General features: G+C 43.3%; 3 protein-coding genes across 3 annotated transcripts in view; all 3 read left to right on the top strand.

The window, feature by feature from the left end:
• LOC110091592 (cytochrome P450 2J6) overlaps positions 1 to 3,446 on the top strand; it is a 15,457-nt gene extending 12,011 nt beyond the window's left edge. Inside the window, exons 7-9 of the mRNA XM_072993278.2 lie at positions 461 to 648; positions 2,111 to 2,252; positions 2,484 to 3,446. Coding sequence (XP_072849379.2) covers positions 461 to 648; positions 2,111 to 2,252; positions 2,484 to 2,692 — 539 coding nt within the window. The 3' untranslated portion in view covers positions 2,693 to 3,446. The remainder of the gene's footprint in view (positions 1 to 460; positions 649 to 2,110; positions 2,253 to 2,483) is intronic.
• A 6,382-nt stretch (positions 3,447 to 9,828) lies between these two features.
• LOC110070934 (cytochrome P450 2J2) lies at positions 9,829 to 35,259 on the top strand. The gene is made up of 9 exons (XM_072996299.2): positions 9,829 to 9,885; positions 16,296 to 16,458; positions 18,042 to 18,191; positions 19,799 to 19,959; positions 23,308 to 23,484; positions 25,120 to 25,261; positions 27,675 to 27,862; positions 30,684 to 30,825; positions 32,841 to 35,259. Exons 1-9 carry the CDS (start codon positions 9,829 to 9,831, stop codon positions 33,029 to 33,031), a joined length of 1,371 nt encoding a protein of 456 aa, XP_072852400.2. The 3' UTR covers positions 33,032 to 35,259.
• Positions 35,260 to 37,438: 2,179 nt separating this feature from the next.
• LOC110090055 (cytochrome P450 2J2) lies at positions 37,439 to 60,163 on the top strand. Its single transcript, XM_072993243.2, has 9 exons — positions 37,439 to 40,219; positions 45,805 to 45,967; positions 46,595 to 46,744; positions 47,368 to 47,528; positions 50,104 to 50,280; positions 50,822 to 50,963; positions 51,823 to 52,010; positions 54,295 to 54,436; positions 56,460 to 60,163. Exons 1-9 carry the CDS (start codon positions 40,052 to 40,054, stop codon positions 56,642 to 56,644), a joined length of 1,476 nt encoding a protein of 491 aa, XP_072849344.2. The 5' UTR covers positions 37,439 to 40,051; the 3' UTR covers positions 56,645 to 60,163.
• The last annotated feature ends 1,109 nt before the right edge of the window (positions 60,164 to 61,272 follow it).

Here is a 61,272-nt window from a genome sequence, read left to right as displayed (position 1 = left end):
TCTCTCTCAGATGTCTCTCTCAGACTCCACCACCATACTGCTCTACATCAGACTCTAGACCGAACTTTCTTGCACACCCTGAAAAAAAGTTCCCATATAGAATTGATGTGAGGGAAGATGATTCTTATTACTATTATAGTCCAATTAAGTATACTTTAGATCAGTGGTTCTTAACCTTTGTTACTCGAATGCTTTTGAACTGCAACTCCCAGAAACCCCAGTCAGGACAGCTGGTGGTGAAGGCTTCTGGGAGTTGCAGTCCAAAACTCCTGAGTAACCCAAGGTTAAGAACCAGTGCTTTAGATGAAGTAAACAGAAAGGTTTCTGCAAGTTAATACCTGTTAACAGAAAAGTTTGAACTCATTAGCGATGGAATACCTTTCTGTCCGTTGTTGCTTGAGATGATTTGATTGTTCAGAATAAAGGGATTGGCAGTTTCCCCTTTCACTATTTTCTTCAGATAAAGTCTACAAGGAGATGGAAGATGTTTTTGGTCCATCTCAGGCCTTCTCCCACCAAGACTGGCACAAATTGCCTTACACAAGCGCCGTCATCCATGAGATCCTACGTGTCAAATACGCCTTCCTATTCAGGATCGTCCGACAATGGGCAAGAGATGTGAATATCCTTGGTTTTCTCATTCCCAAGGTATATTCCCAACAGTTACCATGGATTAATGGCTCTCTAGTAAAGTTTGTGAGGTCCTTCCCTATGCAAAAACCCTCTTTTAGCAAGTCTCTTTCACTCTGGAAATGAGCCAGCATTTTCAGGAAGCACTTCTCCAGGTTCTAGCACAGATGGATTTACCCACTCACAAACAGTCATTCATGTCAGATGGTGTGTGGTGGCCACGGCTGATTCTCAGGTCACCTTAGAACCTTGAGTAGAGACTTCTTGAAGACACAACTGAGAAGGTTCTGCCACTACTCACCTTCTTTGTGTGATGAAGCTGATGGGCAAGTGAAATCTACTGATGGATGGATGGATGGATGGATGGATGGATGGATGGATGGATGGATGGATGGATGGATGGATGGATGGATGGATGGATGGATGGATGGGTTAGTCGATGTCTGTCTGTCTGTCTGTCTGTCTGTCTGTCTGTCTGTCTGTCTGTCTGTCTGTCTGTCTGTCTGTCTGTCTGGATGGATGGATGGATGGCTGGATGGATGAATGGATGGATGGATGGACGTCCCATCTTTCTCCGAAAAAGAACTCAAGGTGGCTTAAGTATTAAAAAATAAACAGTATTAAGATCTAAAAACAGTAAATTACTACCAAAACATATTTAAAATAACAGACATATAATGGCTCTATTCTGAGAAAAAAAAACAGCAGGTTATTAAGAAAAAACCTACCTGAAGAGAAAGGTCTTTGCCTGCTTGTGGAAGGACATATCCAAGATGGGGCCAGCCTGGGCTCCATTGGGAGGGAGTTCCAGAGTCTGGGAGCAGCCACAGAGAAGGCCCTCTCCCATGTTCCCCATCAGATGCAATTGTGAAGGTGGTGGGACTGAGAGACCCTGGGCAGGATCATAAAGGGAGTTCCCATCTAGGAAATAGTGTACATCATCTCTGAACATATGTGTGGTGTAACATCTGGTGACTAGTTGATCATCGGGACCCAAGAAGCACTTCAGTCTCTAATAAATTGCCCCTGAATATCTTTCTACTATCCAACAATTACTTATTAAAATACATTTACACAGAATTTTCTCCCCTTTTTGCATCAGCAGTCACATTCAGAAATGAGGATTTGAAACAAAAATATGCCTTAACGAGTTAAATTTGGATAAATTTATCCTGAACTTTTGAGGAGAGCGAGGATCTTAGCCTTGCCTGTTTCGTTGCCCTTCATATGTAGAGAAGGGTCATCTGAAGCAAACAGCATGCAATTTAACTGTATATAGTTTTCCTTTAAAAATTAATGCAACCAAATCTGTTTGGTTTTCATCAAATCAGAGCTGCAACGCTGATGAAAGAAAGAGAGTCTGAGCATTCCAGGTAGATGAAGCCTAGAAACAGACAAATCTTAATATTGAGACGGTGAAGAATAAAGCCAAACTATGCTGATCCAAATGCATCTTGAATCATCTGTTTCTTCCTTCCAGGGTACTTTTATTAATCCAAACCTGAATTCCATTCTTCTTGATCCAAAGCAATGGAAGACACCAGAAGAATTCAACCCAAATCATTTTTTGGACACGGATGCTAAATTTGTAGCTAGAAAAGAATTTCTTTTGTTTGGAGCGGGTAAGTAGAAGGTTGTGATTTATTGCCATGTTTTTCTGGATGGGTTGAATGAGATTCATGTAGGGCAATTGTTTCAAAGAACAAAAGAATATTTGGTCAGCTTTCTTGGATAGCTACCGTCTCGAATTCTGTGCTTAACTCGAACCTGGTTGATGATCTGAATGAATGCTCTGAGGAACCCACTGCATAACAATGTCTCATTTTCCTGCCTTCCCTTTTTCTCTTCCACAGGTGACTCTGTGAGTTTGGAAGAGCAGTTGGCAAGAGCTGAATTTTTTGCCTTCTTCACCACTCTGCTACGGGCTTTCCGTTTCCAGCTGCCAGGAGAAGTGACAAAACATCACCAAAAAGCTAGAGTTGGACTGACCACATATCCCCATTCTTATGAGCTTTGTGCTGTTCCTCGTGGCAATTCATCACAAACTAGTAAAACACAGTAGGTGCTAAGGCAGAACCAAGAATCAACCAGAGGCAGAATTTAGGGTCCACCAGAAACTGTATGAACTCATTGTCACCAATACTTGTAACTTGATGCAAAGGGGGAAGGCAGAACATACTTGTGAATGTGTGAACATGAATATTAGGGGAGAGCTATAGGCATTTGTATCTCATCCCGTATTACTTCTGATTAGTTTTTCATTTTGAATTAAGGGTGAGATTCAAGTAACAAGAAGCACAAAGACCTCATTAAGTGACACATGTTAGAGAGATGGGCACAAACTCCTGGTTCGTCAGTTCGTCCCAGTTCATTCTTTGGACAAATAGATGTTCGGCTGTTCCCAGCCTCACCTTCTCCAGCAGGTGCCCAAGAGATGGCGCCCAAAGTTCCCTGTCTCACCTCCTTCAGGTTCTTGTTCCACAGTAATTCACTTACAGAGGTGTATTAATACTGGATGTGATATACAGGCCTTCAAATAAGTTGCCAGTGATGTCATGTTTTTGTTGTTTACTCGTTAAGTCCGACTCTTCGTGACCCCATGGACCAGAGCATGCCAGGCCCTCCTGTCTTCCACGGCCTCCCAGAGTTGGGTCAAAGTCATGTTGGTCACTTCAGTGACACTGTCCGACCATCTCGTCCTCTTTCGTCCCCTTCTCCTCTTGCCCTCACCTTTTCCCAGTGATATCATAGTCCTCCATAAATACATCTAATCCCCTTTGAAGCAGTTAATAGTTAAAAAATAAACTGACAGACTTCCATGTCCCAGTTTTTTCTTCTCCCTAAACCATCTCAGGCTGCCCTTTGCTATGTAAAGCTTGGCATCCTTTTTCGTGCTGGCAATACGGGCATGATATTGTGCAGCAAGATCAGTCCATCCCCTGGTATTTTGAATCACGGGTACAGAAACACAACGACCCACATTCGTAAACCGGAGGATTTAGAAGAATTGAATGTCCTGGCTTTTTAAAATGGAAGTTTAAGTTAACACATTGTGTAGGCATCCTTCAATCTCAAAAGACTATGGTAATGTGACCTGAACAGAGGTCTCGGAACAGCATCTCGTGTGGCTGAGAAGGCCAATTTGATATGACCATGCCTTCCACAATGAAGACAAATACAATCTGTCCCCTGTCCAGCTCCCTGATTTTGCTGGTTTTGTGACTGCCTCTTTGCCTTGGCGCGCTGGACAAGGGTTTCTTCAAATTGGGAGAGGCCATGCTGCACCGCCTGCCTCCAGGCTGAACGCTCAGATGTGAAGATTTCCCATCTGTTGAGGTCCATTCCTGAGGCCTTCAGATCCCGCTTGCAGATATCCTTGTATTGCAGCTGTGGTCTCCCTCTGGGGCGATTTCCCTGCACTCATTCTCCACACAGGAGATCTTTTGGAATCCGACCATCAGCCATTCTCATGACATGCCTGAGCCAACATAGAACACATACTATACACATACTACACAATACATACTACACACATACTATGCAGATAAAGGTAAAAGGTAAAGGTTCCCCTTGACATTTAGTCCAGTCCTGTCTGACTCTAGGGTGCGGTGCTCATCCCCGTTTCCAAGCCGTAGAGCCAGTGTTTTGACCGAGGACAGTTTCCATGTCACGTGGCCAGCGCGACTAGACACAGAACACCATTACCTTCCCACTGTGGTGCTACCTAATTATCTACTCGCATTTTTACATACTTCCAAACTGCTAGGAGCTGGGACAAGTGATGGGAGCTTCCTCCGTCACGTGGATTCAATCTTATGTGTTGCAAGATCTTTCGATCTTGCAACACAGAGGCTTCTGCGGTTTAACCCGCAGGGACACCATGTCCCTTACTCTACAGATACCACACACAAATTCCAACAGATACGTCCCTCACCCAGTGCTAGAAGATCCCAGAAGATGAGCACATGATCTGTTTTATGGTTACTGGGAGAAGACAGGACAGTTTGGACATGGCTCTAATCCCTCTGCGCTACATTAGTTTGAAAGCATGTTTTGGACATAATGAAATACTGAAGCAAAGGTGGGAATAGATATAACATGGAGAATGAGGAAACATGCACACTCTTTAAGTTCTTAGGTCAACTAATGTGGCCATGCCCGCTCTGCCAAATGCAGACTGGAAAGCTATGTTCCAATTTCCAAAACTTTTCTCTGGGATGGCATTTGGAGGGATTGTTTTTCTGGTGGCAACAGTCCTTCCCGGAACAGAGAACTCAGAAGGCAGTGCTTAGGGGACGCCTGTTTGACACCCTGGCCACTGGCCTGTGGGGGTCCCTCAAGGTTCTTTTTTGTCCCCTATGTTACCGAACATCAACATGAAACCACTGGGAGAGGTTGTCCAGAGTTTGGGGGTTTGGTGTCACAAATATCTCTCCTCACTATCTTAAGCTGAGATCCATTCCTAAGTCCTTCAGCTCCCGCTTGCAGATTTCCTTGTATCACAGCTGTGGTCTCCCTCTGGGGAAATTTCTCTGCACTAATTTTCCATACAGGAGATCTTTTGGAATCCGACCATCAGCCATTCTCACAACATGCCTGAGCCAACATAGACATCACTGTTTCAGTAATGTGTACATGCTGAAAATTCCAGCTCGTTCTAGAACTACTCTATTTGGAACTTTGTCCTGTCAGGTGATACAAAAAATGTGTCGGAGGCAACGCGTATGGAACATGTTAAGCTTCCTCTCCTGCCGTGCACAAAGGGTCCAGGACTCACTGCAGTGCAGGAGTGTTCTCAGGACACAGGCTCTATAGACCTGGATCTTGATCTATGCCGTCAGCTTCTTATTGAGCCATACTCTCTTTGTGAGTCTAGAGACCATGGTAGCTGGTTTCCCGATGCGTTTATCCAGCTCAACATCTAGGGACAGAGTGTCAGAGATCGTTCAGCCAAGATACACAAAGTCATGAACAACTTCCAATCCTTGCGTGGAGATGTTAATAGAGGGAGGTGAGTCCACGCCCTGGCCCATGACTTGTTTTTTCTTCAGGCTGATGGTTAGTCCAAAGTCTTGGCAGGCCTTGCTTAAGCTGAAGAGGCTGTTTCCAAATCACGGTCTGGTATCAGGGATGGACTGGATGAGGGTGAATAAACTGAACCTTAATCAAGACAGAAGTGCAAAGGCAGATCAAGGCATAGGGTTGCAGCCGGTGCTGGATGGGGTGACACTTCCTCTGGAAACACAGGTTTGCAGCTTGGCGGTGCTCCTGGATTCGTCTCCGAGACTGGCTGTCCAGATTTTAGCTGTGGCCAGGAGTGCCCTTGCGCAGTTAAAACTGAGCTGGCCACAGTGACACATGCCTTAGTTACATCCGAGCTGAATTATCTATCAATCAATCAATCTTTATTTGCGGTCTCTCAACCAATAGGATACATACATGTAATATTTAAAATACATGGAAGCAATTAAAACATTTCAAAATAGCTAAAGCAGTATAAACTAATAAAATAGATGACCCATACATTGTTTTTTATGACAGGGTTAGGTAGAGGTGAAGATTGTCTTTCGGATTCTTTGGGCAGAGAGAAGGAATTTGGCCACTGATTCGATGGTTGTCTTGTTTGTGTCTCTTAATAAATATTTTGTATGCCAAATCAGAGTCCTACCTGGGAAGACATTCATTATGGGCTTGAGGATTCTGATATGCTCATTTCTGTAAAAATGACACTCAAAAAGGACGTGCTTCAAAGTTTCGATTTCTTTATCCTTACAAGGACACAATTTTTTTCTTAAGGTGTGCCAGAATATCGGCCATCTAAAATTGTGGATTGGAGACAGTTAAATCGGGCTCTTGAGTAGACGGGCCTGTATTTTGGGATAATCAGAATCTCTAAATACCTAGCACTTTGATGTTACTGCTTTAAATGTGTTTTGTTATGCCTTAGAGAGCTTTGGATTTATTTTTAGTATTGCTTTTGTTTACCATTTCTCAGAGTTGTATCTGTACACTTATTCTTTTTAGCTTTAAATATTGTATCTTAATGATGTAAGCTGGTCTGGATCCTTTCTAAGGAGAAAGGCGGGATAAATAAATAAATAAATAAATAAATAAATAAATAAATAAATAAATAAATAAATAAATAAATAAATAAATAAATAAATAAATAAATAAATAAATAAAGGTGGATAATGGACATAAATAATGATGCCATTTTTCAAATACAGTGATGCCTCGCTTAACAAGCGCCTCATTTAGTGAAGAATCCGCATAGCGATGATTTTTTTGCGATCGCAAAAGCGATCGCATTGCAATGTTTTTAATGGTAAAACATCGCTTTCCGATGATTGGTAAGCTGTTTCGCTTACCGATTTCCGCATAGCGATGTTTTTAGAACAGCTGATCGGCGGTTCCAAAATAGCCACCAGGTAAAAAAATGGCCGTCCGCTGTGTTTTCGCACCCATTCCTCGCTTACCGGGCAGCGAAAATGGCGGCCGTATGGAGGATTTTCGCAGAACGGTGAGATTTTTGCCCATAGGAATGCATTAAACGGGTTTTTATGCATTCCTATGGGCTTCTTTGTTTTGCATAGCGACGAATCTGTATAGCGATGATTTTTCCGGTACGGATTATCATCGCTATGCAGGGCACCACTGTACATTTTTTTAAAAGGTCACCCTAGGTGAAGCAATCATTACAGTTGTAATTAGACTAATTCTTCTTCTTCAAAAGAACTTGATGAATGCTATAACTATTATTGGAAAGGCATTTCCCTGTGCCAGGTATTCTAAAGGCTTGTCCTAAAATGTGAACCGAACATAATAAAGTAAACATGTCTGCTTGATTTATGAGACTTCATGGCTGGACAAGTTGAACTGGTCTACCTCCCCTGTAAAAGCTAAAGTCTTCTAATCCAACCTTCATGAGCACATTTTCTTTCCATGACAAGGGAGCGACGAGGATGAGATTTCCAACCCAAAGATCGCTGTGACTTTATCGAGGCAAAATATAAAGAGAAGGATTCTGATTCTTATACATGAGGTCTGGCGGTTCATCAGAAGTTGCTTCAACAATGGTAAGTTTCATGTTGATTCATTATTAGAGCCACATCATATAATAACTTCTGTATAGTGAGTGCCAGATCATAGTTCACATACAGATGTTATGTTTGTCACAGTATTTTGCTGCTACCTATTACCAACCTAAGAACGACAGCAGAAGCAAAAAAAAAACTAATGCTTTAAACGATTTTCTTCTTTTCCTTTTCTGTCCTTTAATTTGAGTGTGATCCTGCTCACAACGGGGCAGAAAATGGGCATTGTTTTAAAGAGTTGCAGACAAAAGCGGTGACAGACAAAATGGTCAAAACAGCTGGAATGGCAAACCATATTAAAGCACATTATTGTGTATAAAAATTCTAGTTAAAAAGCAATTTAAAGCACATTTTTTAAAAAAGCACAGTACCAACCCTTGGTTATACAGCACCCCTTCTTAGAAGTTAATCAATAACGGGAAATCAACCTGAATGAAAAGTACATACAAAGTGATAAATATCTATCACCACAGGACAAGTTGGAGGAGCTGCCTCTGCTAGGCCAGAATTAATTACAACCAATTCCATCGTTAACACCGTAGACCTTAATGTAGGCTGTGGTCATGTGGAAAAGCCCTGAGGGCTTCAGACAAAATTTCCAGAGTCAGCAGCCTCTGGAGGGTAACACTCTCTAAGGCAGTGGTCCCCAACCTTGGGCCTCCAGATGTTCTTGGACTACAACTCCCAGAAGCCAATACCACCACCTCTTCTGGCCAGGATTTCTGGGAGTTGAAGTCCAAGAACATCTGAAGGCCCAAGGTTGAGGACCACTGCTCTAAGGGACATGTCCCAAGTGGAATGGCAACAGCCAAACCATAGAACAATGGAGTTGGAAGGGGCCTATAAAGCTGTTATAAAGCTGTCTGGACAGCTCAGTTTAGGTATCTGACTGTGGGGCCTAAGGTTGGGAGTTCGATTCTCCACTGTGCCTCCTCAGAAAAGAGTTCACCTGTGTAGCCTTGGTCAACCTGCAGGACATCCACCTAAGAAGGGAATGGTAAACCACTTCTGAGTATTCTTGGCCTGGAAAACCCAGAAAAAGTTTGCCACAAAGTCAGAATTGATTTGACAGCACGTTGTTGTTGCTGTTAGCCATTGAGTCTCGTCCCCTCCTCAGAGTAGGAATCCAAATCAAAGTATATCTGACATATATTTGTTTAATTTCCTCTTGAATGCCTCCAGCACTGGAGCGCTCGCCACCTCCTGAGGGAGTTCATTCCATTGTTGTACTGCTCTAACACTGTGGAACGATTTCGAAAGAGATGCTGGTTTCTTCAAGAGAGAAGTGGGTTCTTTACAAGGTAGCATTGGATGAAAATACCAATATTGTTGTTTAGTAATTAAGTCGTGTCTGACTCTTCGTGATCTCATGGACCAGAGCACGCCAGGCCCTCCTGTCCTCCACTGCCTCCCGGAGTTGGGTCAGATTCATGCTGGTCGCTTCGATGACCCTGTCCAACCATCTCGTCCTCTGTCGTCCCCTTCTCCTCTTGCCTTCACACTTTCCCAACAACAGGGTCTTTTCTAGGGAAAATATCAATATACTAAATGCCAATTTGTCATGAGGCAATATCAAAAAGCACAAAGGGGTGCGGGATAAAAAACCCTGTGTGACAAACATAACAATTAAGCATGTTGCTTAAGACAGTGTGTTCCTATGACAGATGCCCAAAGGGCAAGATCTAATGAGACATAGCTCTTGCATGTTCATATATCCATGGTTGTTGCGTATTAGCTTTTAATAAGTACTTGTTTTTAATAACTGTGATACGCAAAAAATATATTGGTTGGGGGAAAAGCAGGAGATATATCAAGCTACTGGAGAAGGAAGATTCAGGCTGCCTTTTCTGTCCTGCTTCCTAGTAGAAAGACCCACAGGAGAAAAGAAAGATGAGCACATGGGCATTTCTGATGGCTCTCTTGGTGGTTCTCCTTCTTATCCTCTTCCTGAAACAACAATGGACGCGCAGACACTACCCCCCCGGACCTCTGGCTCTTCCTGTCATTGGAAGCATGTGGCGGATCGGGACAAGATTTTATGCCGATACTCTGATACAGGTATTTCTTTCTCAGCTATTAATCATTAACTCGTTCGACAGAGAGAATGAGTAAAGAGAATTGTGAAACCTTTTCATTGTATGGGGACTGCGTACGAAAAATGGTGAGTGAAAAATGTTCTGGCAGAAATTTGACATGAGAAAGGGTTAGTGGCAATAAGATCGGTATTATCGGTACTGTAGCATTGTTTCTTTTACGAATTTCTTTCTTTAATGATCAAATGGTATACCTGAGCAAGAAAAGTACAACGAAGAGGGGGAACGTCATGTCCCTTGAGCAAACTGCATTTGCAACTGGCATTTCTCCCTCCTCATTCAGCTCCTAGTCTGCCCAGCCCTCCAGAGTAGAAGTTGAGACAGGGCCACAGACTATGGGGAATGGGTTAAGGAAATGGTTCCCTTCCATTTCTGCTGGCAGAAACCGTTCTCCTTGGGATATTTCACTTCACAAAAATGAGAGTGTATGTGAAACATATGAGAGTTAAAGTTCTTTGTTCAGCAATAGCTTTTAAAAGCCTATCTGTTGTGACTTAAAATGGGCAAAAATCACAGATAATTTTACAGTTTTTTTTTTAAAAAGATTTTTTTGCAATGTTTTGTTGTGGGGGGGGGGGCTATTTTCCCATGCCTCTAATAGGCAAGCGAGAGGGCTGACAGATGCCTTTGACCAAGCTGGAGGATGAGGACATCCAGTGAGGAGGAGAGGGAGAAGGGGAGGCTGGGGTAAAAGAAGACAACCCAGAGGGCTTTCGGGGGGGGGGGGTTCTTTCAGGGAAACAGAGGGAGTGGTGGAGACTGGGGAGGAAGGGGAGGCATGGGGAGAGGACACTGAGGCTCTGGACCCCAAAATTTGTGCTTTGGCAATGGTGGGGAGAACCTGGGAGGTGGAGCCCAAGGCTCAAACCCCCGAGTCCCAGCCTTTTAGTGCAGACACAGGAGAGGGCCTTCTCTGTGGCTGCTCGCAGACTCTGGAACTCCCTCCCACTGGAGACTCATCTTTGCCATCCTTCTGCAAGCAGGGAAAGACCTTTCTCTTCAGGCAGACTTTCCCTGAGTGATTTGTTATCTGAGAGGTTTTTTTAAATGGAGTGCTCTGCCTCGTGGCTTCGAATCTGTTTTTTTGGTGCTGATTTTGTTTACCATTTCTAGTTTACTGTCTGATTCCTTTTAATATTTGTATACTTACTGTCTTTCGCTTTCACATATTGTCTTTTAATGATGTAAGCTGCCTTAGGTCCTTCTTAAGGAGAAAAATGGGGTAAAAATATTTTAAATAAATAAGTAAATCAGATAAGTTCATTACATGATCCTTATGGTCAATTAGAACAAGGCTTTTTGATGAGAAATTCTCTGAGCTACTCTTGACATATAGGTCTCGTGCGTTGCTTCGGGAGAAATTATACACAGAACAGGTCCCTTGGCAAGCTCTCGTCCCTCTGTTTCCAACTCAAGCAGGAGTTCAGAAAGTTTCACAATGTTTCATCTTCCTCCTAGCTTTATCTTTTTATTAATTATTGGAGATAAGAGAGCGCCTCTCCTCTCTCCCACATGCAGAAGCCTAATTGCAGGATGGAGGCATTTTGAGAATGGTCACATTACAAGAGGGGAAAAAATAATTCTCCTTTCTTGGAAATCATCCCTTTGATAGTGTGGTGAGACGTTTAGATCTCTCCAAATATGTACCAAAGCATGGGTGTTGGGGTGGGCCAATTTGCCGATGAGTGTTCAGATCTCCATGCAGGGGTTGAGTGAATGGGGTCTTGGCAACACATCCTACAAGTAAATGTTGCAAACTCAGTGGTTAAACCACTGGACTTGTCGATTGGAAGGTTAGTAGTTCAAATCCACGCAACGGATGATCTCCCGTTGTCCGCCCCAGCTCCTGCCAACCTAGTAGTTTGAAAGCATGCCAATGCAAGTACAGTTACAGTTACCTGCTGGACAATTACCCGTTTAACAATGAATCCACTTAACATTGATGTTTTTGTGATCGCTTTTGCGATCGCAAAAATATGGCTTAAATGGGGTTTTTCGCTGTGCGATGATCGGTTCCCTGCTTCAGGAACCAATTTTTGCTTTACGACGATCAGCAAACAGCTGATTGTCGGGTTTCAAAATGGCCACTGGCTGAAGAAAATGGTCCCCTGCTGTTTTTAGGACTAATTTTTCACACTACAGGTCACCCCTATGGAGGATCTTTGCCGGACAAGCAGGTATTCAGCCCATTGGAACGCAATAAATGGTTTTCAATGCGTTTCAATGGGTTTTTTTAATTTCGTTCGATGACATTTTCACTCTACAGCGATTTCGCTGGAACAAATTAATGTTGTCAAGAGAGGCACCACTGTAGATGAATAGGTACCCCCTCGGGGGGGGGGAGTTGTGACATTCTGTGTCAAGTTATGCTGACTACATGACCGTGGAAAGGGTCTATGAACAAATGCCGGCTCTTCAGCTTACAAATGGGGATATGAGCACCGGCCCCTAGAGTCGGACACAACTGGACTTAATTGTCCAGGGGAACCTTTACCTTTACACAATCTTGGGACAAAATCAGTCATGGGAGCAAAGAGGCTATTTCCATTGTGGAAGCACAGACAAATACAGTGGAGGAAAGAGATCTGGAGAAGTGAGGATCATAAAGGAAGTGTCACGTTTGAATGGTAGCAGTAACAAAGATAAAACTCTACGGGCTGGTATGTTGTAATCAAGTGCCTTGAGTGAGGAGGAAAATCAGTGGAGCATGCCTCTGGGTTGATTTGCATAGGATTACATTGATTATTATATTTGCTAGCTTCTCAAAACCTAGGGCCCCTTAATTATAGGGATGATGGGGAAAAAAACAAGCCCTTAAACTAGCCTGTATTTATGAATACCGATCTTGAGGATACAAAGTGTATTGATAGCAAAGATAGTAATAAAGCAAACTACCTGGATTCTTTAAAGAGTTGATAGTACAAAAGGCATTGGGGAAGGTACAGAATGGGGAAACCAGGTGAAGTGTTTCACAGAAATATTTAAAAAGAGGTGTAAACATTTGAGAAAAAGGCACGATAAAATACATCTGAATTCCCAAGGATGAAGTCAAATAGGGCACCTCCAAGGAGGCCCAACAGCCAAGGCTGACTGAATCTGGCTGTGTGTGTTCTTCACCCCGGCTAAAAGGTGTGTTGCAACCTTTTTGAAACATTCCAGAAGGCAGTTCTATGTCAAACTGTCGAACAGATTGCAAGTGGTCCTTAAACTTGGGTCCCCAGATATTCTTGGACTGCAACTCCCAGAAAGCATGGCCAGCACAGCAAGTAGTGAAGGCTTCTGGGAGTTGCAGTCCAAAAATACCTGGGGACCCCAGTTTGAGAACCACTGGAGGTCACCACCCCGGGAAATGCCTTTCACAGAGATTCAAGCAAGTTCCCTTCAACCAACCAAGTTTCCTTCACATCGCTAACCTAACAACCCTTCAAAGCATTGTGTTTCATTACTGTCATCCTTGTTGTCATTTTATGCCTTTCTGTGAGTCATACCTCTCACCCTTTCCAGACACGCTGAGATTTAATTATATGCCACCCACACTACCCAAAGGTCTCTGGGGGGCTTACAACAATTTGATTTCAACGAAAAGATAAAAATGATAAAAACAATTTGACACATGACATACAGGAGATGGTGACCCAGCTCTATCTGGCCCCAGAACTTGAATCACTTCTCTTTGATCTACAAGGTGGGCTGGTAGGCTGATCAATGAGTACGCAGGATGGTGTTGTGGTGAAGAAGGTCATATAAGCCTTCTGTCCCCACCCCAATGCCAGTCATGTGGTAGAACCATAACGTCATTCCATAACCCTGCCTTTTCCTGTACAGTTGTTGTCGTCGTTGTTTCAACTTAGATACCACCCATAGTGTTTAGAGTATTATCTGAGCAGTTTACAACACAATTACCATATTTTTCTGTGTATAAGATGCCCTCATGTATAAGACACCCCCACTTTTCTAATCCAAAATTAAGAAATCTAAGTGGGGCTTAACAAGCGTAGGGGGAAAGGGATCGAAGCACTGCAGGATTCCTTCGGTCCCTGCTTTCCCCTCCACTTGTTTTTGTCCTCTCCTCAGCTTACTTCCGTGTATAAGACGACCCTCCATTTTTAGTCTAAAGATTTTAGACGAAAGTATAGTCTTATACACGGAAAAATATGGTATGCAAGCAATACTTTCTGTGTGTGGGGGGGGTGCCTCCCCAGCAAGCTGGGTACTCATTTTACCAACCTTGGAAGGATGGAAGGCTGAGTCAACCTTGAGCCGACTACCTGAATCTCTCAGGACTCAACTCAGATTGTGAGCAGAGGCTTCAGTGCAGTACTGCAGTTTCTGTTGGTTAAACTGCAACCCCATATGATGCCTTTAACAGATTTTGGATGGGAAGGACGTTTCTGGGTTGGGGTTGCTGTCAAGTCAATAGCAGCCAATTGTTTGCCTCTGTGTCTCAGAGTTCTTTTTCCAGCTTCTTTTAACAGTTACAGTCAGGACGTGATTCAATTAAAGTATATCAGTTAGAGTCTGTGTCATGGATTCCTCAGTGAGCAAGTAGACTGAAACGTTAAGTCAGCAAGTAACCAGTCAGTTAGTTAAGCAGGAAGCTAATTGAGCAGTTCAACTCAATCATGCAACAAGTTAACCTTTCCACGAAACGTTTGCTTTTATATTTGAAGGAATCTAAGTAAATGGAAATATTTCATTCTTCCTAATTTACGAGAGTCTCTGAACAAATGTTTTGAAACAAATAAGTGCCAGTTGAGGTAAGTGAACCAATAAGAGGTGATCTACTTTTGTTGTTGTTGTTTAATTGAGGTGTCGTGTCCGACTCTTCGTGACACCATGGACCAGGGCACTCCAGGCCCTCCTGTCGTCCACTGCCTCCCAGAGTTGGGTCAAAGTCATGTTGGTCGCTTCGATGACACTGTCCAACCATCTCGTCCTCTGTTGTCCCCTTCTCCTCTTGCCTTCACACTTTCCTAACATCAGGGTCTTTTCCAGGGAGTCTTCTCATGAGATGGCCAAAGTACTGGAGCCTCAGCTTCAGGATCTGTCCTTCCAGTGAGCACTCAGGGTTGATTTCCTTCAGAACGGATAGGTTTGTTCTCTTTGCAGTCCAGGGGACTCTCAAGAGTCTCCTCCAGCACCACAATTCAAAGGCATCAATTCTTCGACGGTCAGCCTTCTTTATGGTCCAGCTCTCACTTCCATACATCACTACTGGAAAAGCCATAGCTTTGACCATGCGGACCTTTGTCGGCAAGGTGATGTCTCTGCTTTTTAAGATGCTGTCTAGGTTTGTCATCGCTTTCCTCCCAAGGTGACCTACTAAGGGAGACTGTAGTTTAATCTGCTCATTGCCCTCCAATAAATCAAAAAAAAAAAAAATCCCAGCAGTTTAACCCACTGCACCACAGGTGCTGCAGTGGTGGCCAAGAGGCCTCTCCGTGGTCCAATGGTCCTGGAAGACCACTTAGAATTCACTAACAGCTGGTGGTTGTGAAGAAAGCTTTGGCAGTTACTGGCTTGCCTACGTTTTACTACAACGGGTTGGACTGGTGTGTTCCCGGCAAGGTGAGACAAGCAGGAGGAAGGAAACGAAATACACTGAGAAAGACATTCATTCCAACAAAAGGGATCCTGTTCCAGGAGAACAAAGGGAAGATCTTGGCAGAAAACGGTGGAAGGTGGAGGGAAGCAAAATCTGGAAGAGAGAAAGAGAGCTCAAAGATTTAACAAAGGTCACAGAGACGAGTAACTGAAGAAGACTCACGTCTGTGGATTCACCTGGAATATTCTGTTGCATTCAATAGTAACGTTTTTTTCCTACGCTGATCTACTTTAATTGGCAAAGCAACAAGGCAAGACATCCATGTATTTGTTGGAATTCGCTTGCTGCTTTAATGATGTTTTGGCTGGAAGGGACCTTTCTAACTGGGGTGAATGCAAATCGGTCCAGCGGCGGCCAATTGTTCCCTTCTCTGCTTCAGATTTTGAAGAGAGCCATCCCTCTTTACTGGAGAGTTCTTTTCCTGTTCTTTTTCTGTTGGTAGACAGTGGTCATTTAGTCAGTATGTAGCCAGCCATGTAGTCATCAGAGTTTGCTATGTAGTCAGTATGAAGCTAGTTAATTAATTAAGCTCTGTTCATGTGACCAGTCACAATTTTTCTACAATATGTTTTGATCTACTCAGAACTGGAAGTAAATGGAACTTTTTATTCTTTCTCTTACTTGCGTCTCTGAATGAGTTATAGAGACAGTAAGTGCCCATTGAGGATTACAAGACAACAAGGAGTGGTCTAACGAGGGGAGACTTTAAGCTTGTTCTGCTCTGCAAGTCCTTAAACCTTTTTCCACAGCCTACTTAGATGTTTTCTAGCCAAAATTTCACACTCTCTCAAGAATATTAACCTGAAATATCTGTTTTGTTTGATTATAAATTAACATTTTGGGTTTTTTATTATACTTTCATCCAAATGGCAGTTGGCAAAACAATATGGGAATATTTATACTCTATGGATGGGACATATGCCTATCGTAGTGCTCTCAGGCTTCCAAGCTGTGAAAGAAGGACTGATGGACCATTCGGAAGAATTTTCTGAGCGACCACTGACTCCTTTTCTTGAAGCTGTAGGAAAACAAAAGGGTAAGTTGTCAGGAATAAGCATTTGTATTTGGTTCATCCCAAAGAGAAACGTGGAGGGGAGGACCAGGGGTAGACAAAAGACATCTCTATGGAAGTTTCAGTCCACCCAAGATAATATTAGTGAGTGAATTCTGATAACAGCCATTGTACTTGACTTACCAGTCAATTTATGAGGCATCAAGATTATCCCAGGTCATGGTGGCACTCTGGGTTAAACCTCAGAAGCCTCTGTGCTGCAAGGTCAGAAGACCAGCAGATCATAAGATCGAATCCACGTGACGGAGGGAGCTCCCATCGCTTGTCCCAGCTCCCGCCAACCTAGCGGTTCGAAAGCATGCAAATGCAAGTAGATAAATAGGGACCACCTCGGTGGGAAGGTAACAGTGTTCCGTGTCTAAGTCGCACTGGCCATGTGACCACGGAAGATTGTCTTTGGACAAAAAAAACGCTGGCTCTATGGCTTGGAAACAGGGATGAGCACTGCGCCCTAGAGTCGGACACGACCGGACTAAATGCCTCGTGGCGCAGTGGTTAAAACGCTGTACTGCAGCTAAAACTGTGCTCACGACCTGGGGTTCAAATCCCAGGTAGCCGGCTCAAGGTTGACTCAGCCCTCCATCCTTCCGAGGTCGGTAAAATGAGTACCCAGCTTGCTGGGGGGGCAATGTGTAGCCTGTATAATTAAAATTGTAAACCGCCCGGAGAGTGCTTGTAGCGCTATGGGGCGGTATATAAGTCCAATAAATAAATAAATAAATAAATAAATAAATAAATAAATAAATAAATAAATAAATAAATAAATAAATAAATAAATTTACCTTTACCTAACATTACTCCCCACCCGACACTGCCTGACATTACTGAAGATCAGGAAACAACAAAGATGGCATCAGTTTAGTGCGATAAGTATATTTTTTTCGGCCCAGCTCCTGTCCTGTCTTTTGTGCCTGCTGGTCGGAACCATCTCAAAAACAACTTATGAGCCAGACCTCCTGATCTGGAATGGTTCACAGAAGTAGACACAGTCATTTCTGACATAGATATTCACTGGTGTTTTAAAATATGGGCATGTTCACATGGGAGTGTTTGCTGTGGTATCTGGCGGTGTAACTGGCCGCGTAAAATTAAACAAGCTTTCTCCACAGCGATCATAACCTGAAGAACCGCCCACAAACGTCCATTACATGAAATTCTGGGATCACTGCATCCATGTCTAGCATTAACACAGAGATGAGGAACTGCTGGATAGTTTAGTGGTTTAGGTCTTTGGGAGTTCGATTCCCCACGTTGCCTCCTTTAAAGGGGCTGGACTGGATGATCTATAGGGCCCCTTCCAGCTCTGCACTTCTAAGATGAATAAAGAATGAATAATCCGTATTTCCTAATTGGTGGAGAATTGTATGAATCAATCCTGAATATGTCAGGCGACCTTTTCTAGTCTGGAAAAACTTACGATTTTTAATATGAATTCTATATTGTTGTAATTTATTTATTTCAGTTTATCATGTGTGTTCTGCCTTTCTCCCCACCAAGGGGAATTACTCTGCGAGTAATCATTTCTTCTTGATTCTTGGTGGTCACAGGTATTATTTTTTCCAACGGCCACACCTGGAAGCAGCAGAGACGGTTCGGTTTGGTGACCTTGCGGAAGCTGGGACTGGGCAAGAAAGGTGTGGAGCGCCAGATAGAAGAGGAAGCCCAGCAGCTGGCGGAGACTTTCGCACGTGCAAAGGGTAGGTGATAGGAGCAGCAGCAGTGTGGAGGGAGCAGAGCTCACAAGGATGAAACCCAGGGTTTTTCTGAGTAGCAGAAACTACAACAGCATTCCTCCCCCACCTTTGGGCTTCCCCGTTACCCCCTGAACTTTGCAGCAACCTGAGAGAGAAATAGATTTTCCAGGAATACTATAGGGTTGTGAGAAGTCCCTCTTGTCATCCAAATTATCTGATTGTGGTTTGGTCATGGTGGTCAAAGGTATTGTATTTTCCAGTGGCCCCATGGCACAGCAGTTCAACTGCAGCGCTGCAGTCAAGACTCTGCTCATGATTTGAGTTCGATCCTGACATGCTCAGGTCGCTGGCTCGAGGTGGACCTCTTTCTGAGGTCAGTAAATTGAGTTTCTAGCTCATGGGACGTGGTGGCGCTGTGGGCTAAACTGCAGAAGCCTCTGCTGCAGGGTCAGAAGACCAAGCAGTTGTAAGATCGAATCCATGCGACGGAGTGAGCTCCCGTCGCTTGTCCCAGCTCCTGCCAACTTAGCGGTTCGAAAGCATGCAAAAATGCGAGTAGATAAATAGGTACCACCTCAGTGGGAAGGTAACAGCGTTCTGTGTCTAAGTCGCACTGGCCATGTGACCACGGAAGATTGTCTTCGGACAAAACGCTGGCTCTATGGCTTGGAAATGGGGATGAGCACCGCTCCCTAGAGTCGAACACGACTGGACAAAAATTGTCAAGGGGAACCTTTACCTTTACCTTTGCCTAGCTCATGGGGGTGAGGTGATGAGTAGCATGGAAAATTCAACTGTAAACTGCCCAGTGAGTCCTTTAAGCCCAATAGGGTGGTATATAAGGAGGACACTTTGCTTTTTGACATTTGTTTTGCTTTGTTTCTTAAATGGCAGCAAAGATTTCCTAAGCTTACAAAAGACCTGCTCTTCGCTTGTTGATCAGGACCAACCCACCTGCCTGGGTTTTTGGACTCTTGTTATGGAGAAGTGATGGTTACAGAGAATGTCATGATTAGAGATGGTTCATAATAGTTTGGTCTTTGGACAGACAGGTGTTCTGTGGACTTTCTTCCCTCACCTCCTATGGTAGGCACCCAACTCAGGAGGAGGAGCCAGGACAGGGAAGCTCAGGTGCCCTTGGAATACCTGTGCATGTGAAGAACAAACCACTACATCTGAAGACCATGCCCATCTCTGGTCATGATTAGGGTCTACTGGTTGTTGTGGGTTTTTCGGGCTCTTTGGCCGTGTTCTGAAGGTTGTTCTTCCTAACGTTTCGCCAGTCTCTGTGGCCGGCATCTTCAGAGGACAGCACTCTGTGCTCTGGAAGAACAACCTTCAGAACACGGCCAAAGAGCCCAAAAAACCGTCAACAACCATTAGATCCCAGCCGTGAAAGCTTTCATGAATACATTAGAGTCTACGCTTCAAAGTTTATCCCTACAACACTGATTAAAGAACGGTGAAGCTTCCAGTCTAAAGAAATATCTGTGTACCCTCTGTGACAGAAGTCATTTTTTGTTCCTAGATTGTAAACACAAAAATAAATAGGAAATCCCACAATATGGACAGTAGAGATTGAATTAGTGCCAATATAACTTTATTTGCAGGGCAGCCAGGTGACCCCTCATTGCCCATTGTCAATTGTGTCTCAAACATCATATGCGCCCTGACCTTTGGACACCGGTTTGCTCTTGAAGACAAAAACTTTCAGAAACTGGTTGAAGCTGTTGACAGCAGCTTAAAATCTGCAGGTACCTTTTTTCATATTGTGAGTAATCTCCTTCTTTGCTACTGTGATAGAAAGACTTCCTAAGACGCTGTGTTTGTAATTCCGCAGGGACTCCAGAAATGTGCTAGCTCTCAAGAGGAGGGGTGAGGGAGAAATTCATCTAGTTTGTAAACTAACATGTCTTGAACCAGTGGGTAGCCTGAAGCATAAGGATCTATTCTGGTAGGGAGTAATGTGAAATAGACAGATTTATTTCGTATATCTCCCCTCTGCTCAAAGTATTCTGGGCACATCACGAAAAGACAAGATTCTTTGGAAAAGACATTCCTGCTGGGAAAAGTTGAAGACACCAAGTAAAGTGGAAGGCTAAATAAGAAATACTGTAGATTGACTCCTTAAAGGAAACCACAGTTTTGAGTGTGCAAGACCTTAAAAGGACTGTTGATGTCAAAATTAATAGGGTTGTAATAAATCAGTAATGACTTGACAACATGTAACAACAATAACAACACATCTACAGTATTCTGCACTTAGTAGGTCCATTAGCACTTGTGCTTCTGTCAAGTCAGAAGGTCTGATGCTTAAACATTTATCCAAAGAGCTCTATAGATGTTTATAGATATCTAGGAAAAACCAGAAGCTTGTGTTTATCACCACTAATCACTGACATTTTCCTTGTTAGGCTTTCTTTCAGAACGAGCCAGATCAATGTTCTGCATCTTGCAAAATTTACTTCTTCTAAATATCCCTTAAATTTCTTGCTGCTTGCGAGTAGATAAATTGACTGTCCAGAAGAATCCTTGTTTTTCTCTTCCTTTATTAAACAAACATCTGCGAGTAGACATGTATATGATAGGGTTTCTGTCTTTTGAGTACAGTATTTTTAAACATGTAAGTATGAAAACGTAATAAGGAGTTTCAAAATGAAGCATTAAGCACTTAACTGAGTATCAGCAAATGAAACCAAGATTTTAAAAAACCCTTCTCACTTAAATCATGTTGATTTTAGTATCTTGGTGTCTAAAATATAAATACGGTAGTTACACAATCAGATCATGCACAGTTTCAATATTCTTATAAATTCTTACCCCTGGGCAGAGTCTGCCGATAGGGTGGTCTCCTAACCTACTAAAATGCTTACTTCAATTTTCTAAGAAAATCTGAGTGGCTTTTGCTTTCCCTGCAGAATCAGAGAGAAGCAATTAAAAGTTTTAGCTTTGATTTTTCCCCTTCATATATGCCTGCCAGTCAAGCAAAATGCAGTGAGATCAAGCTGCTTCTGCAATTATCTACTCAGCTAGGACTTTGCTGAGCTGACAAGCAAATACTGCTATGGAATGTTCATGGAGAAATCCCCAGGAATGGCAGAGGAAAACAATGTGATAGAACTCTGTTATGGTGATCTAGTGTTCTAGCGATCCGGTGTTTTACTATGTTAGCAGAGTGCCATTTAGTGGACATATTAACACATTGCTCTGCATTGTAACTTTCTGTTCTCATTTTAATCATGATCTTGGAATTGCAGAGCTGAAAGGAACCCATCGAGTCCAGCCCCTCTGTTAAGGAAGCACCGAGGGGAATTGAACTCCCAACTTCTGGCTCTGCAGCCAGAGGCCTAAACCACTTTTTGTAACTTTTTGTATCCTGTAAGGCAGCTAAGCATACATTTCTACCCTTACGTCAACATTTAAATGGGTTTATGTGCACAGTTTCCACTTTGATACTTCCAGAGAGAACTACTAAAAAGACCTGTAGACGTTGTTGCTGTCGTAATAATGCTATTATCTATATAATATAGTTTTTGTTGTTTTGTTGTTTTTTAGTCGTTAAGTTGTGTCTGACTCTTGGTGACCCCATGGACCGGAGCCTGCCAGGCCCTCCTGTCTTCCACTGCCTCCCGGAGATAACACTGTCCATCCATCTCGTCCTCTGTCGTCCCCTTCTCTTCCTCCTGCCTTCACACTTTCCCAACATCAGGGTCTTTTCCAGGGAGTCTTCTCTTCTCACGAGATGGCCAAAGTATTAAGTCAGATTCAGAAATAGGTTTTCCAATGGTCTTTACCTTTCTCCAAAACCCACAAAAAGAGTAAGCTGCAAACAATTTGAGTGCAAGCTAAATTCAGAAGCCATCTTTCCTCTAGGAATGACACTAAAAAGGGTGTCAAGAAGATACACCTTTCAGGAGCACTCGGTCATGTGGAAAAGAAAGTACATCCACCTTGAATTCCATGGTTTTACGTATCAGGGCATAATCAAAACCCTCTGGTCCTTAGCAGGTCTGAAAATTATGTAAATACAACTTCAGATGAATAACAACACAGGACATACCCAAAATAAGACCTAACCTGAACAACACAGGACATATCCTGTTTTCCCAAAAATAAGACCTAACCTGAAAATATGCCCTAGTATGATTTTTTTGGGATGCTCAACCCCAAAAATAAGCCCCAGTTCAGTGAAACCCCGCCCTCCACCTTTGTGCATCAGCCAGAAGTAGATGACATGACCATATTTGAGCAAATGTAGATGGCTGCACATGAAAAAAAAACCCTGAAAATAAGCCTTAATTCGTTTTTTGGAGCAAAAATTAATATAAGTCCCTGTCTTATTTTTGGGGAAACACGGTATTACACCGTGTCATGATTTATTTTACAAAAATAAAGCTAAACTAGAGAAGCCCTGTGTGAAAAACTCAATTTTGGCTTTATTTTTTGTAAAATGAATCATGACACTGTCTGATATGTCACATGTTGTTGTTCATTTGAGGTTGTACTTACTTAATTTTCAGACCTGCTAAGGACCAGATTATTTTTGTTATGCCCTGACACCTAAAACCGTACAATTCAAAAAGGGTGTGCTTCCTTTTTCACATATTGTACATGTTTACAGTTTTTCTTAACAACTGTTGGAATGTTATGATGACTTTGGGATGATTTATTCGTATGAATGATAATAGTAATTATTATTATATGCCATCAAGTAAATTCTGACTTATAGTGAACCTTTCCAGAGTGTTCTAGGTCTAAGACGTAGCCATTCTTGTCTTCTGGGTGTGGTCTGGGATTGTGTGGTGTGCCCAAGGGTACATAGGCTGCCCTTACTTCCAGCCTGTGTATCTCTGGGTCATCGTGAGACACAGAGTGAAATCAAATCCTGACCTTTGGCTTCACAGGCACGTATCCAACTCACTGAGCTATCCAGGCAGTGAGCTGGGAAGCAACTACTGAATTTGGCTTAATGCTCCTGTGACAATTACATCAATCTGTTAAACCTGGAAAACAACGCAGAGACAGACACTCAAGTGCTCATCCAAATGAGTTGACCCACACCCTGTTTTCCCCCAAATATCTCTCAGGGGCAGTGACTGTTTTTTTGCTTTCCCTGCAGCTGTATGAAATGTTCCCATGGCTCATGAAACATCTCCCAGGACCTCATCAGAAGGCCTTATCCGATATGAAGGTAACACTTTCCTTTGCAAGGAAGGAAATCGAGAAGCATAAGGAGCAACAGTCCCTGCACGACCCCCAGGATTTCATTGACTTCTATCTCCTTGAGATGGAAAAAGTAGGTACATGATGGAGATCGTGTCTGAAAACTGTTTTCCAAGGAATTGTTGTATTCTGTGTGGTGAATGAAGAGCAAAACCTGCTGGGATACCACCAGCCAGATGGGAATCGTCATAGTCTCCCATCATATCTACACTTAATCCTTCTCCCCAGTTTCAACCCTATTAAATTCAGGTGCTGGGGAACCTGCTAACTGAACATTTGCTTCTGCCACGGCATGTGGTTTCCCTCATGATACCCACAGAGCAATCCTGAGATAGGGATCTGTCTAAGAGTAAAGGTAAAGGTTCCCCTTGACATTGAGTCCAGTCATGTCTGACTCTAGGGCGCGGTGCTCATCCCTGTCTCCAAGCCGTAGAGCCAGCGTTTGTCCATATACAGTTTCCGTGGTCACGTGGCCAGCGCAACTAGACACGGAACGCCGCGACATTCCCACCAAGGTGGTACCCATTTATCTACTTGCATTTTTACATGCTTTCAAACTGCCAGGTTGGCAGGAGCTGGGACAAGTGACAGGAGCTCCCTCCGTCGCGTGGATTCAATCTTACGACTGCTGGTCTTCTGACCTTGCAGCACAGAGGCTTCTGTGGTTTAACCTGCAGCACCATCACGTCCCTGGCCTCAGATCATTCATTTAAGTTTCTGCCTGCCTAGGAATGTGGATCTGTGTCCCATGATCTAAGGCACTTAGCTGTGATATCAAAATAAAGGATGATGTGTGAAAAAAGGAAGATGGGAAGGGACATAACTCAGAGGCAAAGTGTTGGCTTTGGATGTAAAATGTTTCATTCCATCTCACTGACTACTCTCATTGGGCAAGATACGGCTCTGAAACAATGAAAATCAATGCATCCCCATCTGCATCTGTTTGCTTGTTATTTAAACTTATATATTGCCCCATAGGGCTAGTGCTCTTTTGGCAGTTTGGGACATAAATATGCAAACAACAGTTTGCCATGCCCCCGCTCTCCCAGTAAGCAGGATACTCATTTGACTGACCTCAGAACAATGGGAGAGCTGAATCAACCTTGAGCTGGCTACCTCAACCCGTTGGAATCAAACTCAGGTTCTGAGTAGACACTTGACTGCAGCACTGCAGTTTAACAGCTACAGTGGTGCCCCGCATGACGATGATAATCCGTTCCAGGAAAATCGCTATTAAGCGAAATCGTCGTCATGCGAAAAACAATTCCCCACTGGAATGCATTGAAACCCATTTAATGCATTCCAATGGGGAAATTACCTCGTTGTCCAGCGAAGATTGCCCATAAGGGAAGCCATTTTCAACTGTTAAAATGGCTGCCCTGTGAAATATGGGTCCGGAAAACACAGGGCAGCCATTTTGCGGATCCGGAAAAATCATTGTTTTGCGAACAAATGGTTTGCAAAGCAAGGACCTAATCAACGTCAAGCGAAAATCCCCCATAGGAAACATCGTCATGCGATTTCGTCGTTCTGCAGGGTCATTGTCATGCAGGGCACCACTGTACATCACGATGTATCTACCAATTTTTTTAAAGCAATGAGGGGCAAAAAAAAATCAACCAAAGGAAAACAAAGGGAAAGGAAAGCTTGAGTGGCAGCTTGTAATTTCTCATTTACATTGGTTTCTCTTGTCCGTGGTCCACACCAGAGCAAGGATGATCCTGACTCTGCCTTTAACGAAGAAAACCTGGCTCAATGTATCCATGACTTCTTTATCGCTGGATCAGAAACGACTGCTGTTTCTCTGAGATGGGCACTTCTCCTCCTGACAAGTCACCCAGAAATCCAAGGTGAGTGAGAAAGAAATATAGAAGGGCAACCAGATGGTTACTATTCTTGATCCCTATTGTGTGGACCGTAATTGTTTCAAAAAAGGATTTCACAACTATTAAATGGTATGCTAAAGTGAAAAGGAAAAAAATAATCACATCCACCTTCTAGTCTAATCATATCCTGGCCACATAACATTCTCTTATGGAGGGCACACCGAGGCACCCACCATTTTAAAAAAAAGGAATGAGGGGCAAAATGAACCAAAATAAGAGATGGACTATATGCCTCACTACAGAGTGTAGATAAATGGACCACATCTATTTCATGCCTAAAAAGGCAGAATGGTGGAAGAAGGTTTGAACCATTGTCAAGGGATATACGTCTTGTGACCAAAACGCACAACAGAGACAGCATAAGAAGCAAGGAAAATGGGGTACATTCCTACAGCGTGGCTGTGGCCTACATTGATTCTGATGACCCTTTTCAGCATTTGCTAGGTATATAAAGCAGCGTTCCGCAACCTTTTTGGAATCGTGGACCGGCTGGGGAGGTAGGCTCCATGCATGGAGGAAGTGTAGCGCTCGCGGGGGGGGGCATGTCATGCTCACAGCAGGGAGATCTGTCTCCATGGCCCATGGACTGGGGGTTGAGGACCCCTGGTATAGAGCAGCGGTCCTCAACCTTTTTGGGACAGCGGACCTGTTCAAGGGCCAGCTCCATGCGTGGGGGGTGGGGTGACACCTCCCCATGCAAGTGCAACAAGCCCTCACGCGTGAGCGTGACCCCCCCCCATGAGTGCAACACGCCCCTGCAACATGCCCACCGTGCATGCAGACAGGGGGGCAGCGATCCATCTCCACAGCCCATGGAACGGGAGTTGGGGACCCCTGGTAGAGGACTCAGAAGTAGTTTTACCTATTCCCTTCCACTGGGGATGCCTTGGGACTGTGCAACTTGTCCAAGGCTACACAGGCTGCCTTTTCTCCTGGGATCCACAGCGGGGAATCGAACTCCAAACCTCTGGCTCCACATCCAGATGACCAGATCACTGAGCTAGCCAATCAGCTGGAAAGGGCTCTATTATCTGTTAAAATGAGAAGACAGTACCACCAATTTACATTTGTGCAAGTAGAAGAGGAACACGAAGAACTGAGAACAGGACTGAAATTCAATTGGTTCTCATTTTCATGTCAACTTCCCTAATTTTGCTTTAAAAAAAAAAATGAATACCTAAACAGAAAATGTTTTTGAATGGGCCCTGCTCTGATTTTTGCAGCGGAATTCTCCAATCAAACAGTGTACCAATAAAGGCATATATTAGGGAGGCATGTGTGCATGAATCCCTCTTCTCTAGTAAATAGCATTAAATAACGCGGTAGAAAAATTAATTGGAAATTATTCCTGATGCAGCAAAAATTGTGCACAAAGTGCATGAATTAGAAGCACACACAAATCTATGTACAAAGTTCCATGCACACCTCTCCTAGCACTCTATACAGCTGCTATGTATTTGATTTTATACAGTGGTGCCTCGCATAGCGAGGTTAATCCATTCCGGATTAACCTTCGCTATGTGAAAACATCGCTGTACGGAACGGGGAAGCCCATTGGAACGCATTAAACATCGTTTAATGCGTTCCAAATGGGCACAAAACTCACAGTTCAGCGATGTTTCCAGGGTCCGGCAGCCATTTTCGCACCCTCGGTAAGCGAGGGGAGGGCGCAAAAACGCTGCGCGTGGCCAATTTGGGTTTCCGGCGGCCATTTTGGAACCGCTGAACAGCTGATCCGCGGTGTCGCAAAGCAAAGATCGGTAAGCGAAACACTGATCTCCGCTATGCGAGTTTTGCCCATTGGGGCTGACGCTATGCCTCTGCATTAGCAATCCCGAAAAAGGGATCGCTATGCGGATTTGTCGCTATACGAGGCGCTCGTTAAGCGAGGCACCACTGTATTATGAAATGAACCACAGGGATACTGGCAAATCCCAAGTGCAAGTCTTCGGGACCAGGTCCTAAGGCTTAGTCCAAATCCCAAAACACTTGTTCTGCCCCTGCCCCCCTGGGATTTGGGGCTAACAACCAGGACCCTCCGCTGCCCCCACTACTACCACACCTCCCCAACCCCACCAACATTGAATGGTTCTGACGGACCAATGTTGTAGCACTTAGAATGCGGAAAAGCACGTTACTATTCCCATAAAACCATGAAACTGACCTGCGTTTCTCCGCTGAAAAGGAGATAGAAACATAATAAACTGACAATCATTCAGGATTCAGTAACAGAACAATTTCTCGTAGTAGAAACAACCCATCATGGTTTACTCATTGTAAGTAATCGTTGCTTACTTTCATGAAAGTAATGTATGCATTACTTTATATGTGTAAGATTTAAAATATACCTTTCATCCCTTTCTATCATTTTGCTCAGATAAAGTCCACAAGGAGTTGGAAGATGTTTTGGGTTCTTCTCAGTTAATCTCCTATCGAGATTTAAAGAGACTCCCTTACACAAACGCGGTGATTCATGAGATGCAAAGGGTCAAATATGTCTTAATTCTTGGGGTCCCGAGACAATGTGCGCAGGATGTGAACATGCGTGGTTTCCTCATTCCCAAGGTATGGAATAGAATTAGCGCTGCTCTCCCTGAATCCCAGAAGCAATGAGGCTCATAAGACGGTATTCGGAGAGGTGTCAGTACAAAGAAATACAAACAGGAATACAAAACATGAAGGGAATTGTTTTATGGGTTCAAAAGAAACAAACTGGAAAGATACTTAAGGTACATCTATAAAGATCACATATTTATTAGAGGTGGCTGGATGAGATGGTTGGATGACATGGTTGGACGAGATGGTTGGACAGGGTCATCAAAGCGACCAACATGAATTTGATCCAACTCTGGGAGGCCGTGGAAGACAGGAGGGCCTGGCGTGCTCTGGTCCATGAAGAGTCGGACTAAACAACAACAACATTTATTAGAGGAAGAATGGACGAGAGCCAGGAAAGAACTATTCACCCTTATTCCACCACCTTTCAAGTATTCTGGTTACAGTATTTTAAAAATGAGCCCTGGAAAAAAATTTAAATTTTGTTGAGCTGCCTGCCACTTGTGGCTAAATTCCTCCACTCTTTTCCTTTTAAGATGATTTTTGTGTAGGTAATATTAAGTGGCTCTTTTGCTTCCCTCCTCCTTCTTTAAAGTCATGAACAATGGCTTGCAGGCAAAAGCGGCCATCTTTCTGACCCGGGTTGCATTTTTCCGACTGCGGTTTATCGCCCAGCTGCACCCCTATCTGGACATTAGGTCCCTAACAAGATTGGTCCATGCGGTGGTAGTTGTCAAGATTTGAGGTGTGGGAGATGGTTCAGAAACAAGTCAGTCTTCTGGGTTGACAGCAAAGAGACTCACAAAGAGGGTAGGTTCCTTCACCGGCAGTGTATTTGCAGACGATGTCCAATGGAACTATGGACATCAGTCAACAGACTCAATAAATGAATGGACAGCACTTCATGCAGCAACTCTCCAACACAATGCTCCACACAGCACCATAGTGTGTAGCACTTATATAGTTTGAACAACCCATCACTGGGCACATCACCTGATGCCTTCTCCCAGATATTTCCTCATGTCCAAGACTCATTTCATGGATTGCATCAGCTTCGTGTGTTGACTCTGTGGCTGCACACCTATTTTAAGATGGATGCCTATTAACAAAATTTGGTTCTCCATGGCGGGTCGTAAAATCATGACAGTAGTCTAGAAAACGGATTACTGGAATACGCTCTACATGGGGCTTCTTCCCTTGAGGCTTACCGGGAAATTTCAAGAGGTGCAACATGCGGCAGCAGGATTGATTGCTGGGATAAGGATATATGATCACATCACCCCAATCCTGGCTAGCTTGCATTGGTTACCCATCTGCTTCAATGCCAGGTTTTGGTTCTAATATTGTTTTGTTGTTCAGTCGTTAAGTCGTGTCCGACTCTTCATGACCCCATGGACCAGAGCACACTAGGCCCTCCTGTCTTCCACTGCCTCCCGGAGTTGGGTCAAATGGTTCCAATATACAATGCCCCAAATAGTTTGGGACCACATGACTTGTCTGAACGTCTTCTGCCAAGTTCAGCTGCCCATCTGAACAGGTCCTCACCAACTGTGTGCCTACAAATCTCAACATCTTGAGCGACCCAGGAAACAACAACCAGGAACTGGGCCTTCGTTGCTGTGGCACCTCCCTTGTGGAATTTACTGCCACAGGAATTATGCCAGGCGCCCACCCTCCCGTGCTTTTAAAAAATAACTTTTAAAGGGGGCTTTTAAAGAAAGCCTTTGGGGCAGTTCTCCTCAGTTGACTGAATATGTGGAGGAGGAAGAAGGGTGATATTTTGGAGGGGGGTTCGGGGGGAGAAGAGCATCTAACAGTTTTTTTGCTATTTTTTTTACTTTTGTATTTCAGAATACGTCCTTATGATTTCTGATCTTGTATACAAGACCCAAAGTAGCAATTTGCTGGATGGGTGGAATAAGAATTGATTGATTGATTGATTGATTGATTGATTGATTGATTGATTGACTGAATGAATGAATGAATGAATGAATGAATGAATGAATGAATGAATGAATGAATGAATTTCCTCTCAGATGCAGTCTGAGGTAAGGAATTGAGAAATGAGGTGGGGCAGCTGTTCTTCCTTTAAGACATTTGTCTTAAAGGGGAGCACAGTGATGTGAATTTGGACTTTTCTTGTCTTTGGGTATTAAAGAGGTAATTTTTTTAAAAAAAAAATCTCTGACATGGAACAACAAGCTTGCTTGCTTTCCCTTTCCTTCTTTCCAATCAGTCTACAACACAATCTGTGCATTATTAAAATGCAAGCACTGAATGGGTTGTTTGTGTCTTGGGGGAAGAAAACACTGAATAGTCTCATCAAACAGAGACAGCTTGTTTCACGAAATGAGACAATTACAGGTATTTCAACTTCTAGAGGTGTGGGAGTGGGATGGGAGAAGCCTTTGTATGTGTTATGGCATACACAGAAATGTCTTTGAAAGGGAAATGGGATTCAAAGGATTAAACTGTGACCAGTAGGGGGAAAGTATCTATCGGAAAGAGTGTTATTGCAAGCAAAAAACAAAGGAACACATTTGCAGAAAATGTAACATGCTGATGTATGTAGAGTGATGCAAAATGCAGGGGGAAAATGTAATCTTTAAAAAAAAAGGATAATATATTTCACCTGGAACAGATACCAAATGACCTACATTGCAGCTGCTAAGTCTTCTGTCTAGGTACCAATGGTGGATGGGAGACATCAGGGTCCCTGGTCTCCACTGGATGAACCTTCATCTTTAAAGGAGACTCAAACTGGACAACCCTTCAAACTGAGGGCATTTTAAAAGAGAAGATTCTTTTTTCCCCTCTTTTTTTTTTGCAGGGGACCCTGATTATGGCAAACCTGCGCTCTGTTCTTCTTGATCCTGAACAATGGGAGACGCCAGAAGAATTCAACCCAAATCATTTTTTGGACGAGGATGGAAATTTTGTGGCCAGAGATGAATATCTGGCTTTTGGTGCAGGTAACGAAATGAAGTCTGAGGGTGGGAACAGATGGCTGGAAAATGCCATGCATTTGGTCGCACTGAAAAGGATGGTTTTGGTGGGACCAACCTCCCTTAAATGACATTCTCTCCAACCTGGTCCCCAAAAGTGAACCAAAAGGTTTGGCTTCGGTGTGGTTTTGGCTCGAGGTCATTTCTCTGTATGTTGTAGATCAGCAGGAAATAGATTGCCCTGGATCTTTCAACAAGCTGTCCAAAAGGCCATCGCACCCTTAACTAGCTTGCAATGTACAAGTATAATCTGTGGATTGTTTGCAGGTTAGGATCTACACTGGAGCCCCTATTGTTTGAAGGGCTTGCCATTTGACTACGACTCCCATAATTTACCCAGCCAGCATGCTGTCAGTAGCTTCTGGGAGTCGTAGTCCATGAATTAATGTTTCTAAACTCTTATCATTTGTAGTACATGCTATCTGACTTCCATCCAGGCATGCCTAAAACAATACAGCTAAGTCTGACATAATGGGGCGCCCCATCGCGGGAGGTTTTCAAGAAAAGATGGGACAGCCATCGGTCCAGAATGGGTTGAGGTCCGGGATGGGAGGAGGTCTCCTGCCTGGGGCAGGGGGTTGGACTAGAAGATCTTCAAGATCCCTTCCAACCCTACAACGATTCTATGAAACAGTCTAAATGGAGGGCTTCAGTAGACAAGCACTGATCCCAGCTAACTGGGTCTGATGAGAAATTTGAACTTCCTTGTTCTGCAGTAAGGCTTGAATGTGTGCTGTTTTCACTCACAACAGAAGGCCGCAAGGCGAGTACTTAGTACATTCAAACTATGGCACATCTGAGGATTAAAAATAAACAAACTGCAACTATTTATTTAGTCCAGTGTAACCAGGGTGTTAGTCCAGAAACAATTGGTATCTCTAGGTTCTCCTCTTATCTTGCTGTTTCTTTTCTTCTACTACTACTTCAAGGACCTTGATTTGGGTTTTACTCAGTGCGACTACACAACGAGAGAAATGTGAATTCACTTGCTGTGAAGCTACACTGGGGAGATTGGGTGTTCCCGGGTCTGTTCAAATAAACTGGACACATACAGAAAGGAGGAAATTGGCTTGTTAGCACAGCTACAGAAGAGCGACTAATAAACTGTAGACATGAGAAGAGTGATGATTTTCTCCTGTCGTTTCCTTTTCTTGTCCTTTTTTCCTCCTGTTTAGGTGTACTAGTGCAACAATGCTGGCACCAAGCAATTAAAAAAAACTTTAAAAACCAAAGAATAAATAGCATCCTTGCCAGGATGGGGAGCAGTGGAGAATGAGGGATCAATTCCTGCATCAGGACAAGGGATCAGACCATCTGAAACACTGCAAATGCAGTTTTTGCCTCTTGAGTGATGGAGGCGAAAACTATGGAATGAAAGGATAAAACTCCAGGCTGATCCAGATTTTATGACATGGGGTCATTGGGGGGGGGGGAATGTGAATCAGCCGATTCCAATCCTCGAGCGTTAGTCACATTTTTTTACCAATGTGGTCACACCCTCAGTCAGGGGAAATGGGAATGGAAAGCAGCCCCTGTTGCTTCCCAACCCCACCTATTTCCATCAGTTTGAGCTCCTATGAAATAACATACAATCAGCATGACCACTGGCATCCTATGCGAAAAACCCATACTTTTAAAGGGACCAACCAATCTCACTCTCTTCGGTTAACTCCTTTTTAAAAAAAGTGTGCTGCTTATACACCGCCCTTAAAGCACTCTTGGGTTGGTTTACAAGTTGATGATGCAGGCTACACATTGCCCTCCACCCTCAGCAAGCTGGGTACTCAATTTACCAACTTCAGAAGGATGAAAAGCTTGAGCTGGCTACCTGGGATTGAACCCTGGGTCTCTGAGGACAGTTTTGGTTGCAATACTGGAGTTTAACCACTGCACCACAAGGCTCCTTACTTACTGACTGGGTTACAAGCCCTAGAAAACAGCCTGCCGCCCATTCACTCTCTCTTCCTTTCTCTCTTCCGCAGGGGCTCGGGTGTGTCCGGGGGAACAGCTGGCGAGAATTGAGGTCTTCATCTTCTTGACCAGCCTGCTGAGGACTTTCTGTTTCCAGCTGCCGGAAGGAGTGAAAGAGCTCAACCAAGACCCTGTTCCAGGGTTGTCAACACCCCCCTTTCCTTATAAAATCTGTGCTGTTCCACGCAATAATTCCTTCTAAAAAGTCAAAAGTAGTCAAAGTGCCTTCTTTGTTACTGTATCCCCCCCCCCACTAACTGTTCGTTTAAGCTAATATTCAACCATGAATTCTTCTGTTTGTGCAGTCCTATGAAATGCATGTATAACTGCTATGTTCTTTCCCCTCTCACGCAATACCAGAACCAGGGGACATCCGCTCCAACGGAGCGTTGGGAGGGTGAGAACAGACCAAAGATCTGTCTTGTGTCTCCACCCAACGAGCCGGTGAAGGTGGTGGAACTGAGAGAAGAACCTCCCCAGAAGGTTTTAAAACCCGAAAAGGCTCCTATGGGGTGATATGATCCTTCAAATAGCCCAGACCCAAACCATATAGGGCTTTAGAGCTAATAACAGGGACTTCGATTTGGCCCTGGGAACAAACCGGCAGCCGGGGAAGCTCTCAGTACTTAATTAAGGTTGCCACAGTTGCCTGGCATAGAGCAAATAAGCAGATAGAGTAAAAACAAATCTAAGCAAGTATCAAAATATAGTTACAGTTAACAGTAACTACAATAAAGTAATAGAGTAGTCCTAGAACGAGCTGGAATTTTCAGCCTGTATACAATATTGAAACTGCAACGTCTACGTTGGCTTGGGCATGTCGTGAGAATGGCTGACAGTTAGATTCCAAAAGATCTCCTGTATGGAGAATTAGTGCAGGGAAGCCGCCCCCGAGGGAGACCACAGCTGCGTTACAAGGACATCTGCAAGCGGGATCTGAAGGCCTTAGGAATGGACCTCAACAGATGGGAAACCTTGACGTCTGAGCATTCAGCCTGGAGGCAGGCGTTGCATCATGGCCTCTCCCAATTTGAAGAGACACTTGTAAAGCAGACCGAGGCAAAGAGGCAGTCCTGAAACAAGCAAAACCAGGGAGCTGGACAGGGGACAGATTGGATTTGTCTCCAGTGTGGAAGGGATTTTCACTCTCGAATTGGCCTTCTCAGCCACACAAGACACTGTTCCAAGACCTCCATACAGAGCACGATACCATAGTCTCTCGAGATTGAAGGATGCCTACAAAAAAAAAAGTAATTAGAACTTCTCTGATTGAAATATAATTTTAAATGGGTGTCATTGAGTAGACGCCTAAATAACGCATAGAATCATAGAATAATTAAAATAGAGGTGCCTATATGGCCATCAAGTCCAACCCCCTGCTCAATGCAGAAATTCAAATCAAAACAGATCTGACAGAAGGCTGTCCAATTTTCTCTTGAATGCCTCCAGAACTGGAGCACTCACCACCTCCTGTGGTCACTGGTTCCACTGTCGTACTGCTCTAACAGCTAAGACGTTTTTCCTGATATTCAGCCTAGAATCTGACTTCCTGTAGATTGAGCCCATTATGACGTGTCCTGAACTCTGGGATGATCGAGAACCGATCCTGCCCTGCCTCTGTCTGACTGCCTTTCAAGTATTTGAAAAGTGCCATCATTTCCCCCCCTCAAGGCTGAACATGCCTGGTTCTTTCCTCCTAGGGCTTGGTTTCTAGTCCCCAGTCATCCTTGTTGCCCTCCTTTGAACTAAAACATTTTCTCCCTCTCCCTCAACATGAGAAGCCTCATGTTAGACCAGTCTTTCACTATTCACATATTACAACCTCCTCAAACCTTTATTCAACATACACAGACCTTCTTCAATGTACTCAAACCTTCTTCCAGCCTGCTACGTATCTGTAGATACCCTTCAAAACACAGTGTCAAGAATACAATTCTATCTCTGATTTCCCTGCTTAAATCTTTCCTGTATCCGTTTCCTCAGACCAACATATTCCTCCGAACTAAGTGCAGAAACACACCAATCGATTAGATGTTGCAAATCCAGTTCATCCATTTCCAATCTCCCCAGTTGTGTTGATTCATGGTTTCTAGGTCATCCAATGTTATCTTAAAAATCAAACCTTGTTCCCTGCTGGGAAGTCCAAGAAATCTACGGTCAGAAAATATTTCCCAGTCACACAAAAACAGGAAAAGGGACACCAAGTATATCATGCTAACAGAGATGGAGAACCGATATGACACTTTTAGAGCATTGTGGGGAAATGGATTTGGAAAGGGAAATAAATACTAAAGTGTGAAAAAAATATTTGGGATAAAAGAATATTAAAATGTATCTCAGTGTGGAAAAAATTTGAAATAAAAGGCTATTAAAATGTATCTCCGTGTGGAAAAATATTAAATGTTAAAATGTCTCTCAGTAAAAATAAAAGAATTTTTTCATAAATTAGTTGAGAAATTGTAATTAACACCAGTAAAACTGAATCGCTTAGATAGCAAGTTTCTGAATTTATGTTGAAGATGTGATCGAGATGTAGGTAATTATCTACATATGTGATGGGCAGATGAGAATGTATCGGAATTTAGAAGGTTGGTTGTTGTAGGTTTTTCGGGCTCTTTGGCCGTGTTCTGAAGGTTGTTCTTCCTAACGTTTCGCCAATCTCTGTGGCCAGCATCTTCAGAGGACAGTAGTCAGAACTCTGTCTATGCTCTGGTGCAGTTTGTTGGATAGTTGAATATTTATACTTGTGGGATTAGCTTTTTGTCCTTTTCAGGAGACTGGGTGATTATTGTGATCAGGAGGAGAGAAAACTGAGACATATTACGTTAGCCAACCGCAAGAAGGGTGTCCATTTATTCAAAATTCATTCCAAGTTTATTCATCTTCATCCAAGCTATTGTTGCCTCCAGCCGCTGTTGCTATTTGATTGTTGCTAATCCATCATCACATCAGGTGATGAAGAAAAATATAGCTCTGTGTCATCAATGTACTGACAACACGTCTCCTCTGGCACCCTGACATTCTCTCCCAGTGGCTTCACAAGGGTATTTAAAGAACATGACAAAATATGTATTAAAAATATGGCAAATTAGATCTTCATGTATTTTCAAGGTCAGGTAGATAATAAATATGGACATAAATAATGATGTGCCTTTCAGATGAAAAAAGGCTGACCTTTTTTTCATCTGAAGCAATAATTATAGTTGTGATTAGGGTAATGAATCTTCTTTAAATGTTGTTATTGAGTCAGGACAGCCATTCTAAGGAAAAGCCATCGCCCTGTGCCAGGAATCAAATTGCTTAACCTAAAACATAGACTGTAAATCAAGTATATGTGCTTGCTAGATTTATGGACAAGTGAAACTGGTCTACCACCTCTATAAGGGCTAAATTCTTATAGCCCAACTTTTACAAAGACATTCTTGCTCTCCTTCCTCTGGAAATTCTGACAGGCTGCTAACAGCCCTTCTGACAGTATGAAATGAAAAATTTCTGAGGTGATTTGACAGACAAAGAATAAACTGAAATAATACACAAAGGAGGGGACATGACAGAGACGTGACACTTTCATGAGCCCCTTTTTGTTCCATGTCGATAACAGTGGTTTTGCATAGTCATCTATTTTCTGCAGTTCGTCAGAAAAGCCAGGGGCCATTATCCGAACATTCAAGGTGTCCAACTTTAGGGCAGAAGTTTTCTTACGATTGTTGCATGGTGCAGGTTTATCAATCTGCTTGTCATCTTTCACCCTAAACCCCACACACCCCATGAGGTTAACAGACCGTGGTGAGGTAGCACCTTACTGGCTGGGGGCTGTGCACCTTAAGGCGGGCGGTAGCTACCTAGTGAGGTGCAATGGCCTCTCCTATCATCAGAAGTAGCCCCTGGTGTCATGCTCTACGCCAATCGAGCAAAGATGTATAACTGGTAACTGCTATTTCCGGTGTTATTTCAATGCTGTATGCGAAGCTGGAGTGTCCTTTCCAGAGCACAAAGTCTGGGTAAGAGAATATGGCGGATAGACTGTTACCCAGCCAGCAAATCCCCCCTCTCCACCACTGTAATAAACTCTACGTGGTGCTACCTTTGAGATTGATGAGGAAGCTTCAAATGGTGCAGAATGCGGCAGCCAAATTACTTAGTAGAACGAGAAACATTCCAGCATATCTCTCCCACTCTGACTGCTTTGCATTGGCTGCCCATTCGTTTCCGCATTGACTTCAAAGTGTTAATAATGACATACAAAGCCCTAAATGGTTTAGGACCTTGATACTTGGCGGAACGCCTCCTCCCACCTAGATCTACCCGAATCACTTGCTCTAGCCAGGAAGGACGGCTGAGGGGCCTGACGCCGAGAGAGGCCCGGAAAGAAAGAACAAGAAACCAGGCCTTCTAGGCAGTGGCCCCTTGACTTTGGAACAGACTTCCACCAGAGATCTGGCTGGCACCCTCGCTGGGTGTTTTCAAGAGCCAATTAAAAACTTGGGTCTTTAGGCAAGCCTTCCCTCCTGCCAATACTTGATTTTTACTTTTCTTGGTTTTTTGTTGTTTATTTTCCCGTCTTGATTATATTATTATTGCAGATTTTAATTGTTGTTTTTAAATACGTTTTGTGCACAACATATTATCTATATATATTTTGCACAATATTACGTCCTGAGTAGAATCCTGTCTAGAAGGGCGGGATTAAAAATCTAATAATAATTAAAATAAAAATAAAATAAATAATGAGGATGTTACCAAACACAAGCTGTATCACATCCTTGGCCATCTGCTCCGACCAATATCAGCAAACCGTCAGCATGGGGACAGTCGCATTGGCTTGTCAGGCATGTAGTTCTGACCAAGAGGAGAAAGCAGACACACACAGAAAAATGGGGCAACCCTATTTCAGCCCACGAATGTGGTTATATATTGAGGTGTTCATGCCCACATTCATAAGTGCTCGTTGCAGCCAGAGACCTTAACCCATAGGAAAAATCTGCTTGCTTTGCTGTGATCTCATACGCCGATCCTTTAAACCAGAAGTTGAAACAATAATTAAATATCAAATTATTGCCATAAAATGTATGCCTTGGTGAATCTTAGGTCGTTTCTAATTTCTGAATCATTTTGAACCCCATGTAAAGCTCACATCAATCTATGAAAGAGATAATCAGATAAGAAGTGACTATGGCCAAAGTCTTATTGTCTCAGACTTACCCTTTCTGGTGCATCACACAAAATGAACATACAGTACATGTCCCGAGGGTCCCTGAGTCGGCGGGAACTCCTGTGGCAAAGCTGAATCAAACAGAACTTCCTTCCAGTCTATGCAACTGTTCTTTTAGCGGTCGTTCTATCCCATGGAGAATAGATTGTCCTTCAAGCTCAAAGAGCCAAGAACACAGCCACCTATAGAATCAACACCTGTTCAAAATTTAATTAATTAATTAATTAATTAATTAATTAATTAATTAATTAATTAATTAATTAATATCCCACCTATCTAGTCGGTTGAGACCACTCTAGGGGGCTTACAACAAAAATACACAATATATATAAAACCGATTTTTACATAACGGAGAACTTACAACAAAGTGCAATAGACAATAGGGGAGAGGAAAGGAAGGGGAAATCAGGAATTGGTTGGGGGGAAGGCCTTCCGAAACATCCATGTTTTTAGTTGATTCTTAAAAATACCCAGCGAGGGAGCCGCGCGAATACCAGGGGGTAGATTATTCCAGAGGCGAGGAGCCACCGCCGAGAAGGCCCGATTTCTTGTCTTTTCCTTCCGGGCCTCCCTTCAGTACAAGTTTATTCATCCATTTCGTGGCTGCCTCCAGCCACGTGGCAATCCATCATGACCTCAGACGAGGAGGAAAAATGGAGCATGTCCGGGATCCCAACTCTCTGCCTCAGTGGTTTCGCAAGGATATTTAGAGAGTAGGACAAAACAAGTGTCACACCAATATGACAATATAGATCCTCATCAATCATTTCTAAGGTCAGGCGGATAATCATCTCCTTTTTCAGAGGAAAAAAGGCCCACCCTACATTGGAGCAATAATTATAGTTGTGATTAGACAAATTACTCTTCTTCCTAAGAACTTAATTTTCCATGTACTTCATGGAACAAAATTTCAAAAGAACAAAATTTCCTAAGAACAAGATACTTCCTAAGAACAAAGTTTTCCAGACAACCAAAACTGTCTCTGTTCCAACATAGGGGTTGTCGTATCAAGTCTAACTGTGACTCTTTTCAGGGTTTTCTGGGTAGGGAATACTCAGAAGTTGAGTTTTTTTGTTTTTTTTTTTGCAATTCCTTTTTTAATTCTCTTTTTGATTCTGCCCACTTGCTACTGTCCTTTTTACTTAGTGCATTTGTTGCCTCTCGCAAAGTCTCTTAGCTTTGGCTGGCCACCTTATTGTGGCGTGTCCTCCTCTGTTCTTTCATTCGTTCTTGCTCCTCTCATCCTTTCTTCTTTTTTCTCTCCCCTGTTTTCTTTTTCTATGGCTCTTCCTTCCAATCCCTTTCCCCCTTTCTAAACATTTTCTCACCTCTTCTGGAGACAGCAGCAGGCAAAGGAAGGATCCCTCTAGCATATAAACAGGCAGGAATAACTGAAGAGTGAAAACAGATCAGACAGCAGCAGAAGCCAAGCAGAAAGAGGGAAGCAAACCCTCTCCAAAATCAGACACGAATCAAAAGAAATGAGCAGGAGAGAAGTAATGATAAACAACCCCCCCCACCAGAAATTCATTTCTAAAAGATTTCTTCAATGTTACGGAAAGATTTTGAAAGAGATGCTGATCTTTTTTCAAGAGAGAAGAATTGGTTTCTTTAAAAGGTAGCAATGAATGAAAACACCAACATATTACATGCTGATTTGTCATCAGGCAACATCAGGAAAGCACAAAGGGGAGAAGTATACAGTAAATGCTCTGTATGGAGAAGACCTGAGCAACACACCATAACAATTAAGCATATTGCTTAAGACAGTGTCCTATAACAGATGCCCAAAGGGCAAGATCTCACCGGACATAGCTGTTGCATGTTTATATCCATGGTTGTTGCCTATTTGTATTTAATAAGTGTGTGTATTTTTAATAACTCTGACGCATATAAGTATGTTGATTGGGGGAGTAAAGCAGGAGATGTATCAAGCTAGTGGAGAAAGAAGATTCAGGCTGGCTTTTCCATCCTACCTCCTATTAGAAAGAATCAAAGGAGAAAAGAAAGATGAAGACATGGGCATTTTTAATAGTTCTCTCGGTGGTTCTTCTTATTTTCCTCTTCCTGAAACAACAATGGATGCGCAGACACTACCCCCCTGGTCCTCTGGCTCTTCCTATCATTGGGAGTCTGTGGCGGATCGGGCCAAGCCTTCATACAGATACTCTGATACAGGTATTTTTTTCTCAATTATTAACTGTTAACTCCTTCAATTGACAGAACGAGTAAAGAGAATTGTGAGCCATTTTCTTCTACAAATTGGATGGTAAAAAAATGGTATAAAAATACCATGTCAATCATGCCATGTCACTTGAGCAAATTTCCATGCATACAACCTACCTTATTCCCTTCTCTGCTCTCCATTTATCTCCCGTCTGCCCAGCCCTCCAGAGCAGAAGTTGATATGGGGTGTTTGGGGGGAACTATGGGGGGGGCAGGTTCAGGGATGGCAATGCTGACAGAAACCATTCTCTTTGGGACATTTCACTCAATAAAAATAAGAGAATGTGTGAAACTCAGTGGAAGACAGGAGGGCCTGGCGTGCTCTGGTCCATGGGGTCACAAAGAGTCGGACCCGACTTAACAACTAAACAACAACATGTGAAACTCAAAACAGTTAAAGTAACCCATTGTTACATAAAAGTTGCAAAAATCATGGAGGGTTTTTCTGCGATATTTAAAATATAAATTTTTGCAGTATATTGTTGTGAGCTAACTCGCTAGGCGTGGGCTGGGGGAAACAACGATCAGGTGGATACACCGTTGGTTACAGAATCCTACACCACTGGCTCCTTCTCAAGCTGGCAGAAGGTAATAAGTGGGATATCACAAGGCTCCATCCCGGGCCCAGTGCTCTTCGACATTTTTACTTTTTACTTGGATGTGAGAGAGCAGGGAATATTTATGAATTTATAGATGGCACAAAATGACTGAGGCTTACCTCTTACAATGTGGTAGTACAGTTCTGAAGTGAACACCACCGAGAAAATTAGCAGGCAGCAATTCATGATGGCTCAATCTTTAAGCAACGTTGCCTCTAACCACCAAAAATGTTGGGTGCCTTCCTAGAAAGCCAGGGTTCCGCTGCTGTGATGTTTTGCTTTTATGATTTGAAGGAAACAAGGCCTTCTAACCTGCTCTAGAGTCTCACATCAAACTGCCTCTGGGTGTGTTTTAAAAAGGTTGCAAAAGTGTGAAAATGTACATGGCCAGATTCAGTCAGATTGCCTGTTGGCTATGTCCCTCCTTCAGGGTTCTTGTTTTTAACTTTCCACCACTGGGAATTAAGATATATTGTGTTAGGCTTTTCCTGAAATGTTTACACCTCCCTTTGAATATTTATGTAGAATGTTTCATCTGATTTCTTGATCCTACTTCTGTACCTACAAAGAGTAGACCTTTGGTCTAGATGGGCGGGATAGAAATCAAATCAAATCAAATCAAATCAAATCAAATCAAATCAATCAATCAATCAATCAATCAATCAATCAATCAATCAATCAATCAATCAATCAATCAAATCTTCCCCAGTCTGCTTTGACTCCTTAAACAATCCAGGCATTTTGTTTCAACTGTCACAGTCCTTTATCTCAACACTCTTCGAATCGAGTTGCTGAAGATGGGTATTAATAAATATTAAGCTATTTTGCAAGCTTGCTTTTTCCAACTTGCCTATACTTAAGGGGACCTAGATTTTAAGCAGGGAGCAGATATAATTACCAATGCATCCCTATGCAAACCAATTCTGAGTCACGTCCTACTGATTTTCTTTGGAAGTCAGGGTTCTTGATTACAATAGGACAAGCAGTAGGTTATTGTCTTTGCAACCATTATCATTCAAACCTGAAACCTCATTGATGATTCTGTCTACCCAGACCTCTTTCCTCCGCTGTACTGTATTTACCTGTGCTTCACCAATGGAAATAGCCTGCTTCCTCCCATGGCCAAATGGGTACCAGGCAAGTGTACCAGCCATGGGGGTCAATCTACCCCGAGTTTGGTACATTCAATGCTAGGATGTGTCCCCCATTGGTATTGCCTAGACACCATTCACTCAACCATACACTTATCAGCAGATATGCCCGCCACAAACCCAGTGCTTTCATTACACAATTAGAGATATTTGAATATCTCAACACACTATCAGATGGATGATATCCGGGTAAGGAGCATCATCTTTTCCCTCTTGCAATGTGACCATTCTCAAAATGCCTCCATCCTGCAGTTAAGCGTTTAAAAGCTTCTGAGTGTGGGAGGGAGGAGAGGAAGTCTATTATCTCTAAGAATTAATTGAAGATAAGGCTAGAAGGAAGATGATGAGCTGGATTTAAAAAAATCAAATATTAAACATTCCCGTAAGACAAGCCCTTGCTGATGTTGCAAGTAGAGGGACGAGAGCTTGCCAAGGAACCTGGTTCTATATTTAACTTCTCCAGAAGTTAACGCATGAGACCTATGTATCAAGAGAAGCTCAGAGAAGTTCTCATCAACAAGGCCTGCTCTAATTGACCATGAGGATCATGGGCTGAATTTTATGAGGCACAAGTTTTATTCCACTGTGTTGTTAAGCCTCCGGGTTTGAAATGTGTATTTAATGTTGTTAGTTTTTCTTGTGCTAAAGAGTGGCCAGTTTCTTCAAGGAGATCCTCAAGAAAAGAAGGAGTTCATACATGTCTTCTGAGCTGAAGCTTCCCATGTGGCAAAACTACCCTCCCTCTAGTGGACTGGGAATTCAAGGCCAGGATGGCCTCTTTCGCCTGGCATAGCTATGCCCAGTAACATTCTGCCACTCTCTTTCAAGAAGCCAAAAAAAAAAAAAAAAGATTATTGACTTAGTTGATTGTCCAGGAAGGAATTTCTGGTGTCAAGATGGGCAACACATTAGACTGGGTGCCGAAGACTGGGACTATTACAGCAGAATGGCCATTGGGAGTTAGCAATTTTCTACAATTCCAGGTCCTAGTTCTTGAATGAAAGCATTGTTCTTTATTTTATTTATTTGTTTGTTTGTTTGCTTGTTTGTTTGTTTGTTTGTTTGTTCGATTTATATCCCGCCCATCTGGTATATTCTACCACTCTGGGCGGCTTACAACATATCACAAAGAATTAAAAAAACATAAAACATTGGCATACAACAGTAACAAATAGTGCAGGAATATAATAAATAATAAATAGCAAAGCAAAAGAAGTCAGAAGTTGACAGGAGGGAAGGCCTGGGTGTACGTCCATGTTTTCAGCTGGCATTTGAAAGTACCCAGTGTAGGGGCCTTGCGAATCTCCGGAGGGAGGTTGTTCCAAAGGCGAGGAGCCACCGCCGAGAAGGCCCGGCTTCATGTCTTTTTCCTCTGGGCCTCCCTCGGCGTCAGGCTCCTCAGCCTGACCTCCTGGCTCCCGCGGGTGATCCAATTAGATCTTGGTGGGAGCAGGCGTTCCGCCAAGTATCGCGGTCCTAAACCGTTTAGGGCCTTATAGGTAAGCATTAGAACTTTGAAGTCAATGCAGAAATGGATGGGCAGCCAGTGCAGTTTGGCCAGAACAGGAGAAATATGTTGGTGTTTTCTCACTCCAGTAAGGAGTCTGGCCGCTGCATTCTGCACCACCTGAAGTTTCCGCATCAGCCTCAAAGGTAGCCCCACACAGAGTGTGTTACAGTGGTCTAATCTTGAGATTACGAGCGCATGTACCAAGGTAGTGAGCGCCCCCATGTCAAGGCAGGGTCACAGTCGGGCAATCCGCCAAAGGTGGAAAAAGGCGGTGCGAACTACCGACGCCACGGGTTTGCATGGTGAGCGTCGGGTCGAGGTGTAACCCCAGGCTGTGAACCCCATTCGTAGCAGCCAGGGTCACCCCCCCAAATGTGAAAGAGCCACCCAGGCCACCAACCCCAAGGGCGCCCACCCTCAGAAATTCCATCTTGTCCGGGTTCAGCCTCAGCCCATTTTCCTACATCCACTGCAGTACGGCCCCCAGGCACTTCGTCACCCATTGGACCCTTCATCCAGGGTTGCTCAGATTTCAGCAGTTCCTTCTGACTGATAACCTACTAACCCTTCAAGGCATCATCTTTCATCATCATCATCCTTCTTTTCATTCTGTCTTTGGATCCTGTCTCCCACTCTTTCAAGACATGTTGATGTTTCATGACTGTGATTAATGGGTGTAGGGTCACGAAATGAGAAGGTTGATAGTTTATGTGATCACAAGTAATTAGGATAGCAGATAGTCTTAGAGAGAGGAGCTAAAGAAGTTAGCCACACACACAAGGATGTCTGCCGGCAGTGCTCCGGATGGGCGACTTGTATACCACGCCCCCAGGAGGACTCTCTTTTATTAAACTTACAAGGTCACAGATAGTTGACAGTATACAGATAGGACAATGGTTACATAATGCCAATTTAGGATTGGCCCAAATAAAGGCTTTGAAGTTAGCTCTCTATCACTATGAGAAAGAGGAAGAATGGGTAGCCACGCCTCTCAGAAGCAGCCGCATCTTGCTAGGACGGTATGCCATCACTACAACAACAATGTGGCTTAGCAACCTTGGGGAGGGCACTCCCACAAATGGGTTCAAGGTGTCATCTTTCACCATCATCTTCCTTCCTTTCATTCTGTCTTTGAGCACGTTGATGTTTCAAGACTGTGATAAATAGGTTCTTGGATCTCCCCGTATAATATAGTAGATAGAATGATGGGCTAGGACTCTGGAGAACAGAGGTTGAATCCCTGCTCAGCCATAGAAACTCACTGCGGGAGTGGAACTGCTAAAAACCACACCTTAAATATCTCACCTACCTTGAAAGCTCTGTTAGGGTCACTATAAATTGGTTCCAACTTGATGGCACAGAACACTCACAATGGGTTCCCACCATCAATACATACCAGATATGCTACAGTACAACTATGTGGTCCTTTTCATATTGTTTGGTCTACCCCTCCATCACTTCCCTTGTGAGCCAAAGGGGCCAATCAAATGGGCACAAAATTCACATTTTGGACAGGTTGTGACACAGTCCAATGTGAGCTATTTTCTGGAGATGGTGAACCTACTTTATCTGGCCCCAGATCCAGAATCGCTCATCCTGAGCTCACAAGGTGAGCCAGCCAGTCGATCTATCAGGCTGTTGTGGTGGTGGTGGCGATGATGGGGAAAGATCATGTAAGCCTTCTGTCTCCACCTCCAGCAACAATAATATGAGAGAGCCATAACGTTGCCACGCCATGCCCTTGCCTTCTCCTGTGGGGTGACAAAGAGGCCTCCTAGCACAGCATCTCTACTGTATAATAATAAAAAGAATCTTAGAACTACGGAGTTGGAAGGGACCTGAGGGATCATCGAATTCAGCCTTTGTCAAGGCAGCACAGTGGGGAACAGGACCCTCGACCTCAGGCTTCATAGCCAGATATCTAAACCATAGTTCAGTGGTCCCGGAAGGCCACATTAGAATACACGGATGGGTGGGCGGTTGTGAAGAAGACTTTGGCAAGTTCCTGGCTTGCCTGCTTTTTACCACAAAGGGCTGAACTGCTGTGTTCCTGGTCAAGGGTGAGGCAAATAGGAGGAAAAATGGAAGAAAGGCCTGTTCCAGGGGAATGAAGGGAGATCTTGGCAGAAAACTTGGAGGTCTGTGGGGGTGAAGGAGCAGATTCCTGGAAGTCTCAGATACGGGAAACAAAAGATGGCTGACAGCCATGTGTGAATCTAAAATGATCTATTTTGCTTGGTTATAATTTTTATTTCTTCTACATTGATCTAAATGCAGTTGGCAAAACAATATGGAAATATTTACACTCTGTGGCTGGGACATATGCCTGTCGTAGTGCTCTCGGGCTTCCAAGCTGTGAAAGAAGGACTGGTGGACCATTCGGAAGAATTTTCTGAGCGACCATCGACTCCTTTCCTTAAAGTTATAGGAAAAGAAAAGGGTAAGTTGTAAGTTCACATTTGGTTCATCCCAAAGAGAAAGAGGGAGGGGAGGATCAGGGGAAGACAAAAGAAATCTCTATGGAAGTTTCAGTCAACCCAAGATAATATTAGTAAGTGAATTCTGATAATAGCCATCAAACTTGACTTACCAGCCATCTTGTGAGGCACCAAGATTACCCCCACCCGCAGTTACTGAAGATCAAGAGACACCCACATTACTGAAGATCAAGAGACAACAAAGATGGCATCAACTTAGATTGACCAAGATCTTCCTAGTTTGAGGAGTCTGTGTGGAAAGCTCATGGATGAGGCAGAAGGAAGCACCAGGCGTGCATGTGCGTAGCTTTATGACAATGGACAAAATGCGTCCTTCAGGCGGATTCTGCATCAAGCTGTGGTGGTCTCTGTGACTTCATGCTCTTGAACAAGGCAGAAATGAATCCTCCATTAAGAACACATTTCATAATGGGCCATTCTTCAGTTCTACGGCTGTGGCATCTTCAAGGCTGGCAACCTTATCATTTTAATAAGATTTCTTTATTTACATGACTTATACTCTGCCTTTCTCTCCAAGAGGGTTGAAGGGGAATTCTGTAACATTTCTTATTGATTTTTGACGGTCAAAGGTATCGTCGGTTCCAACGGCCACATCTGGAAGGAGCAGAGACGTTTCGCTTTGGTTACTCTGCGGAAGATGGGACTGGGGAAGAAAGGCATGGAGCATCAGATAGAAGAGGAAGCCCAGCAGCTGGCGGAGACTTTTGCACGTGCAAAGGGTAGGTGATAGCAGCAGCAGTGTGGTGCAGAGAGTGCTCACAGGGCCAAAAGGCAGGAGTTTTCTGTAGTGACAACAGTCACCTTTACTCTCATGCTCTCCTGTTCTCCCTTAGCAGCGATGGTCCCAGGATCTGGGAGAGAAATAGATTTTTTTGAGGAATAATATATTGTGCTTAACCCCACTTAGATTTCTTAATTTTGGGTTATAAAAGTGGTCAGTGTCTTATACATGGGGGTGTCTTATACACGAAAAATATGGTATATTGTTGCAAGAGGTCACTCTTATGATGGAAAGTTTTCGAATGTGGTTTTGTCTTGAATGGCAGCAAAAAGTTCTTAACCCTCCAAAAGACACCCCCCTTCGCTTGTTTAATAGGATCAATCAATCTGCCTGCATTTTTAGACTCTCCATACAGGTAAGTGATGGTTACAGAGAATGTCCTGATTAGGCTTCAACATGTATCACTACACCACTGATTAGAGAGTAGAGTAGAAGTATTTGTGTGCACTCTGTTACAGACAGTTATATTTTTGAATTAGATTTTATACAGTGAAATAAGTAGAAAATCCCACAATAAAAACAGGAGGAACTGAATTAATGCCAACATAAATTTGTCTGCAGGTCAGCCCTTTGATCCTTTCTTGCCCATCGTCAATTCTGTCTCGAACATCATATGCGCCCTGACCTTTGGACACCGTTTTTCTCTTGAAGACGAAAGCTTCCAGAAACTGGCTGAAGCTGTTGATAACACTTTGAAATTTCTCAGTAGCTTTTTTCATATCGTGAGTAATCTTCTTTATCACTGTGACAGAATAGCTTCCTAACAGAGTGGTGCGGAGCTGTTTATAGTGTTTGTTTAGGTATAGGAACTCCAAACATAGAGCCCTGAAAAGAGAAAATGAAAATACAGGACTCAGAGTGAATTCCCTTCACCATCAGAGCTGTATTTGCAAAAATATATACATACAATCACCTCTTCAGAATCGGCAGTCCAGATAATCACAGCCCAGCCCAGTCCAAAATCCAAGCTGCTGATCGACCAAGTGACAAGCTGCTTCTCCATGAATAACCCAACAACCCTAAGCATTCCTAGCATCCTTTCTATATACCTGAATATGATGCACTGCTGATTCCGCAGATGGAGCACTGCACATGCGCAGACACGTCACCTCGTTCTGGCTAAATGCCAGCCAGAATGACTCAGCCTTTCTTCTTCTGCTTAGTCATTTTCCCAAAATGCAATAAAACAATTCCATATTTTTCATCATATGTCAATATATGGTGATCTTTTTGAAATTCTGCAAAGATCCTACAAATGTGCGAACTCTCAAGAGGAGAAGTAAGGGAGTGTTTTCAGTGTTTTCAGATTTTGGATAAGCAAATCAGCGTGGAAAAGGGGTCCTCCTATATTGGCAAGAAGCTAGGGTTCAGCTCCCAGAGATCTTAGAGGACTGGGAAAGAGACTATAGTGCAGGAAGTACAAGAACCTCATGGTGCAGTGATTAAGCTGCTATTGTTGTTATTTAGTCGTTAAGTGGTGTCCAACTCTTCATGACCCCATGGAAGCTGCTTTACTGTGGCTAAAACTGTGCTCACAACCCAGGGTTCAATCCCAACTAGCCAGTTCAAGGTTCACTCAGCCTTCCACTCTTCTGGAAAATGAGTAAAATGAGTACACTGTGTAGCCGGCTTATTAACTTATAAACTGCTTTAAACACTATGGAATGGTACATAAATAGCATGCTTTTTACCTAAAATGTGGGCTGTCCAGTATCTCTGTCATCACTGTGTAAATATTGGAGAGGGTGATTAGTTGTTTCCTAAATTAATTTTGAATTTGTGAGGGAAGCATAGAGCTGTTTCTCCCTCATTCAGTCTAATCTGCAGATGATCAGCTAAGGGGAGGGGGGAAAACAATCGAATTTGCTGGCCAAGACAGGGGGACAGATGCTTACTTATGCAGCCACAGCAGCGGTATTGAGTGTGGAAAGGTTACCTCCTCTGATGTTGGAGGGATGGGGGAAGGAAGGAGGCTGCCATACCATCAAGCACATCGCTGCTCGAAAACTTTGCTGCTCCCCAGTATACGAGCTAAATCATATTTCCACTCTACCTCCTTCTTTAAAAGTCCACACCATTGTTTTGGCAGGGATTCTGTATGAAATATTCCCATGGCTCATTGTTATATATATATTGGTGGTGCCCCGCTTGACGATTACCCCGCTCCATGACGAATCCGCTCTATGACAAGTAAATAGGGAAAATCCGCTTGACAACAATCGGTTCCTGCTTCGGGAACCGATTTTTCACTTCACGACAATCAAAAACAGCTGATCATCGGGTTTTCAAAATGGCTCCCCGCTGTGCAAAATGCCTCCCCACTGTATTAAGGATGGATTCCTCACTATACAGGCACTGGAAAATGGCCGTCCTATGGAAGATCTTCCCTGGACGGTGAGGTATTTCGCCCATTGGAATGCATTAACCGGTTTTTATGCATTCCAATGGGCTTTTTACTTTCGCTTGACGACAATTTCGTTCTACAGCGATTTTGCTGGAACGGATTATCGTCATCAAGCGGGACACCACTGTATATAACAATGAAGTTACCAGATCTAGTCACACGAGGGAGCTATGCTATGTCTACTGTTTGCTAGAGAAATATATTTCCACAATGTCATTACTAGAACTGGCCACTGGAGAGAGTCAAAGACCATACTATAGTATTCCCTATTATAAGTGTGAAGGCAAGAGGAGGAGGGGACGATAGAGACTGAGATGGTTGGACAGTGTCACCGAAGCAACCAACATGAACTTGACCAAACACTGGGAGGCAGTGGAAGACAGGAGGGCCTGGTGTGCTCTGGTCCATGGGGTCACGAGAAGTCGGACATGACTTAATGACTAAACAACAACAACAAAAATTATAATAGCATTCACTGTAATCTATGTTTTTCAGGATACATGAAGGGATTTGGAACTGATGTCCTGCAGATATAGGGGTCCTGCTGTACAAGGCACAGCCGGGTTGTGGAATTATTTAAAACTGGAGGCACAACGTTCTTTTGGAATTTAGCAGCCAACTTAGGACAAGTGGTTCTCAAATGGCCAAGGCACCAGATTTAGAACATTTTACAGGTGCTGACATGGCAAAAGAACCTCCCAGAGTGGCCTTAGTAGCCAGATGGGTGGTATAAAAATCCAATCCAATCAATCAAGCAATCAGCCAGCCAGCCAGCCAGCCAGCCAACCAATCAACCATCCATCCATCCATCCATCCATCCATCCATCCATCCATCCATCCATCAATGCTCTCTTCAAGACAGGACAGTGACTCATTTTTTGCTTTCCCTGCAGCTGTATGAAATGTTCCCATGGCTCATGAAACGTCTCCCAGGACCTCATCAGAAGGCCTTGGCCAATATGGAGATAACACTTTCCTTTGCAAGGAAGGAAATCGAGAAGCATAAGGAACAACAGTCCCTGCACGACCCCCAGGATTTCATTGACTTCTATCTCCTTGAGATGGAAAAAGTAGGTACATGCTGCACATTGTGTCTGAACACTGTTTTCCAAGGCATTGTTGTATTCTCTGTGGTGACTGGAGAGCAAAATCTGCTGGGATACCACCAGCCACATGGAATAGTCATGATGTTTCATAAAATCTGCATTAAATCCTTCCCAAGTTTCACTCCTAAAGAACCATTAAGTGTAGAGGGAAAAAGTCAATGCAATCTTTTTGAATATTTTTGAATATTCCAATCCCAATCCATCCATTCTACTCATGCAGCTATAAAAGAATTTTACAAAGAATTTTTTCTGAAAATCATTTTGAGGTGTCAGGAAGCAGTGAGTCAGCATCCAGATGTCCCTCCTGGATTTTCTTTGTCTGATAGCAAAACGAAGACTGTTTTATATCTCATATATTCTTTCACAAATTAGATCTCTTTTTACTCAGTTTGGGAACATGATTTGCTCCTAGGATAACAGAGGGATGCAAAGGAAAAGGAAAGGTTGAGTGGCAGCTTGTAATTTCTCATTTATATTGGTTCCTCTTGTCCGTGGTCCACACCAGAGCAAGGATGACCCTGACTCTGCCTTTAACGAAGAAAACCTGGCTCAATGTATCCATGACTTCTTTTTCGCTGGAACAGAAACTACTGCTGTTTCTCTGAGATGGGCACTGCTCCTTCTGACAAGATACCCAGAAATCCAAGGTGAGAGAGATTTATGAAGGGATCTGAGGATCCACAGCAGGGAATCTAACTCCCAACTTCTAGCTCCACATCTAGATGCCCAACTCACTGAGCTAGCCAGCCAGCTATACAGGGCTCTATTGTTGGTTAAACCAGAACACAGTACTGCTGATTTACATTTCTATGAGTAGGAGAGAGACTCTAAGGATTGAGAATTGGGCCAACATTCAATTCAATTTAAAATAGCAAAGTAGTCTTCACTGTTTTCTCCTGTTAGTTTTTTTTTTTCCATCTATGGTATGGTGATAATATCCAATAATTGTCTTGACCTGCTAATTAAGAATCAAAGTTGTTAGAATGTTGTTTGAGTTCAATGGGGGAAACCACATTAATATTTCCATAAAACCATGACATTCACTTGAGCTTCTCCGCTGAAAAGCAGATAGAAAGATAATAAACTGACATTCGTTCAGGATTCAGTAACAGAACAATTAATTGTAGTAGAAATACCGTAGTTTTCTGTTTATGAGATGACGCAATGTATAAGACGACTCCCCCTTTTCTAACCCCCAAAGTAGAAAATTTGAAAATTTGCACAATTGCACCCCTTTGGTCCTGAAGCCCTTTCATGGCTGCTTCAGGATCAGCTTTAGAAAGGCAGGGAAAGCGGCTACATTGCATGTATAAAACAAGCTTTAATTTTTTTCCTAATTATTAAAGTAAATAAGTGTCATTCTATACATGGAAAAAAATACGGTATCCATCACGGTTTACTCGTTGTAAGTAATCGTTGCTTACTTTTCTGAAAGTAATATATGTATTACTTTATGTGTGTAATATTTAAAATATACCTTTCATCCCTTTCTATCATTTTCCTCAGCTAAAGTCCACAAGGAGATAGAAGACGTTTTGAGTTCTTCTCAGATAATCTCCTATCGAGATTTGAAGAGACTCCCTTACACGAACGCTGTGATTCATGAGATGCAGAGGGTCAAATACGTCTTAACGTTTGGGGTCCCGAGACAATGTGCGCAGGATGTGCACATGGGTGGTTTTGTCGTTCCCAAGGTATGGAATATAATTAGCGCTGCTATCATATTGTGGAGAACATTTCACTGAAGAATTGAGAATGAGGCATCTTGAGGGTTTAGGGAAGGGTTTACTCAGACTGGCCAGAAACAGCAGCCATAATTATGACAGCAATGTGTGTAAGAACCAAAGATAATATATTGATATATAGGAAACACTCAAAGGGCCATAAAATTGTTAATTTAAATTGGTATTCCTTTGAATGCTCTTTCTCACGAAGTTCCGTTGACAGCAAATTCCTTTGAAATCATTTTCTCAGTGGGTCCTTTGATGTTCCTTCTGTTTCATGGTACCTTTGCTAAAGATTGGGAAGTTATGTGTCTCTAAGCGTCTCAGAAAATGTCAGTCTTCCCATGGCTCATTGAGGGATACTATATATTGGGCTTTGCTATACATATGAAATATATTAGCTATTTTTATATAATTGCTAAATTCTAAGGTACTGTATATTGCGATTGGGGGGGGGATCTCCTCACCACATCTCAGGTTGGAGCAAGGAGCCTCACAATATGCTGTTCTGAGAGGTGTCACTGCAAAGGAACATTTTATTTATTTAATTTTAAATATTTTTACCCAGCCTTTCTCCTTAGAAAAGGACTCAAGGCAGCTTACAGCATTGCAAGTCAATATTTAAGAACTAAAAATGAGTATACAAAGGTAGCATAAGTCACTGAGAGGCAATATTTAGAAGTATAGAAATACTCAAAGGGAACAAGCAGAATACAAGAAGGACAAGCAGTGGACAAGCCTGCTCTTTAAAGCTTGGGTTGGGTCTGTGGCAAGAAAAAAGAAAGAGATTTATTTATTTATTTAGTTGGTCTAGCTCTCAATGCCAGACTGGTCTCGTCAAATGGGGACAGCCTGTTTCAAGAAAGGAGACAATAACAGGTATTTTAAATTCTTGAGGTGGGGTGGGTGGTTGGGGGAGAGAGAAACAAAGATGTTTTGTATATGCTATTGTTTGCACAGAAGCTTTTTTGAAAAGGAAATGGAATTAAATCAGATCATAAAAACAGAAAGAAACACATTTGCATAAAACAGCACCTCCCGATTTATATAGAGTGATGCAAAATTAGGGGGAAACAGTAATCCAAACCAAACGATAACACATTTCAACTGAACGAGGCAGACATAGAATAGATGACCTACGATGACAGCTACTGAGTCTGCTGTCCGAGTATTAATCTTGGCTGGGCAGCCTCAAGGTCTCTGATCTCCACTGGATGAACACACGCGGTACGGGCACATATATTAGGATGTGAAAGGGGATAGCGTTATTTTGACTTTTTCCACTCCTCCACCAGAGGTCTGTATTTTAAGGTGGATGTAGAATTGATTCATTGAAATAGATTCCATGTATGTGAATGCCTCTTAAGGTAAAGGTAAAGGTTCCCCTTGACAATTTTTGTCCAGTCGTGTTCGACTCTAGGGGGCGGTGCTCATCCCCGTTTCCAAGCCATAGAGCCAGCGTTTTCTCCGAAGACAGTCTTCCGTGGTCACATGGCCAGTGCGACTTAGACACGGACCGCTGTTACCTTCCCACCAAGGTGGTCCCTATTGATCTACTTGCCTTTTTACATGCCTTTGAACTGCTAGATTGGCAGGAGCTGGGACAAGCGACGGGCGCTCACTCCATCGGGTGGATTCGATCTTATGACTGCTGGTCTTCTGACCCTGCAGCACAGGCTTCTGCGGTTTAGCCCACAGCGCCACCACGTGCCTCTTAGTCCGTCTTATTATTTTTAATTCCTGCTATATCAGGAACATAGAGCGCTATACCAGATAGCAATAAATTTTTTTAAAAATTTAAAGATTATGGTCCGCTTTCTGCAGCCATGGCCAGCTGACCGGTGGAGCTAGCTTCTTCCCAGTGTCCAGCCCCTTAATAGAGGATGGGGTAGGGAAGGGTGGGGGGCCCACTCTGACGGCTGGGGTGCAGGACAGGTGGCCACCGTTGGAGCAAGAGCAGCAGCCGGAGGAGGTAGGAGCAGCTAGTTTCAGCCTGTGTCTTTTTCCTTTGTCCAGGCTGTGTTGGTAAGGATGCAAACACGGTCCAAAAAATCATGTATTTAATGATGAATTCAAAAACAATGATCCCTCTCCTGATTTATTATTTCCTTAGTGGGGCTGGGCCCTACTTCAGACCCTCGCTGGATAATGCTTAAAACTGAGGACACTTTAGAAGAGGGGACTGGTCTCCAGCAGACCTTCATATGTTCACGTGCATGCTGAAATGCTCCTTTCTCTTCTCCCCCCCCCCCAGGGAACTCTGATTGTACCCAATCTGCGCTCTGTCCTTCTTGATCCTGAGCAGTGGGAGACCCCTGAAGAATTCAACCCAAATCACTTTTTGGATGAGGATGGAAATTTTGTGGCCAGAGAGGAATATCTTCCTTTTGGTGCAGGTGAGGCAAGAAATCCAATCAGAAGGCTGGAAAGCTGCGTGCCGGGTGGCGCCGAAAAGGGTTGTTTCTAGGGAGTGCCCGCTATTAAAAGTATCCTTCCATCTCTTGGGGAATCTCTACAGCCTGGCCCCCAAAAGTAAAAGCACAATGGCTGGACCAAAAAAGGTTCAGCTTGGTCATGGTTTGGGGTTGGAGGGCATTTCCCTGTAGATTATGTGATCGACAGGGGAGATGGGCAAGAACGGCTGATTCAGCATCTGTCTATGGTAACGTGCTCTGAATTGAGGTTTTGGAACAGCGTCTAGTGTGGCTGAGGAGGCCAATTCGAGAGTGACAATCCCTTCCACACTGAAGACAAATACAATCTGTCCCCTGTCCAGCTTGCTGATTTTGCTGGTTTTGGGATGGCCTCTTTGCCTCGGCCTGCTGGACAAGGGTCTATTCAAATTGGGAGAGGCCACGATGCACCGCCTGCCTCCAGGCTGAACTCTCAGATGTCAGGGTTTCCCATCTGTTGAGGTCCATTCCTAAGGCCTTCAGATCCCGCTTGCAGATCTCCTTGCACCACAGCTGTGGTCTCCGGCAATTTCCCTGCACTAATTCTCCATATAGGAGATCTTTTGGAATCTAACTGTCTGCCATTCTTACAACATGCCCAAGCCAATGTAGATGTCACTGTTTCAGTAATGTATATACATGCTAAAAATTCCAGCTCATTCTAGGACTGCTCTGTTTGGGACTTTGTCCTGCCAGGTGATGCCAAAAATGCATCTGAGACAACGCATATGGAAGGTGTTCAACTTCCTCTCCTGCCATGCACAAAGGGTCCAGGACTCACTGCAGGACAGGAGTGTGCTCAGGACACAAGCTCTATAGATCAGGATCTTGGTCTATGCTGTCAGCTTCTTATTAAGCCATATTCTCTTTGTGAGTCTAGAGAACGTGGTAGCTGCTTTGCCAATGTCTTTATCCAGCTTGACATCTAGAGTGTAATCTCTAATCACCGGGAAATAGATCACACCAGACTTCTCTGCAAGTGGGTCCAAAATGTGATCTGTTTCCCAGTGTGATCACACCTTTAACTAGCTTGCAATGTCCAAACATGGTCTCTGGGTTGTTTGCAGGATAGGATCTATCCTGGCACCCCTATTATTTCAAGAACCTGGAAGTCTTAGCTTTTAAGACTACACCTCTCCATCACACCACCAGCATATTGTCAGTAGGTTTTGAAAGGTGCGGTCCCAATCCTGATCATTCTGAAGTCAAGCCTCATGAGATGCCATCTGACTTCCATCCAGGCCTGCCTAAAACAAAGCAGTTAAGTCTGACTTGAAACAAACAAACAAACAAAAACCGAACGGTGGGCTCAGATTCGAATTTCACGTCATGTGATCAATGGAAAAGTATGAATCAGCTGGTCCCAATCCAACAGTATATGCTGCATTGTTTTTAACCAATGTGGTCACACCTTCAGTCTAGTAAAGTTTTTTTTTCTTAAATTCTTCTTTCAATCCATTCAAAAGAGTGAAACAGAACAATACCTATGGTGCTACAATAATAGTAAATTTCTTATTCATAAACTCTTATACCTTCATATAGACACACGGTTTACATTATCTCTTTATCTTTTCACATTGTCTCTTCCTTGGCTCATTATTGCATTTTTATGTCTAGCTCATGCCACTTAGAATAACTAGCAGTCCAGCCTATGGTCCACTTCATTTACTCTATATTTTTGACTCAGTATCAGATTTCAACAGGGGGTGCCCTCGGTCTAGTACAGCTGAGGTGGAAAACAGCCCGCACTGCTTTCCATGCCCGACATATTGCCCTCAGTATGATCCGCTTTGAAACGACATACGATTAGCATCAGCTGTTGGTGTCCCATGGGGAAAACCCATGCCCTTTTGGGCACCAACCAATATCCTACCCATGGGCTAACTTCTTACTTGCTGACTGGGGTACGGTTCCCTGGAAAACCGGCTGTTGCCCATTTACTATCTCTCCTTTATCTCTTCCGCAGGGGCTCGAGTGTGTCCTGGGGAACAGCTGTCGAGAATTGAGATCTTCATCTTCTTGACCAGCCTGTTGAGGACTTTCCGTTTCCAGCTGCCAGACGGAGTGAAAGAGCTCAACCAAGACCCTGTTGTAGGGCTTTCAGCAACCCCACGTCCTTATAAAATCTGTGCTGTTCCACGCAGTAATTAATACAGTAGTTAATACAACTTATTTGCTACTCTATTCTTTTTCAATAGCATTATCTTGATCATTCACTAGATTTTCTTTTAAACACGTGATGAGGCATAAATTGTAGGGATATAAGTGCTGCCTTGATTGAATCCTTCCAGTGACAGAAAATTTGTCCTGTATTATACTTTGAACCTTCTGTTTGTGGCGGAATGCCCACATCACTCCTGTCCATCATATGGAGCTCAAATGCAGGAGCCTATGATAGGACAGGAGGGGCGGAGTTAGAGTGACAGGGGGACAGTTAGAGAGTTAGAGAGAACAGGAAAGTTAGAGAGACAGAGAGAGATAGTAAATGGAAATGAGAGAGTTAGGACATTGAATTGAGAGAGTTAAGACAGAGATTGGGAAGTTGGAGTGTTACCAGAGAATAGGAAAGAGTTAAAAAGAATAGAGAATAGATAGATGATTAAAGAATAATCACCTACAAGTAAACGTGTAATCAAATCCAATTTAATGAATGATTCTCAACATCTGTGATTATCATCTGTGATATACATATCAACTAAATGATAAATAAACCTGTTATATTGGCAGCACGTGTCTGAGATACTTGGTATATTGTGGACTAGATCCACTGATGGCAGCATAAAAAGAGGCAATGTATCCTGAGGGTGGACCTGTGTTTGGTGAGAACAAACAAGGGACACTGGGGGGAAGCAACACTGTTGTTGTTTAGTCATTGAGTCGTGTCCAACTCTTCATGACCCCACAGACCAGAGCACGCCAGGCCCTCCTGTCTTCCACTGCCTCCTGGAGTTGGGTCAAATTTATGTCAGTCGCTTCAATGACCCTGTCCATCCATCTCGTCCTCTGTCGTCCCCTTCTCCTCCTGCCTTCACACTTTCCCAACATCAGGGTCTTCTCCAGGGAGTCTTCTCTTCTCATGAGATGGCCAAAGTCTTGGAGCCTCAGCTTCAGGATCTGTCCTTCCAGTGAGCACTCTGGGTTGATTTCCTTCAGAACGGATAGGTTTGTTCTCCTCGCAGTCCAGGGGACTCTCAAGAGTCTTCTGTTCCTACTTGACTTCAAATTTTAAGTAACTTCCAGATGGACCAGATACAGATTTGTTCTGAGGGGACACACAGAAGAAGCCTTGCCAAAGAGTGGGAAAGCATTGTGAATATTTGAGCATCTCCCAGGCAATGTCATACAGCCAGCAAATCCTTCACTTTCGGAAGTGTTGCACTATAAACTTGCAGTTGAACAAAATGGGCCAATGGGGCTTGATTTCAATTAATACAGAGGGCATTCCTTCAGCTCCCAGCTGGGAGATTCGGCTCCACTGTGTCTCTGGCTTCCTGGGCGATACCAATCAGCTGAAGATCTGCCCTGCCCAACAGAACACAAACATGGATTTGAAACCATGTGACTGTGACGTGGTTTTTCAGTTGCTATCATCTGCATCAATACATGAACAATGTCGATTCCTTCAACTGTGTGCAAATATCGCCCCAACCAAAGAGCACACCGGCTGCTTCTGGCAGGGAAGACTGAACCGACACATAACAAAAATAAAACGTCAAAGGGTTAATCACTGATCCTATCGTAGTTCTCCCACCAGCCACACGATGTAATTCTTTTCTCAGTTAAAACAGTGGCAAAAATATGTCACTTTCTGGGTTTCTGTCCCCATGCAAGGCGTGATTTGTTTTTAATTTCTGTTTGTCTTGGGGAACAGATTTTGGTGCTATGGTGCTGCCCAGATGAATTTTATTTCCATAATCAGAGCTTTTCAATTAAATGATTATTGTGCAACACACGTTGGTCACAGGTTGTAACAACCCCTTTTGTACAGTAGCTGGACATCATTCGGAATGTTGTGATAGGGTTTTTAGAGACTTGTGTGCATTCTGGTCTGCATCTTGTTATTCGGCCATGCTGGTGTCTGCCACGTGAGCAGTAAAAAACTTTCCCAGGAACTACTGAGACCAGACAGCAATATATGAATGCGCAGATCTGGCAACCTCAAAGGAGATCCAGCTGTGAAGCTATGATATGGTTCTGCCAGCAGATGGTGTCATATACGTACATTGGTAACAGGGTCCTTAGGCCACAGCATATTATGGAAATCATGGCAGATGAGACAGGATTGGAAGCCTTCAGCTACAAAACAAAAGGAAATGAGGTGGGTAGTAATCTAAAACAGAGAAGCCATTGGTATGATTTAATATTGGTGGGAAAAGGCAGAACATGAACCTTCAGAAAGAAGTGAATGCTCTGTTAACATTCAGACTTTATAAAATTTGTATGAATAAAAAGGGAAAAGACATTTACCTTCGTAAGAAGCATTGCAATTCTGGAGGGAATAATGGGCTCCCTTATATTAAATGGAAAACTAAATGTCACCTTATTGGTCCTGGTGAAACTCATTGGATTAACTATGAATGTTAAGTATCATTAAGCTGGTTGTGTTATCTATTGTTTTTAAGTCATGCTATGTGTTAGTTTAGTTGTATATTTTGGGGTGTGTAGTTGTTTTTCTGTTTATTTTTCTATTAAGTAAATAATTACCTTCTAATAAGTAAATAAAATTTGAAAAGGACTTTATAGACCTCCAGGGAGAAATCAGAAGCCTGTGTTTTTCACAGATGTATTTATCCAACACCAAAAAGGGTAAATCCAGACAATCATTGACAAGTCAGTGGACTTGGTTATGCAGAGGTTTAAGAACATGATCTTTCAAGTTAACTGACTTACAAACTTAATGAGAGATTGAAGGAGGAGAATTGTACTGAAGTACAAATCAGAAATAATGATAGTAAGGTAAAGGTAAAGGTTCCCCTTGACATTCAATCCAGTCGTGTCTGACTCTAGGGCGCGGTGCTCATCCCCGTCTCCAAGTCGTAGAGCCAGTGTTTGTCCGAACAGAGTTTCCGTGGTTACGTGGCCAGCGCAACTAGACACGGAACACTGTGACCTTCCCAACGTGGTGGTACCTATTTATTTACTTACATTTTTACATGCTTTCAAACTGCTAGGTTGGCAGGAGCTGGGACAAGCGACAGGAGCTCATTCCATCATGTGGATTTGAGCTTATGACGCTGGTCTTCCAACCTTGCAGCAGAGGGGCTTCTGCGGTTTAACCCTAGTACTACCATGTCCTTTATACTGATAGATTACCTTATCGATGGGAAAGATCCCATGTTGTCTAATTGTACAAGCTTTATAACCCAGCTTTTATTTAATTTCACCAAAAGGATTGGTACATCTACTATAGTACTGCATGTTACAATATCGTTCCCTGCAGCTCATTTTGCTTCCGTCATTGTTCACCAGCATGCTCCCATGGTTGAAATATCCTACATGTCCTATATATACTCTTTGAACTTTGGCATTCATTTATCTAGAAATACTGGGCCACGTAACTTGCATCTAGACAGAAATGTCTATTAAGGTTTTATTAAACACACAGGATTCAAAAGACAGACCACGGTCGCATGAGAGAATAATATATTGTACAGAAGAGCTTCATAAAAAGGAAGTGATAAGTAAAAAAACCAAAAAACTAGATTTGCTTTGGAACAAGGAAAGATTCATTGCCAGAAAGCCAGGCCTGCTTCCTCCACCCATCTGCCCACCTACCCGCTGAGTGGCGGGATCATGCGCAGAGGCAGGGGGCCTGGTTTCCCTGCAAGGAGCCAGGCCTGTTGCCTCTAAGGGTGGTGGAGATGCTGTCAGTGGTAAGACCAGGTTCGGAGGTGGTGGGGGCACTGGGAAGGGGGCAGGCGGGCATCCAATTGGCAAAGCAAAATGAAGCACCAAGTATATGTGGGGAGGGAAGTTCGGTGTTTCGCTTTGCTTCATCACAATGGGATCCCTGAGCGGGTGGGTTGTGAACCAAACCTCGAACCAGCCCGGTTGTTCCAGTTCGTGGCTCAGTTCATGCCCATCTCTTACAATCCCACAGGAAATAACATATGATGGCTTTTAGTAGTTCATGGGGGCCAACATCGGTCTGAAGCAAACATTGTTGTAGAAACCAAGGGGGAGGATCCTTTTGCTTGTGCTTCCCAAGGGCTGCTATACCGACACAAAACATACAGAGAAGAATTACTAGGCACATAAGTATTATGAGGCCAAGGAGAATCTTGTTGTTACTATTGGCAACAGAACAAAAATAATAGCAATATTCCGCTGCCCTTGCATTCGATGGGAAGGTACATGAGATAGGATATAATCCCATCTATATCTTCAGTCAGAGATTATAGGAAGATTAGCCTTGCCTGGCTCATATTACCATCAGAGAGAGTGAGTTGGGCAGGGAGGGTTGTAGATATAAGTTACATCCAAGTTTTGTTTGCACAATTCACACAACCATGTTGCTGGACCCAGGTTTACCCGTTTTGAGTGGAGTGGCCCGGCTAATCTATTGCCGCAAAAATGAGGACCCTTGTGGCCCGTGAAAGAAGGGGGCAGGTAGGAGGAGGATGAAGGATATGTTAAACTGGAGTTGAAACCACTAAAACAAAACACCAATTCCCACGGGAATCTCTTGGCATGAAATACCCACAAGAAATGGAAGAACGGAGGGGACTGTTACTTACAGCAGTGGCCCCCAACCTTGGGCCTCCAGATGTTTTTGGACT

This window comes from Pogona vitticeps, chromosome 3 (genome assembly GCF_051106095.1).
Source record: "Pogona vitticeps strain Pit_001003342236 chromosome 3, PviZW2.1, whole genome shotgun sequence".
NCBI classification, from domain to species: Eukaryota; Metazoa; Chordata; class Lepidosauria; order Squamata; family Agamidae; genus Pogona; species Pogona vitticeps.
The sequence above is the reverse complement of the archived record's forward strand: the minus strand, read 5'-3'. Positions and strand labels throughout refer to the sequence as shown.

Excerpts from the sequence above, each read along its gene's own strand:
- LOC110070934 (XM_072996299.2), top strand. The coding sequence starts at position 9,829 with ATGAGTAAAGAGAATTGTGAAACCTTTTCATTGTATGGGGACTGCGTA. Across the intron at positions 19,960-23,307 it reads CAGGTACCTTTTTTCATATT|CTGTATGAAATGTTCCCATG; the intron begins GTGAGTAATCTC and ends CTTTCCCTGCAG. Across the intron at positions 25,262-27,674 it reads AAGTCACCCAGAAATCCAAG|ATAAAGTCCACAAGGAGTTG; the intron begins GTGAGTGAGAAA and ends CATTTTGCTCAG.
- LOC110090055 (XM_072993243.2), top strand. The coding sequence starts at position 40,052 with ATGAAGACATGGGCATTTTTAATAGTTCTCTCGGTGGTTCTTCTTATT. Across the intron at positions 46,745-47,367 it reads GACTTTTGCACGTGCAAAGG|GTCAGCCCTTTGATCCTTTC; the intron begins GTAGGTGATAGC and ends ATTTGTCTGCAG. Across the intron at positions 54,437-56,459 it reads ATATCTTCCTTTTGGTGCAG|GGGCTCGAGTGTGTCCTGGG; the intron begins GTGAGGCAAGAA and ends TCTCTTCCGCAG.